Raw genomic sequence first — 72,089 nt, 5'->3', positions numbered from 1 at the left:
TTGAAATTAACTTGTAATATAATTAATATGTTTGATTTTATTCCATTCAAAATAACTTCATGATAATGTTCTCTTCATGTGTTGCAAAATGCTGCGGATATTTAGTAACCTTGTTAAATATTTAAAATATATTTTGTAACTGTTGCATATATTAAGTATATTGAAGCTATTTTCCCCCTGTAAATACAAATTTAGTTACTTAATAATGTCAAAAAATGAGTTTTAAATATGATCTTCCAAGTGAAAACTAAATAAGACTGTTTTTCAAGCTGAAAAATGGGGTTCCTTCTGGAGTTCATATAACTTAATTAGCACTTTCTCTATAGTAAGCACTATCCTTACTATCATACAATGTATACATGTTAGTTGCATGAAATGTTACTAGCAAAGACCCAGCAGCACAGTGATTTACATTCATTTCTCACTTGAATTAAGTCCTGAGTCAGTGGTGCAGATTGGCACACAGTCTTGTTGGATTATTAAAGATGGATGTACCTTAAATGTTACTGCTCCATTGCTCTCTAGACAGTTGCTCTCATCTGTGTGACCCAAAGAAGAGTCATAGACATGTGGCATTTTAGCTTGTAAAGGAGTCCAGGTTGGGAGTGTAAGTCACGCACATCCCTTCCCACTCACTGGTTAAGACAGGTGAAGGAATACGCCGAAGTGTAACCTAGCCACGCTACCTTCTAACAGCCACCCATAGCTCTGTTTCCATGGTATAGGGAGGAGGATTTGGCCAGCGACCACCCATCTCAGACACAGCTTAATTTTAGAACAAAACATGAAAAACAGAAAGTCTCCATTATAAAATTAAGTAACTGTTACTATTCTTGTGTTCAAGAGATTCAGTAGAACTCTTAGGATGCCAAAATCTTTATGATGTGTAAAATACAGATTTCAAATAGTAGTGTCAATACAGTTTCTAACAATATGATGTTATGCTATGTTTTGTGGTTATGTTTACTTCAGAACTATTTTCAATTCTGTTGTAAGCTTTCAGCTGAATTTATGTTGTCCAAATAATGTATTTTTAAATTCTATCAAGTTGCTTAGCCAATTATGTATTAGATTAAATTTGAATAACACAATGAATTCTTAAAGATCACCATGTACTGTATATTTGCATAAATGGAGCACATTAGACGCTCGGCTGTTGGAGCCCTGGTAAGAATTCTCGTGCCTCCCACATCTGCCTTTATCTGCCTAACAAGTAATTTGATTCTGTACTTCATGAAGACTAACAAGTGTTTAGCAGAGGATGTTACCCCTAGAAGCATAGTTTTAAATTTCACAGTTGATTTATCAAAAGTCACGTTTACTACATCTATGTATGCTGAGAATAATTTTTCAGCAACTACTTGAGTAATTTTCTTCCAGCATGTATAAGCAGTGAGAGATCACAGTGAAGATTTCATTAACCAACACTTAATTTGTGCTAAAAATTTTATTTTGTGCTCTGACTTTGAAAATATTTGAAGGTCTTATCAACAAGTTTTGTTTCCTGTATTTCCAAATGTGTTTGTTTGTTTTGGGGAGGGAGTGAGTTTTAAACTTTCATTTGCAAGAATGTCACACAAATATTTTTAGTGAGTTTTGAGCACTTGACAAGCTACACTTAATCTTTATTTAAAAGCCTGGCCATAGCTTTTCTTTTTTAGATCACGATACAAGTAAAATAATTCATATGGTTAGAAAAAGCATCTCTCCTAATGTTGTCACTTTATATGTGCCAAGATCTGACAGATCAACTAGGACATACTGCTGTTTTTATACATTCTCATTTCTTCTGATAATAATGAACTAGTTAAAGGATAATTTGCATAAATTTGATTAAAGTGTACAATTATCAGTCATATTAACCATACACACTTTTATGTATAATAATTTTGCCAAATCAAACAACATTAACAATGAAACCACAGCCAAATCTTGGTGGAAAGTCTTGCTACCTTTGCCAACGGTGGATAAAATTCTTCTAAACTTCACAATTAACTGTTAAAGACATGAACTCTCCGGATAGAATCACAATCAAATTCAGAAATCAGATGAGCAGAGTGAGTGCCTGACTGGTTCCTAGTCAATAAAATATTTTTTACTTCCTTGCCTCTGGCTCTCCCTGAATCCAGTTTTCTAGAGTATTTGCTCAAACACGGAAAGCTATCGCTTGAAATTGTTGCATATTTGCATAAGTTCAACACTACTATTTCAAAAACTTTTGTGGAAACAGGAGCCCCGTGGAGATGGGGAGATGGTGTCCAGAGTGCAGACAGAGCCAGAGCTGAGTCAGAGCTCGGATGAAAGTCAGTCTACAGACACTGAGGGGAAGGCAGGAGGCTGGGTATCTCACTGATGTGGGCACAGGAATTTATGGTTGTTTTTCCTCACGGAATAGGTGGATATGTTGAGTTTAAGGTAAGGGAGGTGAATTGATGGAGAACCCGAGGTTTAGAGCAGGAAAGAGGGATGTCTAAAGACACACTGGAACCTTCTCTGAAGTGTTGAGGACCCAAAGTAGTTTCCTATTTGTGAAAATTTATAAAGTGGTCCTGACCTGGCCAACTTTCCAAATCTGTAGTACTTAGTGAATTTCCTATTGCTTCAGATCCTGGACATCTAGATTCATGTTGGTAAATCCATGATTCCAGATTACATCTCTTTTAAATTCCTTTGACCTGGTGTTCAGATCAATGGTCTTCTCATTTGCTTTGATGCCTCACAGTATTTTAAAGAAATTTGTTTGGGATATAAAGTTTAATACCTTGAAAGTAAAATAAGCATTTTTAATTAGACTCAATTTTGAATTAAATTCAGAATTGGAAAAAAGTATTTAACTTGAAGATGGTTTATAAAATGATTTATGATATTGAGCATTTAGAAGAGTGATGATATTAAACACATTTTAAGTAATCTGTGTGAAACATATCGTATCAAAGAAAATGTTTAAAAACCCATAAGACAGGTACTGTTTATTCACACTGAAAAAAGATCTTTTCATTTGTAAAAAAGGATTTTCTATGTTGGTGATAGATTATTATGAGGAAATCATGTTTACTGCTGGATATGATACAACTGTTTGAATCGGAAAAATCTTATTGTGGAAAGCAATTGTAGAACTGGCTTTAAAAATTAAAGCAGCTGTGAAGGCACCCAAACAACCAGAAGAGCCAGGACTCGCAGCACTCGGGTCTTGGAGGAAAGGAGATTACTCAGGAGTGAGCCAGAGGTTCTCTGCTCACTTTCTCTTTAGACTGTTTGCTGGGTCACTTCGAGCTGCATGGAGATCAAGTTCAAAATGGAGACCTAGAGATGCCAGAGGTCTCAAGGGCTGGGAAAATAAAAATCAGATTTATGGTTGCCAAGGCAATTAGAACTGAAGAACCAAAGTGCTAGCGTAAAGGGCATCAACACTGAGTTAAGGCTACATGAAATTATATCCATAATTAACATTACAACAAACAACCTCAAATTCTTGCCACTTGCTACTTAATAGAATTTTAATTAACATCCTAGCCATACCGTCTGTAGATGTGGCTATGTGAGTGTACACATTGGTAAATGCTTCTGCAAGTGAGATATCCTACATAGTGTTGCAAATTCCACTTCTGCTCACACAGTGGCTTGTCACAGGCAATTTTTCCTTGTTAGTGGCTGATTTTTGTTCCAGTGTATGAATTCTTCTTCTTCTTCTTCTTCTTCTTCTTCTTCTTCTTCTTCTTCTTCTTCTTCTTCTTCTTCTTCTTCTTCTTCTTCTTCTTCATCTTCTTCTTCTTCTTCTTCATCTTCTTCTTCTTCTCCTTCTCCTTCTCCTTCTCCTTCTCCTTCTCCTTCTCCTTCTCCTTCTTCTTCTTCTTCGAACTCATGACCTTGCATTTGCCAAGCAGGCACTTACACTGCTGAGCTAAACCTCTAGCCCCTCTAGTGTATGAATTCTTAAGTTTCTTGTTGGACTCTAGTTTGCTCTGTAATAAACAAGTCTTTAAGGAATGTTGCTGTACTCATTATGTTACCACCCTGTTGGAAGATATTCCTAGAAGTCACTCCTGGAAGTGAAAGTGCTGAGTCCAAAAGAGGACAGAGATCGAGGGTTGGGTCACATGCTGCTCAGGGACACTAGAGCTCGTCCCACCAAGTGCACATGACAGCCCGCACACCTGCTCTTCAGCATGGCAATGTGGTGAAACCTTTTCCCCCTTTGCCATGGTATTAGCTGAAAAGTTTAATTTTTTAAAATAGCTAAATCTAAAAGATGAATTTGAATGTCTTACTTTTGGTGGGGTTTTTCCTGCCTTTTTATATCCTTTGCTCACTTAATAATGCAGGTGTTAATTCTTTTTATCAATTTGTAAGAGCTTTTTTTAAGTTAGGGATGGTAATTTTACATCATGTAAGTCATGCAATTTTGTTATGTTTATCATTTTTTAAACTTTGGTTATGACAGACTACATAGAAACTGAAGATTTTGTGTACATAGGTGTGTGTGGATCTGTGTGGATGTCATTTGGAACTTGAATGGCCCCAGAAAGCCCCGTGTTAAAGGTTTAGCCCCCAGTCAATGGGAAACGGAGACTTTCAGATCTTATAAAAAGTCCTTATGTCACTGGGGGCATAGCTTTGAAAAGGGCCATGGCACCCTGGCTCTTCCTACTCTCTCTTGTTTGTTTCCTGATCATGAGATGAGAATTTTGTTCCATTTTTTACTCCACCATGCTGGGTTTTCTTAGTACAGACATGACCCAATGCACTCAGTTTATAAAAGCGTCCAAAACCATGAGCCAAGATAAACCTTTTCTTTATCAGGTGGTCTTCCTGGGTGTTTTGTTATCATGAAGGAGAATTGCCTAACCCAGGGTGTTAACGAGGTGACAAGAGAATTTTCTCACAGCCGTGAAATCACAAGAGGACCAAGTAGAATGTGCTCTGCCTCATCACATCCAAGGCAGAAAAGAACATGGGCTGAAGCCACAGGTGACCACAGAGGGAGCAGAGGCAGGTAAGCCCCTAGAAAAAAGGGAGGGAGTGGCTGAGCACATGACTGAAGAGTCACTTCTGGGCGTTGCAGTGACATGGAATTCCCATCCTTCAGAAGGCACCGTCCTGGTCCTTCCCCCAAGTCACACATCCCCTGGGACGCTGCAGCAGGCCCCAAGCAGCTTCTGTTGATGGTGCAGACCTGGAAGAATACCCTATTCTGACGTTGCATATGTGTTCTTAGATTTCCATTTGAAAGAAAGAGAAAATTGTCTTGTAGGCATATTGTTATGCATGTGATTAGGTTGACCATACAGACAATGACAAGTTCTTCTCCATTGTTCAGCATCTGAATGTCCTTCTGATTGGAGAAGCATTCCCATGAAAATCAGAAAAACATCTGCTAAAGCATGTCCATATGGTATTTTTCCTCTTCACTCTTTGGAACTTAGAAGGGCATGACATAAACTGAGCCAATCAGATGTGTCCTTTTGGGACTTTGATTCTGCATCAGATGACAAGAATGCTCTGGTACCACTTCTGTTCAACAGTATAGTGGATAAAAATCCTGGTCCACAGAATGAAACAGTAAAAAGAAGGACAACAATTAGGACTGGAATGAATGGAGTCATTAACCTTTACAGATAATGCAATTATCTACACGGAAAACGCAAAAGAATCTGCAGACAAATTGTCAAATTAGTAACAACTTAATAAGATTTCTAGAGGTAACATCAATATAAAAAGATAATTGAATTTCTGTTCAGCAGAGGAAAATGTAATGATGAAAAATAATATAAAAAGTGGAAATAAATATAAGAAAATATGAGCAGGTCCTTTTGGTGGAATATAATTTTTCAGAGAGGAACTTTAAGGAGATCTAAATACATGGACAGGCACCCCTCATTTCTGGAAGGAAAGATGGGTATTGGATGAAAAGCAAGTCAGGTGAAATTCCCAACAGGTTTTACTGAATTTAAAATTCATTTGATAAAGAGTGAAACTGTTACAGAGTAAAAGTACCAAGCCAGGGTACATGGGTTGCCAGGATTTTTAAAAAATACTATCAAATTATAGTAAAGGCAATGTGGGGTTGGCACAGGACAGACTGGCAGAGGTCCAGAAGCTGTAGGTAGACCTTGAATTTATGCAAATCTAGTATTGGACAGCGATGTCATAGTGGTTCAGGAGAAAGGTGTCTGTCTTTTAATCAATGATGCCAAGATTACTGGAAAGGAAATAGGAAAAATAGAAATAGATCCCTGATTTTACACCTAAAAAGCAATAAAACAAAATCCTCATATGGAAAGACTTTGGAAAAGACTGAAATTTAAGACCATTCAATGAGAACAGTAGGAACTATCTCTGTGATCTCAGAGAGTTTCTCAAACAGCATATGAAAATCAGCAAAGAGAATTGAAATTGATTGCATTAGAATTAAGAAGATCCACTCATCAAAAAACACTAGTAAGAAGTCAAAAGGTAATCCAACTCGGGAGAGGATATTTGAAAGACAAACTGACAAAGGCTTCCTGTCCAGTGTGTATAAAGAATTCCTGTAAGCCCCCTGGGAAAAACAGACAGCTTAATAGAAAAATAAATGAGTGGATGAAGCATTGTCTCGCGGAAGCAGTCTGAGTACAGTGAGACCCAGCTCGTGCAGAGCAGTCACCAGGACCCTAAGTGGAGACACTTTGACCTTCTCTGCTGCACCTGCTATAGCGACAGGGATACAAAACTGAATTCTCCAGTGCTGGTGCAGGTGTGAAGCCTTGGGAAAGCTCTGCCGGTGGAACAGAAATGAGTATAAGCAGCATGAAAAAGGTTGCTCTCACCAGTAAATATGCTCATTCCCTATTTAAAGAAATTCTATTTTCAGCATCTACTCTTAATGAATTCCTTAGTATGTGCCTGGCTGGGTCTGTAATCCTGCCTCAGCCTCACAGGATTCTGTGATTACAGGTGTGCATGACCACCCTGGCCACTCTTTCACATGTGTTATTTGAAGGTGGAATAGTTTAGTAAGTGGAAAACATGGGGGCACAGTTTGGAGTTCGGTCACACTCTAGCCCCGGGGCAGCCAGCACTGTGCAGTGATTAGCCCACCACTCTACCTGGAGAGGTGACCGAGGCTCTGTCACCATTGCTTCCCCTCCTCTGGATCTGTTTTCTAAGTCTACTTTTTCAGCCTTTCCGTTGCAGTTTTGTGAGATACCCAATATCTTTCCAAAAAAAGGTCTTTTCTGCCTTTGTTTAAGGGGATAGGATGCTGTGTGGCAGTTGAGAAAGGAATATGACTTTTGCTGTAACGGGAAGCATACAAAAACAGAGGGCACCAAACCCAGACTTGGGGTTCAGGCAGCTTCCTACACGGGGTGCTATCTGACCACTGATCTGAGTATGGAGCTGCAGAGAGCCAGGACCCAGGTCCCAGGTCCCAGGTCCCAGGTCCCAGGTCCCAGGTCCCAGGTCCCAGGTCCCAGGACCCAGGTCCCAGGTCCCAGGTCCCAGGTCCCAGGTCCCAGGTCCCAGGCAGGTTCCTGGCAGTCCTCTCCGATGCATCTCCTGCCACAGGACTTGGCTAGGAGCCTGGTCCTGGCCCTGTCCCTGCTGCGGTGTCTCTTTTCCTTAAACACAATTGGCAAAGCCTCTACTATGGTTTAACTCTTAACAGCATCTGCTGTCACTGATGGCCACTCTATCCCAGAAACCACACTTTCTTACTGAATTCTGCAAAACCACATTTGCCTTGTTTTCTCTTTCTTTCTTTCTTTCTTTCTTTCTTTCTTTCTTTCTTCCTTCCTTCCTTCCTTCCTTTCTTTCTTTCTTTCTTTCTTTCTTTCTTTCTTTCTTTCTTTCTTTCTTTCTTTTTCTTTTTCTTTCTTTCTGGAATGGTGCTGAATATGGGAACCAGAGCCACAGCCAGGCATACATGCTAGGCAAGCGCTCTAGCGCTGAGCTACCTCCCCAGCCCTCTTCCTGTTTTTAAAATACTTTATTCACCCTCTCCTCCGGCTCTCTGGCTCTCTCTGCTAAGACTTGTGACGTGAGCATCTCCTCGTACCTCAGTCTTCGCCGTCTTCTTCATTCCTCTCTCTCCTTTCCTGCTCAGGTGATCAAAGATCTCAGAGCCGACGGGCTGTAGTTTTGCTGCCCTTTTCAGTCCAGGTGTCTCTTCCAGGTACGAGCAGCTTAGGAGCCAAGGTGGTAGGAACTGTGTCTGTCCGTGGCGGATACCAAATGGCTCATGCCATGCCTGGTACATTGTGGTTCTTCACAGATATTTAAATGCGTGAACCATTACATTGCCCCACATTCTGGAACCATATTACATTCTGTTCCTACTAGATATCTTTCCTATATTTAAACCTTAATTTCCATTTACTACAGAAAAATAAGCTACTTAAATTATTACTGAGAGTAGGTGTGGAAGCACGTTTTGATGGCAAAGTCAGAGAGACTCGCAGACTTGATCATTTAGTGACTGGGAGAAGAGCAGTCTTCTCTCTTGGAACCGGCTCAGCCATGAACCAGCAGAGTGGGCTTTGCCTCCTCATCCCAGACAGGCTCTGCCCTGTGGGTGTGTGTAGAAGTCGGGGGGGGGGGGTGGGATTGGGGGAGGGAATGAGGCTCAATCACACATCCTTCACCTGCAGGAGGGAGCTTGGGTCACAGTGGTTTCATCAACATGTTGCTCCTTTGATGTCAGTTCTGCTGTACCTGGTTCAGACTTTGGGGTCCCCACACACAGCTAAATGGTACGTGCACACTCACTGCTGAGTGAGGCCATCTGGCCGGAGGCAAGGACAAGTCCTGAGAATGGAGATTTTTTTCCTTTTCCCTCTTTTTTTTTGGTACTAGGGATTGAACCCAGGACCTTCATGAAGGGCTATATCCTCAAACCTTTTTATTTTTTATTTTGGTGCCTGATCTCACTAAATCACCCAGGCTGGGCTTGAACTTGTAATTCTGCCTCAGCCTCATAGAGTGCTGAGATTACAGGCGTGCTCCATCCTCTGCTCACTAAAAGTTGAGATTTAACACTGGACCTGCTTAATGCAGACAAAATTTTTGGTTCCAGGAAAAGAAATACAAATTCCTTGCTGGGCAGTAAATAGAGACATCCCAGTGTCTACTTTGGAGCACTGCTGTGATATACTTCCGTCTGGAAATTCACTCTGCAAAATGTTTCTGCTTCAACCAGTGCTGGAGAGATTATTACAGAAATGTAGATTTCCCTCTTAATTCAGTCATGTTTGATTTAGGAGAAAAAATGTGTACATTGTTTTATTTTTATTTTATTTTTGGTACCAGGAATCAAACTCAGGACCTTGCGCTTGCCAGACAGGTGCTGGTGCCACTGAGCTGTATCCTCAGCCCTATATACTGTTTTAAAAATCAAAGCCAATGCCCCTGAGAAGCTCATGCTTCTAACACACACGAGGCAGAAGGGAACTTGCCAGCTGTAGGAATGTTATAAACGGTGGCTATATTCTCAGGCAAATGGCAGCATCTTTGATCCATCACACGGCTGTCCTGTTCCTCATTATCGTCAGTATTCCCAGAGAAGAGACCTGGCCATTCTGACCCACATGTCGAGTCTTATGCCCTGCATCTCCGATACCTCTAGCAGGATGGTTTGCAGGTAAGTGGTGCTAGTCATTCACGGTATTATTAGAAAGAATGTGTAAGTCGGGAGACCTTCACATGTAGAGTAATTTCTAGATATTTTATTCTAAGATTTTAATTGGAAATATTAATTATTTTAATGCATAATGTAATAAAATGTAGAGATACAAAGATGTGAAGGTCTGGTGAGCTTCAGAATCACTTGTGGAATATGTGACACTTCTCTTCAATATCAGTAGCTGACAGGATTGAGGAAGACATCGTTTGATTCTTAGGACACTGGCAAGAGCCTGATCTGTAAAAAAGGAACCTTCCAAATTGTTTATTGGGAAGTGATCCATATATGCGAAATATCACATGAGGAAATGACAGAGTTGACATTTGCAATGAAAGTTCAATTCCTGACATTCTTATAAAAGGTTATTCATATCTTAATTTAAGTAAGCTTTTTTTTTTTCTTGTCTCCCGAGAGAAGTTTTTTCCTCCATGCTATGGGTGGAACTCAAGTCTCACATAGGCTAGGCAAGCACTCTGTCATGGAGCTGTGTTCCTAGACCCTTCAGAAAAGACTTGCTAAATACAGATCCCACAGATAAAAAGTCTGATTAATAACTACAATCTTCTGTGATGTCTATAGTTTAAGTTTCAAAAACTAAGATGCAATAAGATTTCTAATGTGTAGGCTGCATAAAAACATCAAAAACAAAGCCAAACGCAAATGACCAGAAAGCCGACAAGTTGAGAGAAACATTTGCAACATATAAGACAAGAATTAATGTCCTCAATAACGGGGCATCATGTGTGTAAGAAAAAGAGCAACACCAGAGAAACAATACACATGACCAACAAACTAGTTAAAAGGCTGATGTAGTGTGTTCAGAATGGAGGTGAGATTTCTCCTAAGGGTGGCCTTGTCCAGAGATCTCTGGAAAGGCAGTGCCTGGGCCCTGCTTGCCCGCAGTGGGCAGTTTCTCATCATCCTGCATCCACAAGGACCCGCAGTCCATTCTCTTCTCTCCAGCTCCACTGACACCATGTGGGGCCAGGCCATCATTCTCCTAGGACACCACAGTGGCCTCTGGATCCGCCTGACTGCCCCCCACAAATGTTTCCCAACCCTAAGCCAGAGTGATTGTTTTTATAACACACCTTACATGACGCTCTTGCTGCAAATGGCCCAATGACTTCCCAGTGCTCTCTGGATAAACAACAAAATAACAGGCATCACCAACAGAATACAAGAATATAATACATAAGAACAGATAAGATTTTTCTCAGACATGAATTTAATGTAAACCACAAGGCAGTGTGTGGCTCCGCCCTTTTTCCAGCTCCATCGTAACCGTTCACACCGTATCCTTCCTGCTCCTAGAACTGGCACGATTCCTGTGCACACGTGATGTGCTCTTCCTGGAATTCGCTTTGCTCTGACTCTAGGCTTCATCTCTGCTCCCTTGATCAGGCAAGTCCTATTCCACTCAGTCACTACGCTTTCAGGAAGGCTTTCCCTGACTTCTTAAGATGCCAATAATTACCATGTCAATTTTTATTTATATACTCATTGTACTGATTCACCATCACAGCGTATATCACAGTTGTAAATTTATTTATTTGTGATCTTTCGATTCACCAGAGGTCCCAAAACAAGGCAGGCAAAGTAGATAGAGAGGGACCAGTTTCGGATCCTGATGCACTTGGAACACTAATGCAGTTTTCATTTGCCATTATGCAAGAAATATTTGTGGATAGATAAGTGATGAGTGGATATCATTAGAATCAAAGAAAGATTACAACCATTTCTCTTTCAGAGTGTCAGAGATTAACACAATTTCTCCCTGAAAGGCAACTTATAATTTCCACATGTATACACATACAATTCCATTTTTGGCAGTGTTGCCAAAGCAAATCATCCAAGAAACATCTAAATATATTCAATGTCTATTAATGAATTGTGCTACCTCCACACAACACAGTGCTATTCAGTGTAAGTGACACCAGTCTCTACTCATAATATGTTTTAGCTTCATAATATGTTTCAAGTGAGAATGCACGCAAAAATAGAAATGCACACTAAGGTGGCATTGTGTGTGTTCCTATCTCTGTGGTAGATAGAAAATTCTGGAAGGAGAGTAATACAATATTATGGTAGTCATTTCAGGGTGGTGACATTATCGATTATCTTTCCTCATAATTGTCTGTAATATAATGTGCATATTTTGCATTCCTAATCAGAAACATACTTTTTAAATACAAAATATTTTAAAGCATAACCTTTCAGTAATTCTACATTAACTATTTTCTGTCCCACATAACTCTGTAGAACCATATTAAGATGGAAACTCAAAGACAATCTGCCTCCTTAACCCTACCAAAGAGGAGCACAGTATTTACTCAAAAGACCAAGTCCTACATCTTTTGTAAAGGAATCACGCTTCATATGGAACAAAACATTCTGTCTGTACATAATAACAAGAATTTTACCTGTTGTCTGTCACATTATTAATGCCTATCACAGTGCCTGCAGCATCACAGAAACGTAAATACATAGTGAACTATGAATTTCTTAAGATAATTGTGGTTTTTTCCCCAATATAGTCACTCTATGATTCAATGAAGCCCCCCACTCCCTAAATTGTCTTATTTATTATTTATTTTTGGTATCAGGGATCAAACTCACAACTTTGTACTTGCCAGGCAAACACTTGTGTTGCTGAGCTAAATCCTCAGCCCTAAACTGTCTTTATTAATTAGAGTTTCTGGACCAAAACACATTGAATTCTTCCTACTCATGCTTTCTAGTTATTACTGGGCCTCTCTGAGGAGCTCACAGTGTCCCGAGTATGGGCTGATTAGTAAAGAGGAGGAGCAGGCTAATACTATTTTAAAAATTTAATTTATAAGTTAATACTTTTTAAAACTGCCTAAACTTGTGCTGCTTTTTAAAAGAAGCATGGCATATTGTAAGTCATGATAAGTGGAACAAATTTAAACTTATTCCAAAATCTTTACCCACAGAAACTATCCACAAGTAAAACTTTCTCCATTACGATTCAATGAATCAGTGATGTTGAAGTAAAATTTGCATGCAATAAAATTCACAAGTTTAATTGAACACTAAGCTTTGGCAAATACATAAGACGCTCCTCAACTTATGATGAGTCACAGCATAAATTGTCTTATTTCCCCATCATTTGTCAAAAATATGTTTATTACACTTATCCTACCAGACATATGGGCCTAGTAACCACCACACTGGGGAGGCTCAAGTTCCCCTAGCACCATAGTAAAATCAAAGATCTGTAAATCAAACCATTGTAAGTCAGGGACTGTGCAGTCATACAGCCATGACCACATCTGGTACAGAACAAATGCACCACTGAAAGAGTTTCCTCATGCCCACAAGCAGAGGATCCCTGATCCCTACCATTTGTTTTCTGGCTTGAGCATCATCTGTTGGACATACTTCTCCCTCACCCTTAAATTACTTTGGCTCCTTTGTAAAATACCAACTGATCTTGTAAGTGGTGGTCTACGTGACATTGGATTCTATGTGTCAAATTGTCTGGCCCAAGGGATGGCCAGAGGTTAGGAAAACATTATTTCTGGGTGTGTTTGGAGGACTGTTATTAAAAGAAGTTAGCACTGAAATGGAATGTTGGGTCAGCAAAATCCATCTTTGCCAGTATGGGTGGTATTTTAATCAAGTTCTTCCTTCCTTGGGCAAATACTTGACATGCACCTTAGGAGAGGTTTATTCTGGCTCACATTTCAGTCTGAAGTCAGCTGGCTCCAAGCAAGGACAGCACGGCAGAGAGGCCTAGTGGAGGAGAGCTGCTCACATCATGGTGGCCAGGAAGCAGAGTCAAGGGAGGAGCTGGGAAGGGAGATACACAGTGCCAGGTCACACCCGTGGTGACCCTCCTCTTCCAACAGACCCCCAACTTCAAACAGCAAGTCAGCTATTACATCACTGTAATTCAGTCACCTTTTGAGCACCCGAAGCTTTAGGGGCCATTTTAGATCTGAACTACAACAGAAGAGCGTCCTTTGGGCTCTCGAGAGCCCAACAGAACCTTCAGAACATCTCAGAAAGGTGAGTTCTCTCTGTGATTTTCAATGTTCTAAAACATTCTTCTCCTGTCTGTTAACACCAGAGCACCTCATTCTTGGAACTTTATTCTCTGGAACAGACACCAGTGTCCTCTTTCCCTACTTGCAGTCTCAGGACTCGGTCTCAGTGTGAGAAGGCCACCATCTGCTCTCCTGCTTCCCAGGCCTTCAGGTCCTAACTGAATTATACGATGAATATTTCTGGTTGTCCAGCTTACAGATAGCTGACTGCTGGAATTTTTCACCTCATAATCAGGTGAATCTAGTCTCATCTTGTGTGTGTGTGTGTGTGTGTGTGTGTGTGTGTGCGCGTGCACGCGCGTCCTGCTGGTTCTGTTTCTCTGGGCAGCTCCTAACCCATATGGTCTATTTTCAGACTCTCTTCTGTATTTTATTGATCTCTCTGGTTATGTTTATGCTAGTACTGCATGGGGATGATCACTGTAGCAATCTAGCACTTCCTGAGCTCAGGTAGGTTGTCTAAATCTTTTTATCAGTTGTTTTAGCTATTCTAAGTCATTTACATTTCTGCATAAATTTTAGAATCATTTTTCAATTTCAGTTAAAAATTTCCTCAGGATTTTATTTAGGGTTGTGTTGAATTTATGAATACATTTTTGGAAAATTAATACAGTCACTGTTGAGTCTTCTCACCCATCAGAATGTTATATTTCCCCATTCATACCGGCCTTCTTTTATTTCTGTTAGCACTGTTTTGTGATTTTCATCATGTAAGGCTTGTAGATAACCTATTAAATATACCTATAAGTATTTAATATTTTTGAAGCTACCATAAATTGTATTTTAAACTTCTATCTCCAATTGCATGTTACTTGTATGTAGAAATGCAATTGATTTTTGTACATTGATCTTCTGTCCTACAAAACTGTACCATTCAGTTTTTTTTTCTTTTTTTTTTCATTTCTTTTTTTTTTTTTTTTTTTGTCTTTTTCATTTTTATCAGTACCAGGGATCGAACTCACGACCACCTGCTTACAAGGCAGGTGCTTATGCCGCTAAGCTAAATCCCCAGCCCCCGTACCATTCAGTTTTTAATTAGTGTTTTGGGGGGGCAGATTTCTCATAGTTTCCAAATAGATTCTCATATCATCAACCATTAAAGATTTCAATTTACTCCTTTAACTAGTACGGGCCATTTATTTTCCATCCATCCATCATCTATCTGTCATCGATGAGTTGAACAGAGACTCCCCCAGTGCAGAGTTGGATGTGAACTTCCACCCTCCTCTTTCTCCTCATTTTGAAATAAATGCTTGCTATTTCAACATTCACTCACCCAGTTTGATACTTTGTTCCAACAACATGAAGACATTGAAACACACACACACACACGCATGCACACACACACACACACACACACACACACACACATTTTTGTTTTAGAAAGGGTACCATTCATACTTTTGGGCCTTTGGATAGAAATAATATTGCATTCCTGCGAGAGTTTCTACCTCTGTTTCTTATTTTTTTATCATCAATGTCTCTCTTTCCTAAGTCACTATAAAAAAACACTTTACGTGACGCGATGGGAGGGTGAGGGTATCTCCATGTTAGCACTGAAGGCCCACGTCTTGGGGATCTTTTCTGTCCCATACAAGGGGGAAGTTTGGCCACTGTACCTGAAAAGCCCTTCCTTGCTACCTACCAGACAGAGCCTTTCGTGTAGAAACCCTTTCTTGAAGTGCTGGCATCCTGAGTGACAGAGATGGATCCCTTTGAGAGGATTCCCATTATCTCCCTGCAAAAATCATACAAAGTTCTTGGGAAACTCATTCCCTGGCCTCCTGATGAAAGCCACAGGGTGTGCTTTCCCTGTAACACTTCCTATCATCCCGTCATATGGTTTCCAAATAAATCTTTTGTCACATCCACTGCCTTAGTCACTATTTGTCACTGAGACAAAATACCCTACACCTACAACTTGAAGGAGGAGAGGTTTATCTTGGCTCATGTTTCAGCCCATGGTCAGCAGGCATCCAAGAAGAAAGAGCCTGGCAGAAGGGGCTGGCAGAGGAAAAGCTGCTCATGGCATGGCAGCCAAGAAGCAGAGAGAGAGAAGCAGGGAGCCAGGAAGTGAAATGCACCCCAGTGAGCTGCCTCTTCTGATCAGACCTCACCTCCTAAGAGCAAGGTAGCATGAGGCTCAGGGAGACATCGTAACATAAACCGTAACATCCATCGTTACAGAACCAGTCTGCAAGCATGAAGCTTACAGAGCCACGAGCTTACACGAGAACCCAGGTGATCCTCGTTGTTAGTTAAGTGTAGGGTTAGCATAGCATCTACTATATTAATGTCTGATGTCTTAGGGGACAGCAAAAGTAGAGGACAGTTGCTTACCTAAACAGGAACAGCATGAACACGCTGAAGCTGTAGGGTTCAGTTAGGCTTAAATTCATTGTCAGCAGTAGGATTTCTTCTGCTATAGCTGGATTTATTCTTGATTATGCAAATCAGCAGAGTGCCTATAAGTCCTCATATTCTCTTTCTTTCTAATGATCCCTTTCATTTCAAAATACAAAGTGAATGCAGTTGAAACTATTTATTTCTGTGTTATCAATTCTGCGATAAGCATTAGTCCTTAAATAATTCACTTTCTGTTCTGTTTCACGCTGAAGACACTACTGACTTCACATGGAGCCATAACCCAGCATCGTGTTAGCTGCGGGACAAATTATTCTGTTTGTGTACGACCTGTTTGCTTTATAATTTGTGCCTGAATCATGAATAATAATGTGTTTTAGAAGCATTTTGAAAATGAACGACGTATATACAATGATTTTAAATCATCTTAATCTGTTATATATTTGTGAGTTTGCCAGTCACTTATAATTAGTGGTCAGAACAGATGGCATGAGCTAAGCATTAGGTAAAGCAATCATAAAACACCCCAACCCCAGAAAAATTGAAATTATTTTACCCTGGAGATTTTTTACCTTTATCAAAGGATTCTTAATATTTTTTTTACTCACTGGCACACCCTGTAAGAGATGATGACATTAGATAAGAAGGTATTTCCACATCAAGAAGTTCAAGAGATTAAGATGCTACTGAAATGTAGGTTAAAGGCATTCATAAATGTTTCAGGAAACATTATAGTAGAATTACTACTATAATTTCAGAAAGGCAGGCTCTACAATAAAGTGAGATTCATTACAATGCCAAAATTATTTTTCAAACTTCTGACATAATTAGATAGAATTTTCAAGTCAAGTCAAATAATTATGGAATTTAAAAATTGATCGAAGGAATGCTTGGAATTTTAGGCTAATTTTAACTTTAAAGGACTGGTTTCCTCTATTAAAATGTAATATTATATAACTTTTTTCCAAGCTGTCAAGGTGTGTACGGATGATAAAATACCTAAGGGGCTTAGGCAAAAAGAACTTACGGAAAATTCTTATTCAACATTCCAATTATTCTTCCCTTTATTCATTTAACAGTATCTGTTGTGTCCATCTGGGTGTGTGGTACTGGAGGCCTTAGACAAGGTCTTCTGCCTTCACTGAACTGTCTTCCAAGCGGGGAGACACTCAGCAAGCAGTGAATGAGCAAAGTGATTTCAGACCGCACAGAACAGAGCTAACTCTGCCAGCTGAGGTGCTCAAGCCCTGTACCTTTCACAGACAAGCCTTAGGAGTTTAGCTATGGTCAGCTCTGGGAAGTCATCCGTGAACTCCTGGAATACCCTGCCTAATGACAGGAAACAAGGAGATAGAAAGATTTGGGATAGGGAGAAAGAGGTGGATGTGTAGAAAAAGGAGAGATAAAAATGATCATGATTCATTGTATATATGTACCAAATTACACAAGATCCTTGTAATTATTATGTCTCAAACACACATGTGATTGTTTTGAAGGCCTGAGGCTTTGGGCAATGCTGTATGCATTTGACCTCTAGGGGGCACTGGAGTCAGCATATTAAAAGTCAGACTCTTGGACCCCGCGCCCCACCACCCTGCAAACTTGTGGGACTGACCTTCCGGCACCTGCCCTCCACGCCCTGTAACTGGGGTATGTGTCTGGACTGGCAATGGTTTGCTGCTCTGTCACACAGTTACCAAGAGGAAGGAGAATTAAACACACTTCTGTGTGACTGGGAGGGGGCTCTGGAAGCCTGTGCTGGGTTTTCTCTGTACCTGTTCCTTCTGCTGATGTTGACCTATTCTGTAATAAACCCCGACTGTGAGGCTAACACCACTTCTGAACCCTAGAGGCTGCCCAGTAAATCAGCGAGTCTGTGCAGGCTTGGCAGTCTTGACGGGTAAATTGTGTTAAATGACATAAACGGGATGTGTTCACTAACTCTGTGTGTGTGTGTGGGGGGGGGAGACTGGTGAAGATGGGGCGTGAATTAGGGAGGGGTGGCAAGTGGCAAGGCTTTGGGACAGCAAGGGTTCCAGTGGTTGGTGGAGGACAGCAAGGCGGAAGAGGGCCTAGTGAGGTAGGGGCATGGTAGCTTGAGGGTGTCAAGATTAGCAAGAGGCAGATGAGCTGGCTTGCAGGTCTCAGAAAGGAGTTTGGATTTTATTGCAAGCAACTGAATTTTCCCTGTGTGGGACTGACCTAGCTCCCTACACTCATAAACCCAAAGCATGTGAGGTCAGTTGTATAAAGAGGTATCCAGGTAAGCTGCAGGGGGATGTAAATCCTATAGGAAACTGGCAGCAGATAACACTGGGAGGGTGTGGGCTCTGGTGGCACTGAAGTTTAATTCATTGAAGGAAAAAATTGCTTTCCTATATTTTCTAAAGAGTGGTAACCCTGAATTCAGTGCTGTGTGGAGCCTTCATTTTAAATGATTAAGAGGCACAAATTAATGTGCACTATTCACATGTGCAAGTTCCACTCACTCAAAGTGAGTTGAAAATAAAATGGGATGTATATCATAATATTTAACCTAGACAGGTAAAAATGAAGCACTTGTAAAAGCATCGTTGGAAAGATTTGGGGATGACAATGCTCAATGTATGTGCCATTGTTGGCCCAATTGACATGTTTTGAAATTTTGTTGTAGTTTTTTTCTTCTTTTTCTTTCTTTCTTTTTATTCCTGAGTAAAATGGATTTAAAAAAGAAAGAAAGAAAACCACAGAGAAAAAAAATAAAAGCACTGTTGTGTTAGTCAGTTTTTCATCACTGTGACAAAACACCTGAGAAAAACAATTTGAAGGAGGAAAAGTTTATTTTGGCTCATGGTTGCTGAGACTTCAGTCCATGGTCACTTGGCTCTGTTGCTTGTAGGTCTGTGACCAGGCAGAAACAAGGCAGAAGGATCTGAGAAAGAAGGTGCTTGACCCATAAAAGCCAGGAAGCAAAGGGAGGGTGAAAGAGTCTGAGGGAGAGGGGACCAGGAGAGAAACCTCCCCTTCAAAGGCACGCCTCTGATGACTTACTTCTTCCAGTAAGGTTCCACCTCCTAATAAGCCCATTCATAAAGGAATAGGACACTTGATGAAGTTAGAACCCTCAAAGTCTATCGCTTCATTCAGTCCATCCACCGGCAACCAAAACTTCAACCCAGTGAATCTTTTGGGAAATACTTCGGATCTCAATCATAACAATAACATCAGCAAACCTGTACTTTTAGTGGAAATGAAAATGGGTGTCACCTTTTTTGGAGATCAATTTGTCTTTGTCAACCAGTTTAAAACATGCTATCTTTGACCCACAATGTTTCTGCTAATGATTTACACCAAGGAAATACTTGCAGAAGTGAACATTTGTGTGCTGTTGCTTATGACTGTGAAACATAGGTAACGACTTAAATCTCCATTGGGAGAATGGTGTAGTGTGGTCATTTTTCATGGAGCTCTGATTTGCAGCTCCATGAAGGAAGTAGAGTAGCATTTACCAATGCTGAAAAATTATTAATTCCCCAAAGCAGGGCTTGAATATACCTCATTGAAAAGAAACTTTGGGAGGATTCACTTATCTTAGGGTTTTTAAAATCAATACATTCTTAGTAAAATATCCGGAAAAGAATGGATGATTTTAAAAGTACAAATAAAAGCCTTCGACATTTGCTACCTGAAATAATCAATGTTAGCACATACCCTGTATTCTTCCAGTCTTTTCTCTGGCATAGAAAGATACGTTTGAATCAGAAAACAAGAAATAGGTTGGAGATGTGCTCAGTAGTAGGCTGGACTCCATCCTCCGCACCACAAGACAACAACAAAAATCAGAGCAGAGAATATGGGGGAGGTGTGTAGGGCACAAATGACATTCCTCTCTAGTGAGTGGGGCTCGAAGGAGGCACAACTACAATGCCCACCATGCTGCCACACACAACACATGAACAGAGAGGGTGTGTTGAAGGGCCTAGTCTTCAGGGGTAGAATGTGTCAGGATCCAGGGACCTCTTGCCCTAGCCTGGCTCTCCAGACTTTGGCCCTCCTTTATTCCTTCTCCACAGGACAGGGAGTCATTGAAGTCAATGACACATTTCCATTCTGCATAAGCCATGCTCCAGGTATCCAGGTCCCTAAATTCCAGCCTGCTCAGCTCCATTTTGGCTCCAACCCTGCAAGGCTCAAATCCTGTGCTGAATGTGCACCCTCTAAGCCCGCATGTAGACAGGACACAGCCACTCACAGGAGGCCAGGACAGGGCCTTGCACAGACAGCAGCAGAGGGAAGAAAACTGAGAATGGAATTGGAGTGAGCTCTTTGTGAGTCTTCAGTCACAGCCTGGCCTCCCAGGTCGTTAGAAAGGTATGCATGTTGAGACTGGAGGGTGGCACATATGTCTTTCTGGGGTTTTCACCTTGATTTATAACTTGTACAAATTTAGACATCTGGTATTTCTCTTCCCCTCCTATTCTCATCCTAGGATGCAAAAATCTTTAGGGATAGGCCTGTCAGATATCATATTCATTTTTTATCAACAAAATTTTACAATAAAGAGGTAAATGTCTTCGTTTATTTAGAAAAGTTTCAGGCATCACCTTCAGCATTTGCCATGATTTTCTTCCTGTCTTGGGGGAAAATGTCTTTCAGGCTTAGATTTTGTGGTATTTGATTTCACTTTCCACTCCATTTTTCATTTTCATAACTCTGTGTTATCTAGTTCAATGCCTGCATCTTAAAGATGAGGAAATTTAGTTCCACACACTTAGCTGCTTCTCAGTCGTATAATTCATTGCAAAGTCAAGACTGAACTCTAGTTCCTTCCAGTTCAGTTCCCTTGTCATAATGTTGGAGCAGAAATAAACTGAGACTTGGGGTACTGGGATATTGCTTTGTGACTTGGGGCAGGGTCAAATGTATTTTATAGTCAGCATTTAAAGGGGCTGGTGTCTTTGGGGGCCTTCAGGGAGCACTTAAATCCATTCCAGCTGTACTTAGCAAGCATATCACTGCCTCTCCCTGTTCTCCTCTTGGCTTTTCTCTTCTTTTTGACTTCTTTCTCTCTCCCTTTGAGTTTCAGTTCTTTCCTATGCAGAGAGATGCAAGCCAAGTGTTGGCAGTTTTCCCGGACGATATCTATCTTGGGCCCATTTAGTCCCAGTGGCTGTTGTTTTTGTCCCACAATAGCCCAGATATTCTGTAGGGAATTTTCAATAGCCAGCACGCTGGAGGAACAAGTAGACCATGTCCCAGCTCATGCGAGCTGTCCAATGCTTTGATCCGGGAGTCTGTGCAGCATAATGTTATCTACGTCTTGAGATTTCTTAAGTAGCATGCTCTCCGGTTGTAATTATGCTTTTCAGCCAAGGTTATTCATAATGTGCTCTGATCAGTGAATTAATCTCAAACTGTGCCATCAAGGCAACTGACTATAAACATGCACTAGTTCATAGATTTTTGCACATTCTGAAAAATGATAAGAACCACACTTCACTCCTTTCAAGGCATACTCTCAGGAGGCAGTGGTGTTCAACTGAATGAACACAGGCTTTGCTCGACAGACCTGCACAGAGCCCTGGTAACAGTGGCTCCCTGTGAGACCTTGGATTTGCCTCTGAGCCTCTGCTTCCTTATAATCGCTGTCTCCCAGGGGTTTTGGAAGGATTTCAGCAAGCATATGGGAGCTGTTGGCTGCAGCTCCTAAGCTAATGCAGACACTCTGTAAACCCACTGTGTCCTTGGGTTATCAGCCCATTCTTACTCCAGGGAAATTACAAAGCAAAAGCTAGGTGCATGTGCTAGCTTGAGAAGCATCATCAGCTCTCATAACAAGTTACTAGAACTTGACAATCTAAGGAGGTTCTTTATCGATGGCTGCTACTGCGGCTGAAGCTCCAGCTCATGACGTCTTTGCTTATCCTGCCCTGGCCACAGAGGTGGATCAAGGATGATTTGCCTTCAGTACTGAACGTGGTCAAATGTACTCACACCAAATTCAGCCTAGATTCCCAAATTCCCAGCTCATGTCCCCTCCTGCCAGGGTGCTGCGTGGTGAAGTGAGATGCCGGATGACGCGTGTGGGGCTCCTCCAGGGGTACCCACAGCCGCTGTTCCTCATGATTGTACAACCCAGCACGGAAACCGGCTCACAGGGGCCACATGCCCTCACTGTGCTTTAAAATTCAAGAATGTTGGGGGCTTTCCCTTCCACTGGGTTGGGGAGGTACCCCAGTCCCCTGGATGGATTTGAACCCCTTTAGATCTCAGGGAGATATCTTCTGCTGTTTGCTCTCTACCCACTGTGTGTTATTTCTTTAGAGAAACTATTTCCCCCAAAACCACGCCCTGGACATGAACTCACGCAACACCACCTCTGGCCTCACCTTTCTGGGCCATGTCTCATTTGCTCATCTAGCCCTAATATTCAGATATCAATATATTTATATCAATATTGGCTAAGTGAATAAGCTGTTTCTCTCCCTGGAATCAACTCCTAGTCTACTTATTGACTTAACTCTGTCCTTCCTTTCAGATCCAGCCTGATTCTTCTTCCTCTCGGCTGTGATGGTGAATTCCACGATGGCCTTCTCTCCTTTACCGTTCTCCTCTTTGAATGCGGTAGAACCTGGGTGTGATGAGGTGTCACTCATCTCATCCCGTTACCTTACACCTCAAGAGGGAGGTTGTGGGTGGGCACAACCAAGTCACATGAGCCATAGAAGACCATGCTCTGCAGATGGCCACAGGTGAGGGGCACAGAGAATTCCAGGGTGACAGGAACTCGGTCTGGTGCTGCTGGCTGTGAAGATACAGGAAGCCAAGGAGGTCAAAGGCCCTGGCTGACACTCAGCAAGAAAATGAGAATCTCAGATGTATGGTCCCAAAGAGCTGGATTTTGCTGACAATCGGGATGAACACGGAGCAGATATTTACTACCGAGCCTCTGAGTAAGAGCCCAGCCCTGCTGAGAGGCTCCTTTCAGCCTTGTGTGACCCTGAACAGACAGGGGCCCACGTAGCAGCCCCAGCTGGCCTGGACTTCAGAGCTGTAGATCTATGGATTCCGAAGGGTGCTATTTTAAGTCACCCAGTTTTTGGTAATTTACACAGTGACAGGAAAGTAATATATCTGCTATCCTTAGTCAGCTTGGGTAGCTATAATAGAAGTACCATAACCTGGGATTTCCACAAAGTACTAAGTGCTTGTTTCTCACAGTTCTGGAAGCTGGGAAGTCCCAGATCGAGCTTCTGGCAGATACAGTGGGGCTCTCCTTCTGGGGTGCTGGTGGTCATCTTCTCATTGTGTCCTCACATAAAGAGTGAGAAAAAGAGGGGGGGGGGGAATGAGGGGGGGGGAGAGAGGAAGGAGGAGTGGAGAAGGAGGAGGAGAAGAGAAGCAGTCTCTACATCCATTCTTAGGGCACTAATCCCATGTATAAAGGCCCCACTTCCCAGTACCATGGCACTGAGGACCAGGCTGCATTTTGGAGGATAAGACCGTTCAGTCCACAGCATCTGCTGTGTCATCGTTCTCTTTCCAGTCCTCTTCTGAAGGCCTGCTCGGGGTACCTCTGCTGAGCGCTCCCTGTAACTGAGCACTAATACATTAATAAACCACCCGACTGCGGTGCCCTGGTCCTTCTGCAGGAGAAGGTGGCGACTCCACATCCCGAGGGCAGGACAGAGCAGCGCCTCACTCCCTGACACGTGCAGACCCCAGCATTTCCCTTAACATAGGTGTCGGGTATTACACACTATGCACATATTTTAGATTATTCTGGCTTTTTTCACTCTGCCTGCGTGGCAGAGGAGTTATTGCTGGGGAGTTCTGTTTCCTGAAATCGAGACACACCCAGCCTGGGGAATGAGGGGGATAGTGCAGGATAGTCCAGGGCAACACAAGCCAGGCTAGAGGTGTTGAAGCTCATTTGGACTTAACGCGGACCTGTGTGGAGGCCAGAGACCCAGCCAGACTGGGAGCTCAGTTGGGGTCCAGTGCAGTGGCCTCCCGAGGGGCCCCATGCAGGCAGGAGAAGCCTGACCGAGAAATTCCACTGTGTTCCTAAATACAACAGTGTAGGACCAGAAACAGAGGTCAAGGTATGCACTTAAATACAAAAAGTCACAGGCTGGGAGGTTAACGGGGACGCAACGTTTCTAATATGCGACCTGGTTAGTAAATCAGCTAAAGGACAAAGTAAAAGAGAGATCTTAAGAGACAGGGAGGTGGACTCTGGGGATAGAGGGTCCCGTAAAGGAGGGGGAGGGCGCAGGGAGGCGGAGCCAGCATGATGAAGATGGGGCGCCTGTAAGTGCCCAGCCCCAGGGGAATGTAGTGAGCGTTACTGCAACACAGCCTGAGAAGAGAAGCACCACCCCATTCAAGAAACAAGAAAAAGAGAATAAAATAAAACAAAACAACGAGAATGATATTGAATTTCAAAACAAGGCAGTGGGAAATCAACAATACTTACCATACTGCACATCATTATCCTCCACACAGTTTTTCAGACTACCAGACACAAGCGTGCAAAGTCAGTCAAACAACACGAGCATCAAGTTGTTTCTTTACTTCACTTACTATCAGTTCAAAAATTTCAGGTAGTGGCTTCTAATTTCTTTTGTGTCTGTCTTCTGGACTTGCTCTGGGTGGAGCTGGGTGGCACCTTGCTCCTCCATCTTGACACTTTCCTGGGTTCCTCCCAATCAGCCAGTTGCTTATTCCCGGGTGCTTCTTGCACTGGCTGCCCATCCCATGGAGTAAGGGACTGGGCTAGGCACCTGGGTTCCTCTGATCTGAGGTTTCCAGGATGGTGGAGAGGTGCAGGGTAGCAGCTCACTAAGCTCCCTGCATGGCCGTGGGACCTCAGGGTGTGGCTTCTTCGGTTGGTTCGGGGCCTGCGCTCACGGTGGGGTGGTTGGCCCCGATGGCAGCCTGAAAGCTCTGCAATTTTAACACAGCTCAGCTCCAGCTGCACCTGTGTTTTCCTAGGGACGTGAGTTACACATTAAGCCTTAGCTGAATACTTCTTGGAAATTTTCTAGGATGAATTAATCTTATGCTATATAATCATATAATAATATATGCTATATAATCATGTATATAATAGTCTCAGAGCACAGCAAAAATCTTTACATTGTAATGACAGAGAAAAAAGAGAAAGATTGAGAGAGACAAAGAGACACAGAGAAAACAGGTAAGCAACTGAATGGAATTAGGTTTGGAGCAATAAACCAAGTCTCAAAATATATACCAATAACTGGGTATGCTTTATGAATTTCAAATGTGCTCCAAGAAATTCAAAATATGCCCACTAAAGTGGAAAGTTTTAGGAGTTAATTCTGCAGACTATGTAAGTGTCCAGCTTGAGACCCAGATCTGCCATTTACTAGTTGTGTTATTGAGGAAAAGTCTTTGAACTTCCTGTGCCTCTGCTTCTTTATCTGTAACCCAGAAGCAATAATTGTCTCATAGAGAAATTTCTGTATGATTGTAGCAGGGACTGGAACATGAGACATGCTGTACAGCAGTTCTATCTTTTCATCGTTTTGTTTTCTTGGTTTCAGTTACCTATGCCCAGCCCTGGTCAGAATGCATTAAATGAAAAATGGTGACTCCTAAAACAGGTGATTCCTGAGTTGTCTGTTGCACGCCACTCTGAGTAGCATGATGAAATCGCGTGCTACCTGGCTCCATTCTGCTCAGCATGTGAAGCATCCCTCTGTCCAGCGTGTCCTAGCAGTATATTTGACCTGCCCATTAGTCACTGAGCAGTGGTCAAGGAACAGATCCACTGTTGTGGATTCTCAGTGCTTACGTTCCAGTAACCTTTATTTTGTAATGGCCTCAAAGTATAACAGTAAGGATGCTAGGAATTTTATTATAGTGTGTTATTTCAGTTGTTCTATTTGATGAGTAATTACTACTCTCTATTACTGTATACATTGAACTTGAACACAGTTACATATGCAGTAATAAAAGCATAGCATATATAGGGTTCAGTACTATTCAAAGTTTCAGGTACCAACTGAATATCTTGAAAGGTATCCTCCTGGGATAAGGTGGGGCACTTTATAAGAGTTCATTGATATTATTATTATTATTATTATTATTAAAAACATAGTGGAGTATTATTATTGTTATTAAAAACATAGTGGTTAGGAGCTGAGGCCTTAGAGCTGGAAGGTTGATCTGGGCTCTAATCCTAGCTCTAACACCAACATGTTAAGAGACCTTAAATAAGAAATTTAAATTATCCGTGATTCAATATCTCCAACTACAAATTAGATACAGTAACTGTTGCTAACTCACAAAATTAATCTGGGATTAAAGACATTGATACATATTAAGTACTTAGAATAATGTCCATAAAGCACTTGATTAAAATTACTGTTTATTATTTCTAATTAGACCTTGGGGTTTCAGACATGTTATTTGAACTCAGCGTTTCATTCTCTGTCTAATGACTTTCAAAGCTTGGAACAGATGTTGCTATTTGGCTGTAATCTAAGGCTCATACGTATGTCTGTCACAAATCTTCATGCATGTTGGTTTCAAATGCTTTGCCTGCCTATGTAGCAGCTCTTAGCTCAACTCAGAGAGTCGCAGTATCAGCCTGGTGAAGAGGACGTGGTGGAGGCGTAGTGGTGCGTAGAGCAGCTTTGAATCCTTTTACTCACTACAGTGACTTATTTAATTGCCCAGTTTCTGTAGATGGGCATGACAGGGCCTGGTGAGGGTTTACACATATCATATCAGCTGCTTCAGGCACTGTTTAAAACACGGCGACTTTACACAAGTGGTAGTTTGCCCCTAAGCATGGAAAGGCCATCATGGAATCCCTTTTGTAAAGCTGCTGTTCTGGACCCAGGGCAGGGGTAAGCACAGGAATTTGGCTGGAATGATATCTAGGAAGGCAAATGTGCCAGACGCCTGCCCTCTCCTCACTTCATAATCCCTGTGTCTCCGCTCCTCAACTGCAGCATGTCCCCTCATGAGGACAGTGAGACATGGCACACACTGGTGTGGGTGACGCTTGGTGGCCAGGCCTCCTGACTCCTGCTCAGCACTGCGGGGCCTCTGGGGCCTTACACTCTGCCTTCCGAGACCATTCCACAGTGCAGGGCTCCTCTGCACAGGGGCTCTGCAGTGTTCCCTGGATAAATGAACATGCTGAGCAAAACCACCAGATACAGAGATCCAAACAGGAAAGATAATCAGAGTGGTAGGGGAGGTCATGCCAGGAATTAGTGCTCCTGAAACTGAATTACTTGGCAACACACATCAAGGACTTTAAAATATTCATACATGTTAAGTGAAAGGAAAGCAGGCTATAAAATTATATTTAGAATTCAATCCTAACTTTTAATGAAATATATCATATAAATACATATAAATGTATACATATGTATATTCATATAAAATAAAGAATAGTGGTGCATAGTGGTGCACATGTGTAATTCCAGCATTCTGGAGGCTGAGATGGGAGGATTCCTGGGAGTTCAAGTCTAGCCTGGGCTACACAGTGAGTTTAAGGCCGACCTGAACAGCATAGCAAGACCCTTTGTCAAAATACAAAAACAAAACAAAAAAGTGTGAGTAGATAGAAACGTATCAGAATATTAACTATGCTTATGTCTGGGTAGGTGATGTCTGCTTATGCTTATGTCTGCTTATGTCTGGGTAGGTGATGATAGTATAGATTTTTTTTTAATGCTGTTAGTAGTTAAAAACCACATTTGTCAGAGTTTTATCAGGAGTTGAAAGCCACACCAGTTATTCTGCCAGGGCCCAGTTGGGCCTGGCAGCTCCTCAAAGCCACAGCAAGTGGCATCAGTTTCAGCAGAGGGACCATGGGCATTGCTGACGGCTGTAAGATGGAAGGGGTTTGTACTCTAAATATCCCTGGCTGCTCCAAGGGGTGAGAGCAGAGCCGGAAGACGCTCAGAAGCTTTTATACCAGCCCAGCTGGGGAGGGCATCAGAGCTTGAGTTAACGGGTGACAAGAGCTGGGAAAGCCTCAGATTTGAGGTCCATTTTGCAGGTGGCAGTTAGGTTTTTGATAGGTTGGATATGGGGAAAGAGAGAGGAACAAATTAATGCTGGTATCACGGATTAATATGGACAAGACAAAGCAGAGGGTAGAAGAACAGATTTGGGGTGAAAGAGATCAGTTTTGGGTGCTTTAAATTTGAGATGCATTCAACTTGAAGAAGATGTCTGGACAGGAAATGAACGTGTCTCTTTGTCTACAGGATTGGTATGAGGGAGGCATCTAAAGAGAAAAGGTGGAGGGGCACAGAGGCGGGGGCCAAACCTTAACTCACTCACCAGTCAGAGTGCAGAGGCCAGGACACAGCCAGCAAAAAGGAGAAAGAAACCAGGAAGATGGTGTCGGCCGAACCCAGCCAGAGAGCTCAGCTATGTAGAACACACAGAGGCCGATGTCTACACAGCACATCAGCAAGATGGTAGAAATGGTAGCAGGAAGTTTCTGTGATTAAAAAAAATAGTGCTGGTGTGAACTGGCAGAGATCTGCAATCACAGCATTCAGGGGGCCGAGGCAAGAGGGTTCCAACTTTAAGGCCAGCCTGAGCTACCTGGTGAGATTCCATTTCAACATGAAAGAAATAAAAGAAAGAAAGAAGAAAAAGTAATTGTGTCTGGGTGACTGGTTTGCTTTTTTCATTATATTTTCTATCTTTTCTTGATTTCTTAAAAGAAGTAGTATATTTATGTTCATAACAGCAAGAAAATATTTAATTGTATTTATCTATCTATACTTACTCTAGTTTTGGATATCCAAAAACTCATTTTTAAAATCTGCAGAATAACTATTGATATTGGACTTCTATACTTAATTTTATAGTTGTTGTGGGAGAAAAATTATTTTCCAAGCAATATAGAGGCATTTTAAATATGAACTTTGTTTTTGAGGACAGATTCAAATTTATAGAGAACTTGCAGAGAAAGTAGAAAGTGTCCATACAAATCTCACACCCAGTGTCACCTATTATTAACAATGTAATTAGGGTGACACATTTTATTTAATATAACTAATTACCACATTGTAGTGTAATTAATGCTAACTAAAGCACAAAGGCATTTTAAAAACCACACTGTGATTTCATTTGCAATGAATCTTTGATCAATCTTAAGTTTCACAAATGTTATAAAGAAAAACAATGTTCTATCGCCATCTACTGTTTATTTTATTTTATTTTTTATTTATTGTACTAGATTGAACCTAGGTCCTCCCACTAAACTACAACCCCAGCCTTTTTATGTTTTTAAAAATTCTATTTAAAATTTTGAGACCAGTTCTTGCTAAGTCAACAAGCTCCCCAGACTGGGCTCAAACTGTCCCTCTTCCTGCCTCAACCTCCCAGAGTGCTGGGGTTATAGGTGTGCACCCCCACACCTGCTCAGTTTTGATTTCTGAGACTTTTCTCACTTACCTCTATTTCCCTAGCCTTTTCCAGCTATAAGGTTCTTCACAGGTCATTGTCAAAGACTTCAGCAAAGAAAAGAATACCCTGAACTAAGAGAGATGAAGTCTCAGAGGCAGATTTGGACAAAGCCATTTGCTCATCCATATACCATTTTCATCAGGATTTAATATTTGCATTATAAAAGGCATAAGAGACACGAACATGAAGAAGATATGCTTGTTTCTTCAAGGATCACACAGTAATGGGGACAAACACGAGCTTCGCACAGAACAGAGTGTGTAGTACCTGTGTCCTGAGAGCCAGGTAGACAGGGCGTCCCTTAGACTTGAGGTGGACACACAGGCGCACAGGGACATTTTCTCAGGAGGGAGCGATCTTAAATGACCAGCAGGAAGTAACAGTTGAACAGGAAAGAGGCTGGAAAGAAAGGTATTCCTGAAATAACATCAAGAATAAGGATAAGAATAGAACTATATATGTGAGGAGTAAAAATAGAATCGAATGTGAGACAAGAGGAGTTGACAGGAGATGAAGCCGAAGAGGTGAACAGGGCCAGGCCGTGGGCAGCTGTGTGTGTGACTCCAGGGAGCCCAGCCTGCAGCCCTGCGGCGATGGAAGGCCAGCGGGAGGTGTGGGGTCCCACACACAGGCAGCCAGGCCCCCGAAGCAGGACAGGAGTGAGAGATCCTGGACAGGGGAGGGTGTGCTTGGCAACCAGCTGTGTCGTCATAGGGCTGCAGAAGCAGTGATGGAGCGGAGTCAGAGGAGCAGAAATATTTGGGAGGTACATGGCTGGCAACATTTCATATGATGAGATTTAGAGAGTGAGCTAAAGACAGAGCCTGGGGTGACTGTGAAGTTTTAATGTTGGTAACCCAGAAATGCTGGTGCTTGAGAGGATAAAGGCAGAAGGCACCAGTGTAGGAGAAGAAGTCTGAACTCTGTACTAGCAGAGGTCAGAGGTTTGAGGGTGAACCCAGGCAGTGCCATCTTGCTGGAGGCTGGATGTGAAATTTTGAAGTGTACAATAAAGGCCAGAAGTGAAGCTCTGTATCTGCCAGTCACCACTATTGAGGTGGGGGTTGGAATCAAGCAAGTGCATAAAAGACAGAGAATGGATAGAAAAACCAGAATCCAGGATCTAACTCCAGGGAACCCCAGGGGACAGAAAGAGATTAGCAGATCTCCAGAACCAGCAAAAGGAATAAACAATCCTCCAAGTGTTGTCCTAGAAAACAATAGTGAGGCCATGAAGTGCCCGAGCTGAGTACAGTGAAGCGGAATACCAGTGTCACACGGGTCACTTGTAATTGTGGCAGGACAAGACCACAAGAGGGCCACTCCCTACTCAAATCTGAGTGTAGGAAAAACAGAGCTTCTGTGCAACTACAAAAGAAGGTGTCCCTCCTCCTAGCAAATGGAACTCCAAAGGAAACTTGTGTTTCCTTAACCCTTGCCAAAATCACCAGGCGTTATGTTTGGCCCTGTCTTATCAGCCCCTCCTAAGGTTCCCTGACTGACTCATCTCCCGTCCCCATGCTGTGTGGTGAGTTAATCAACACAAGTTTGCCTTCGGTGGACTCTGGGTGGTACTGGGCACTGAGATTTTACAACTTCCTAGGCGCTGCTATGGTTGGGATGTGACTGTCTCCCAAGGGCTCCTGATCTGGGAGCCTGGTCTTCAGCATGTGATGCTGCAGAGTGGGGGTCCCTAGGTCATTGGGGTATTCCCTTGGTCATTAAGGTGGTTCTCAGAGTTAGTTAGTTATGTTAGTTCCCTCGAGCGTGCTGCTATAAAGGTGCAGGCCTGGTCCCTGACCTTTCTTAATCTCCCATTTGCTGCAATGGCCATTTTTCCTTCCTCACACACAGGCCCCAAAAGCATGGAGCCTCCACCAGGATGTGACCCAGCCAAGAGCCAGCCAGGATGCCGTGATACTTTTGACCTCCAGCACTGTGCCCTGAATCAGCTTCTTCATAATCTACTCTTTGTAGTTTGTTACAGTCATAAAAATGGACTAACACAGATGCCAGGAGAGTAGAGAGTCTCATGGAAGGAGACATCGAGGTATCTGCATAATAGAAAAGCCAGTGAGAGTCAATGGATCAGGCAGGTCTGAGCTCACTGGTGACCAAGTTGAGAGCAGCTCTGGCCCGCTGTTGGGGTGTCAGGAGTAGTGGTAGTGGTGTGCTCTGTACCAGCTTGAGAGATCTGATTATGCATATTTCATCCTAATTCTATGCTTAGTGGTATTAAGTTGGTAGCTTATAATCAGCCATGGGGAGCACTGGGGAATCAGTATATGCTACAAGTCAAAGATTTCCTTTTTCACTTTGGAAATTTGCTGGCTAAAGTTTTATCATCTCGCACTTGGGTAAAAGAGGGAAGACAGTAGCTGAGAAAGGACTAGAAGCTGAAAAGGTGAAAATAATTAAGCGTTTGCAAGAGAAGCGAGAAGAGAAGAGAAACTAGATGAGAGTTAAAGGGAAAACACAGGGCAAGTGAGAACCAGCACTCAGGGTGCCTGATTTTCTGTCCAGCAATTGGTGTGCAAGTTCCATGCTCTAGAAGGAGGGGAAACACATCTCTTAGGTGACAGACAACAGATAAAATAAACTGCTTCGTGTGCATGTACACAAAGGCGTGTGCATGCCACACATTTGCACACACATGCACACCTGTCTATAGGGAAGTTTAGCAGGTCCAGGGCGGAGTGACTAGTAGGTAGCCAGGAGTCCACCCAGATTAGATTCCCAGATGTAGGAGGGAGCCTGTTGGGTCAGCATCTTGATCACTTCTTTTGAAACTGACTGTTGGAACCATTGGTCCCGTACTGCTAACTGTGCCTTTGCTGTGTGTCTTTAGATGTTTTATAAAAATAAGTAAATAGACAAAAAGCCTGCAAGTTACATGTTAGAACCCTCCTGTTAGGAAAGAAGGCAGCTGCCATGTGTGTTAGTGAGGCAGCGTACAGGGTCTGAGCTAGCCCAAGGGTGTGAGGAAGATGTGGTCATAAAAGCCGTTCATGGTACAAAGAATTCCATGATGCAAATTTGGCCTCCACTGACCAGCTCTGTTTATAAATCCGTTTGTAAAGTCACGTGGAACAAATAGCAGGGCTCAGCTCTACTCCAGCCTCAAGCACATGTTCTTTGGAGCAAAGCAATTATCTGTCAATAATTATCTGGTGTTTGTTTGCATCTGCCATATGGTGTCACGGCCTCCCACAGTGAGTAGTCTGGCTTTTGTTGTTTTACCTTGGATTGTGCACTTAACCTTTTGAAAGTCTAATTCCTCATCCCTGAAATGGAAAGAATGCACAGTCACCATGTCACTGTGCAGCGTGGTTGCTAAGGGTTACAAGTTGCAAGAGTGTTGTGTGGAAGAATACAGGTCCAGGACAGAGGGTCTGAGTTGGTGCCTCCCTAGCTGTGTCACTTTGGATGACTTACTAATGTCTGTTACTGTCATCTTGCTCACCTGCAGCACAGCGATAATAGTGACACTGCCTCGTGAGGCTGTAAAACAGTACTTGTAGGAATCACGGTGCACGGTGCACATTAAGTACTCAGTGAATGCTCCTATAGGAATCAAGTAAAAGTAAACTTGAGAAAAGATTTCCACACAAGCATAAAGCAGGCATCGCTGATGAGAGCAGGGACTTGCCATAGATATTACCTCTCTTTCTCTTGTCCCGATGTACCTGAGGGACATTGAGCAGCTGGAAGACTCTGCTCCTGGACTTCAGAGCAAGACTGGTGGCCATTCACTGCAAATGGTTTCAGCAGCTGCAAATGCAGAAAAACCCAGATCCTAGCACCAGAGACTGCTGGCGCTGGAGTACAGAGCAGATACGTGGATCTGGTTGGATATCACCGTCACAGGCCTTTCGGGCCTCTCTGGAGGAGGCTGTCCATGGTGAGATCACTTGCTAGCAGGACAAGCACCAAAGCAAATGCAGTTGGCCCTGAAAAGGCAACAAGGGGATCTGAATGCTAGTATCTCATTTCCAAGTGTGCTCCAAGACAGTGAGAGTTTTATTTACAAGCCGTATGATCAAGATCCAGCAGACATGGTTTTAGCTGTGGAAGCCATAACGATGTGAAAGGAGTCAGCCTGCACAAGCAGGACAAGGACCAAGGGGGAGAGCCCGGCTTCAGTAGCTCATGCAGCCGACAGCGCGGCAGTGTGCTAGGTAAATGTTCAGATGAACAAGGAACCAAGAGACGCCTCGGGACCCAAGTCGGGAACAGCACTAGTTGAGAAATGGTAGTGAGGACATTGGTACAAAGTATCAGCTCCCTTTGTCTGTCTAAGATGGTAAATATTTTATTGTATTTTTTAATTTAAAATACATGTTAACATATTAGGCAGATGCTTAAAATAAGGGGAAAGGAATTCACGACTTTCAAATCTAAATGATCAAGTAGTATTGGTGTCAGAAACACTGATAATTCCATGATATAGAGAACGACTTTAACACCTTTTGCAAATTATTTCCCCCTGAAATTGGCATCAGCATATTGAATCTTTTAAGTCTTCCATAGGACTCCCCACAATGAAGCAGAGCCTCCTTGGATAGATACGTAATTTCCCTGAAGCAAATACTGTAGCAGCCTGTAGAAATGAGCTCTCTTTAAAAGAAAGCAATTATGTAATTTAAAGTCATATTAATTTATATAAAACTCCCAGCTGCATGTTAAACTGTGGTGTTTTTATTTGGCACCACAGTCATATGACCACTGATGTGATACATGATGGTGACCAAAGCACACTTTTGTTGTACCACTGAGTGCTGAATCATTTTACAATTTGGTGAAGATACTACCTTCCTTATATTTGTGTTCTGAAGTCTCTATTGATAGAGTTATTTCCAAAAGATGAAAAATATTAACAAAAGATGAGAAATATAAAATAAAAAGCGGCCTTTATTCTGAGAACACGGAGAGAGATGACCGGCACCCCACCGCTGGCGTCCGGCGATCTCTCCGGCGGACACACGGCGTGGGGGCCTGTAAATAACCTCGGTTTGGGGTGGAACCTAAGGCAGGCATTAGGGATACACAGGTAGCCCATTGGTCCTAGGTTTGGTGCCATATGTAAATTCCCAGGGGCGGGAAGATGGCGTCACAGGTAACTTCCTAGGGGCAGGGGAGATGGGGCTTCCTGCTTCCGGTTGTGGCTTTCCTGGCTACAGTGTCCTGCCTGGGCCAAAACCTTTCATCTATGATCTAGAAGGTGATATTACAAGATTTAAAGTTAGCTAATAGTCACATCTTACAAAGAAAAACAAAACACCTTAAAAATACTTATAGCCATTCTTGAATCTGTCCTCACCCAAGGCGTTCATGCCATCTGGAAAGCCCCGCTCCGGCTTGCTGCTTGTGCAGGACTGGAGGGAGGCCCACCTTCTTGGAGAAACCCTCTAGTACCTTCTGTGGCTCACTCTTGCTTCACAAGTATTTATTAACCTCGTGTCCTAGTTGTTGTCTAGTGTTGAGAGTTGTTTGAAGGGTCAATGCTGAGCTGTGAAGCTTGGATCCTCTGATTACGGTGACATCGGGGTCGGTGACTTGATGAGTCTATGGAAGATCTGTTCACCAAACAAGAAACTGAACCAACGAGCAGGCACATGGGGCAGCAGAACCAGGACTGACCAAGAGGCTGCGGCCAGTGTGTCTCATGACCACACGTACCTGGGATTAACAGATTGTTTCACAAGAGAAACACCTGTCGGGAACTGCCAGCCCGAGGGAAGAAATGCAAGCAATGAGCCGTGAGAGAAAGGAAGAAAAAGTAGTCTCCGTGGAGCGTGAGGGAACTCCCACATCTTGAAGATAACAAGGCGGGAAACCATGGGATATTATGTTGAGTTGGAGCAAGGATCGGCAGTTTTAAAGACAGAAATCTCCTAACGGGAAGAGATCTCGGAATCTGAGAGTTAAGACTTATCTCGATTAGTATGTTTATTTGAAAAGCATTTATGGAAATCATGTCATGTGCTAAGCTCTGGGTGCTGTGAATACAATCTGAGAGGGAACATAATATCCTTACCCACACCGAATTTAAGGTGCTATGGGAGAGAATATGAATTTCTTACTAAAAACAAAGTGGGCAGGGAGAGTCAAGGTGGTGGTGGAGAAGCTGGCAGTACATCACAGTCTCTCTGGGACCTGAAAATGAGACACCTGGCAAACAACTACTTGGCAAGGAGAAAATGAGGATTTCTAGGAATCCAGAAAGAGCCAGTGGAAAAGCTGAAAAGTCACAGAGAAACAGTAGACAAGATGGAAGCAGTCTGAAATACTAACTCTGGGCAGGGTTCTGTCCCCACACACACAAAGCGAGCCCAGAGAGGGCCCACAGCAGCCCCAGGAAAAGCTCTCTGTTATTGGGAGCTGCAAATACAGTATGAGGTTTTACTCTGAAGTTGACTCCCTCCACACAGCAGGGTAGCTTTGGAGAAGAAACCCACGGTAGCTTCTGCCATATTTCAGTGTGATACAATCAGGAACGATTTTGAGCTAGTCCAGGAATCAGAAGTCCCAGAGCAGTCACTTTTCAGGGTGTCTGGGGACACCCTACTGCAGTGACGGAGAGGGAGGAGGCTGCAAGAGATGGTCACAGAGAGAGGGAGAGATAGTCACAGACCCCCTGAAAAGTTTAAGCAGCAGGAGCTCAGGCCATGAAGCACATGGTGATCTGGCTCTCTGTGATAAGCAAACACACCTAGCACGTGTGGTTTTCTGACAGCACTGGGATGAAGCCTAGTGGACTGCACGGCTCACCTCACTGCCCCATCTCAACACAGAACTCAGTAGTTTGCTTTCCTCACCATGATCAGGGAGGCACCTCTGTGTGGATGCTTGCCATGGCCCCGAGTGCGTGGATAGAGGAGGTACGGGGAGGGGGGACCCCAGCAGACACAGAGACTGCGAAGCTAGTAGGGAATAGTAGTGGCTTGGGATGCATGGGACACAGGCACTAAGGGCCTCTGGAGTGAGTCAGCCCTGAGGCGGACCGCATACCACTGACCGGCCCTGCCCAGGGGGGAAGGGTGGGGCAGGATTTCATATTCACTCAGCAGCAGCCGTCGAAGTGGGTGTGGAAGTTGTGACTCACTATCCCTCACACATCTGCTGGATTCCAGTGGCACAGGTCCTGGAAAGAAACTACCTGTCCAAACACCGCAGAGTGCAGAGAATTTGAAAGCTTTTCTCTTTTTCTGTTTTGTTTCTTTTTTGTTCTTTTTGTTTCCTTGTTGTTGTGTTTAGTGTTTCTTTCTGTTAATTTTATCTAATTATATTTACTGTTTAAATTCTTTAACTGGATTTTAAAATCTCATTTTCATCTTTCTTCTCATCAATATCTTTTCCTTTCCTTTTTAAAAATTTCTACTTTCACTTTCCTTTTCCACGTTCCTTCATTTATTATCATATTTTAACCTTTATTAAGTTTTAGATTTTTACTCTGTGTTTACTCTATGCTTTTATTGCTGGCTTCTTTTTTATTGTTGATATTGGTATTGCACTGGTGCTTTTAATTGGTTATTATTCTAAGTAAATATCGAGTTTGCCTTTGTGTTGTTGATATCAGTATAGTTTGTTTCCTCCTCCCTGAGTGGTTCTGGGGAACAAGCCCTCACAAGAAGGCAGGACACTAGGAAGACTTTCAAGTAAAGTGGATGAGATATCCATCTGGGTAGATTCACAAATGCCAATATGGAAACACCAGAAGCAAGAAAAATCAAAGCAACATGACTTTTCCAAATCTGCATAATTTGTAACTAAATGTAAAGATATTGAAATGGATGAAAAGCAAGATAGAGAATTCAATTGACTGATTTTTTTTATCTTAACTAGAGTTTATTCTTATTTTTTATTTATTTTTATTTTGTAAAGATAAAACCAAATGAGAAAAAAATCGGGTCATTCAAAACAAAAGGGTGGACATAGCACATAATTTAAAACCACAATACAAGGTGATCTACAATGGTTACCATGATGTCTCTTGTTATCTTCAATAGAATTGCCCATATCATCAGCTACATTAAAATTGAACACAGAAGTACAGAATAAAACTGATAAAATAAAACTTTGGAGACATTATAGAACTTCAAAATAGAGTAGTAGTCAAACCAGAATGGGTATCATAGTGAATCTTACTGTCTTCAGAGTAGTTGGCTGTATTCTCAGACCTGATACTATCAAACATAACAGATTGGAATAAAATCAGTTAAGACAAAACAATGATCCAACAAGACAGATTCAAATAAAATCATTCAAAACAAGGCAGTGAAAGCAATACAAGGTTTCAGATTAAGTTAATAGGAATTAAAAATGTTTACCATGGCCGGGTGGGGTGGCATACACCGGTAATCCCAGCACTCAGGAGGCTGAGGCAGGAGGATCCTTGTGAGTTTGAGACCAGCCTGGGCTACAAAGTGAGCTCAAGGCCAGCCTGAACTGCACAGCGAGACCCTGTCTCAAAAGAGACTAAAAAAAAAAAGTTTACTGTAGTATATCCTGCTGTCTTTGGAATAGCTGTCTGTGCCTTCAAATCTAGTACAAGTAGACAAACTGGAACACAATACAACCAAACTAAACAGAACGATGAAAGCAATATGGGTTTCACATCATGACACAAGATTACCAGCGTCCTCTGCCTGCCTTTTTTAGACAGTCCCTCCCCTTTCACTTTCCAGGGTACACTGTACATTTCGGGCCCACTAACTCCTGTAGTTTTTAGGTTAGGGAGGCAGCCCACTATTTACCTAGGTGATTCTGAACCTTTTTACCCCTGAGCATGATCTCAAGTTGTATCCATTTACCTACAAGAGCCTCAAGGTTTCCCTTCCTTATAGCTGAGTAGTTCTCCATTGTATAAAAATGTTACATCTTTCCAACCAATCTGCAGTTGATAGGTGAGCTACCCCCACTTTTTTCTGGTTCTGTCACGTAGAGCATTATTTTCTCATCTTTAACTTTCAGTCCATAAATCCTCTTTCAGGTTACATGTATTTCTTATATAGAGCACCCTTATGGACCCTGTCTCCTGACCACTCTGCCTGTGTTTCTTTTTATTAGTGTGTCGAGGGCAGCCCTGTTAGCGGTTATGGCCAACCTTCTCTGCCTCATCCCTGCCGTGCTATTTTCCTGCCACTGGTGGTCTACTTTTCTTCTCATTCCAGTGTCTGCCCCATTCAGTAAGCTTCCTCTGTCGCTGTTCTGGAAACCATGGCTTTTTCTCTCTCTCCAGAATGTCCTTCAGTATTTTTTGTAGGGTCAGGTTGGTGGTCATTTACTCCCCAGTTCCTCTTTGTCATGGAAACATCTTGTTTCTCCATTAATCTTGAGAGACAGTTTTTCAGGGTACATAAATCTGAGTTGGCGGTTATTTTCTTTAAGGGCTTGGAATACTTCGCTCCAAGCTTGGAATACTTCGCTCCAATACTATTCCAAGCCCTTCTTGATTTGATGGTTTGTGTTGAAAAGTCGAAAAGTCTGCCGTGATTCTTATGGGTTTTCCTTTATAGGTGATCTGTTTCTTTTCTCTGACGGCTTTTAATATTCTGTTCTTGTGTTGAATGTCTGGGATCTTGATTATTATATGTCTGGGTGTAGATCTATTGGTTATAGCTGGCTGGAGTTCTGTATACCTCTTTTATCTGGATATCATTTCCTTTTCCTATGCATGGGAAGTTTTCATTATATATTTCTGTAAATAGGCTTTGTATTTCATTTGTGTTGACCCCTGCTTCTTCACTCACGTTTTTTATTTTTAAGTTATAGATCCTCGTCATCTTCTAGCCTTTGCATTGTTACTTCCTGGTTCCTTGTTGTTTTTAAGAGATTTTTCCTTTTACAATCATATGTTGCCAACCTGTCTTTAAGGTTTGATAGTCTATCTTTAGTTTCTTTCAAGCAGTTTTGCCAGCTTTCAATGGAGTTTTTAATTTCCTGGAAATCTCTTTGAATCTGTTTCCTGTATTCTAGATTTTTTAAATATTATTCACCAAAGGTTTCTCTCCTTTGTCTATGCCCCTCTATTCTTCCATCTGTGTCTTCTTCTTCTTCTTCTTTTTTTTTTTTTTTTTTGCCTTTTTCCTTTTTACCGGTACCAGGGATCGAACTCACGACTGCCTGCTTGCAAGGCAGGCGCTTATGCCGCTGAGCTAAATCCCCAGCCCCCATCTGTGTCTTCTTGAGAGGTACTTAGCATTTCTTTTATCATTTTTCTGATTCCTTCCTTTACTTGTATTAGAATTTCTGTTTTTAATTCTTTTATAATGTCACGAAGATACTTCTTTATGTCAGATGCTGCTTTTCAGACACCACAGGTGTGCAACCCCCGATCTCTTCTGTGTTTACCTCTCCTGGGCCAGTGTTATTTGGGTTGTGGGTTGGAGACTTTCTTTGTTTCTTCCTCTTGTCATGTTTCTGAGTGGACGATGGGAGTCCCCGGCACTTCCTGTACTGGCTACCATTACTCTAAAGCATGCTGGCTAGGGATTGTTGCCCTCCCCAGTCTGTTGATGACCACTGAAATACAAATGGGTGGGCAGGTTGGCCCCTCCCTTCTGAGTTGGTCAACCACTGGGAGTCTTCACTGGGAGTTAGTGTGTGCTGAGCGGATGGGGCCAGTTAGGTATAGTGTCAGAGAGACCTCATCCTAGGCTATTGGTCATGCAGGGGCGGGACTCAGTCCAAGCAACTCTTACCAATCTGCTCTGCAGTAGGAGTGGCTGACTGAAGCTGATGCAGTTCTGGTTCCAGGCTTATCTTGCTTGACTCCCAAATGTCACCCTGGCCAGCCGCCCACTCCTGTGGAGGACTGATTTCCCCACACTCACCTAGAGCTGGTACAGATCTCTGAGCTGAGTGCTGTTCTCTGTTCCACCATTCCCCTCTGCGTGGTATCCTCCCACGAGGCCCTCAGGCTTGTCAACCCCCAACTTCACCAGGACCTCATGTCTTAGGATCCCAGCAGCATTTTGTACACAATGGGACCAGCTCCAGTGAGAGCATGTCTGGCTATAGTCTTCTGTCCATGATTTTCTCCCACCCCCTTTAGGTTCTTCCTGGGTCGAGAGGATCTATCTCCTGCCATCTGGTCTCCTCCAGGACGTTTTATTGCAGCATCTGAGCTGTTTCTGTAAGAGAAACTCTTTATTTTGCTGCTTATTGGTCCACCATCTTCCCAAATCCCTCCAACTGACTGATTTTTAACATGAATAATGACTGCAAAGAAGAAACAAATAAATAGACAATTAAGGAAGACAATGCAGGATATGAAGAAGCAATTAAACAAAGAGATAAATATTCTGAAGAAGAACAAAACAGAAATTCTGAAAATGAAAACCACAATAAGTCATGTAAGACACTGTGTAAAGCCTCACCAATAGGCAAGATTAAGGAGAAAACAGAATTTTAAGGCTTGAACACAAAGTTAAGCGATTATTACATGAAAACATTAATTTTTTAAAAAAATAAATTATGAACAAAATATCCAAGAACTCCAGGACATGATTAACAGGCCAAATTTATGAATGTTCAGTAGAGGAGATGTTCATGGTTCAGACTCACGGCACAGAAAATCTATTTATAAAAAAGGAAAAAGAAAGTCTATTTATGAGATAATAGCAGAAAACTTCCCAAATTTTGGGAAATATAAACATGCAGTGCAGGAAGCATTTAGAACCCCAAAGAGACCTGACTGAAGAAGAACCTTCCCACATCTCCTTAGTGCTAAAATGGCCAGAGAACAGAACACAGAGAGAATGTGGAAAGCTTGACAGGAGAAACATAAACTGACTTCCACAGGCAAAGGTAAGCCTGTTATAATAATCACAGACTTCTCTGTGGAAACACTGAAAACCAGCAGGGCTCGGGACAATGTTTTGAGCCCTGAAAGAAGATAACTGCCCACATACACTACTCTTCCCAGCAAAGCTGTCCTTCAGAACTGAAGGTGACATAAATATCTTCCAAGCTGAGCATAAACTGAAGAAATTCATGACCACTAAACTTATCTTTGAAAAAATAAACAAGCATTTCAGAAGATACCTAAAAGAATCACATTTGCAGAAAAGGAAGAATAACTAAGATATTGGAAATTAGGAGGTAATAAAGCATGAGAAAAACAACAAAAGGACTCAGAGAGATAAATACTGCATCTTCTCCCTAAAATGTGGAATGTAAAAAAAGATGATATCGGGGTTTGCCAGGATCCCTAGTCTCCCACAGGAGTATACAGTGAAGGCTTAAACAAACGAGGCCAGTGGAATGATTGTAGAGCTCCAGGAGGATCAAACCCTCTGCGCAGTTCTTGGCCCTGCAGCTAGGATGAGGCCTAAGACACAGAACTTCTCTCGATTGCCCATATTTATTCCATCTCCAAACAAAGAGTGGGGAAACTGAGGAAAGCACAGGCAATGAGCAGGACCTTGGGAGTCACTTCAAACACTTCTCCAAGCAGTAAATTATGCCAGTTTAACAGAAGCCTCTTATCTCCATGATGACATTTATGGCAGGAGTCAGATGCCTGCAGCTGCAGTCTCTACCTTCTTAATTGGGGCTGGAGCCAGGTGTCCTCAGCTGAGGCTTATCTCGCCCTTTGAGGTTTCTCTGGCCTCACAGGCCACTACAGGCCTCAGCCAGGACCAGCGATTCATAGTGATTCACTTCCTATGAATCAGCTCCAGTCACCAGGCAAGGGGCCTAGGCCTAGGACAGACTCACGGATAAACACAGAAGGCCAACTGGTTAACTTCAAAGCCTGCTCAGAGCCGCTGCATAGTGGTCTCCAACAGGATGACATGAAAGTCTTAGAAGGGGGATTCTTATTAGACAAGAGGGAGGACCAAGGGCCAGGAAGAGCAGGAGAGTGAGACGGGACATGGGAATGGATATGAGCAAAATATTGTGTAAAATATGCAGGAATTCACAGTACAAGGAGGGAAATTCTATTTTAATGTTTGCTTTTCTTTGTAAATAAAGCATACCTGTTTGAACCCTTAAAAGGCATAGTTAACCCTTCATGGAGGAGACTTAGAAGGAAAGAGGTCCCGAGGACAGCGATCCCTTCACTGTCCGGGGGTCAGGAAAGGCTCCCCAAGGAAGTGACAGTTGGCTGAAATCTTAGATCTGGGGGCTGCTCGATCAAAGCAGCTGGAAGGAGGCTGGCTGGCCCTATTCCAGCAGTCGAGCCCTTCCCAATCCAGGCCTCACTGTGTTACAGACTCCCGCGTCCTTAGCGGTTGCTATGTCACTACCATGAAATAGGAAAAGCAGCGCCCTGCGTTCAACCAGAGGGGACTCTAGGGACATCTACAGTTCAGAGACGCGGTCTTCCCGTCTCCAGGGGACAGGGCTCTACCCGCTGGCTCGGGGACACCCACAGCCCCCCGCCCGGCCCAAGGTGACAGCGATGTATCTCTAAAGAAAGCCTCGGGATCAGTTCTTTTTGCCAAGTGTTCTGCAATCCCTCTTCTTTGCAGCAGGGGTCGCGAGCCAACCGTCTACCATTCGCTCTGAGCGTCTTTCTAGGACTAGGGCTAGAATGCATGACCTCGCTGTTTATGCTAATTTAGTCATTTTTGGTTGGTGTTGGCATAATTTGCTTCTTATTACCCTGGAAATCCCCTCTTCAATCATATTAACTTGGAAAAAGAAATCGTCATTATCACCCTCATCATCAACACCCTCCAACGCTAGTTATTATGATGTTCAGGTCCTACGCAGAGCATTTTCTCACATTAGCTGTTTTAATACTCACCACGACACTGCGGGGTAAACACAACCCATTTCATAGGTGACAACTGAGGCACAAACATTAACTCAGCCAAGTTATGGTGATGCATACCTATAATCTCAGCTACTTACTTGGTAGGCTGAGGTAGGAGGACTTGGAGTTGGGGGCTAGCCCGGGAATCTTGGGAAGGGCTGGGGATGTGGGGGTTCCTGGTCCAACCCCCAGTGCAGGGACACCCTCCCACCCCGCCCAGTTATATCTACTCTAAAATTATTTAGCACCAGTAAAACGCATTCCGTTTGAAACTGCCTTGCTTATGATCAGTGCTCCATCATGATTCGCAAGGATCTGATTTTCTTCTCATAGCTTACTACAGGTTAGACAACGGCTAATTAAACCGCCACTACACCGTAATGCACTCAGCACACGGGTAACTCTCTTCATGCAGTCTACAACACATGCAACAGTTCGCTTTTGGCAGAATCCCCCCCGAGACTGGCCTTTGCGCGAGAGAATATTTACCTTTCATGAAAATATAGGAGCTCGGTTTGCCCAAAGCAAGGCTGTCGCGAAGGACAACACTTCCTAAGCACATTTACTGCAGCCTCCTCGGCGGTGGAGACCTGCAGGTCACCCGGAATCAGAACTAAGACAGAGGCCTGAGCACGCGGGCTGGCAAGGCCCAGTTTCTTCTACAGTGCTTTGGAGGGGAACCCAGGGGCTGGCTCCTCCCCAGCCCGCGGAGTCCCGCTGGCCGCAGCCGGCCCTGGACCCGGAGAGGCGGCTTTCGGATGCCGCCGCGCACTGCCCTAAGGTTTCTATTTGGAGAAGTGAAAATAGTTACAAGTCGGTGAAGTGGGGTTCACCTAGCTAAAGATTTGTGGGAACAGGGACACTAGGGCGCAGAGGCCACAGGAGGTCATTCCCTGGGGGCAGCCACCAGCACTTCCTAGGAAGGAACTGCCAGGTTTTGCTAAACGAATTCAGGGCCGCAAGGTGGCGCACACCTGCAAAATCCAGCCCTTCGAAGGCTGAGGCAGGAGAGTCCCTGGGAGTGTGAGGCCAGCCTGAACCACAGAGCGAGCCCTTGTCTCAAAAAACGAGCAAACAAGAATGTGTTGGTTCATTTATTAAAGTTCCTGAGCCCGGTGCCGGCCTAGACGGGGCTGGACGCCAGGGCTGCGCTCCGACCCGGGGGAGGACCGGGTCCAAGGTGCAAAGGTGCAAAGGTGCAGAGGGAGGAGGTGGGTCCCTGCGGCCGGGCTGGGTGTGGCCGCGGTGTCCCTGCAGCGCCCACGCGGGCCCAGGAGGCGGGCCCGGGCCGGAGCAGCCCCGCCCCGCGTGTAACCGGAGCCGGCCGGGCAGGTCGGGGCGGCCCTGAGTCAGCGCCCCGAGGTGGGGCGGGAGGGGCGGGAGCCCCTCCCCGCGCCGGTCCCCTTTTGTCGCGGCGCGCGCGGGCGCCCCACTCCACCCCGCCGTCGAGATGCTGCGCTGCGGCCTGGCCTGCGAGCGCTGCCGCTGGATCCTGCCGCTCCTGCTGCTCAGCGCCATCGTCTTCGACATCATCGCGCTGACCGGCCGCGGCTGGCTGCAGTCGGAAGACCGCTCGCAGACGTCCTCGTTGTGGTGGAAATGCCCGACCGAGGACGGCGGCACCGGCTCCGCCGCCGAGGGCTGCGACAGCCTCATGGAGTACGGTGAGCCGGCCGCCGCCTCCAGGAAGCCCTCGGGCCGCGCAGCCGCCCGGGCGCGGCGGACTTTCGGGGTGGCGGGACGGGCCTCTGGGGGCTGGAGCTCTCGGGTCCCACTTGAACCAAACGCGGCAGCAGCTCGGGGTGGCGGTGGCCGTGTGGGGGGCCTTGTATCTGGACGCGATTGCGAGGGCACTGACGGGGGCGGGGGGCGAGGCGGCTCCGGGCCCGCCCGGCCCTGGGGACTGCGGGGTGCCGAGGACCGGGGAGGCGCTGTGGCCGCTCGAGCAGCCCTGGAGAAAGCTGCCTGCGCTTCGCGCTCCGAGTCCCCGCCGGCCGATCTTTGCCCCCTCTACCCCGGGCCTTGCGCCCGAACCCCACTGAACCCCGTTTATTTGCGGTCCCGGGTGCGTCCGCCTTGGAGCCCCAGTGGTTCCCGCTTCCCCGAGGAGGCGGCGCCCTCCTTAGGCGGTAACGAGGTGGGAAGACCGTAGTTTGAGTTTTCTGTTCTCTGGAAACACGCACACACACACATGCGCGCACAAACACAAAGCCTTCCAGGGTTTGTATCATCCCAAGTCTTTCAGGCTTTTAAAGGGAATTAGGAATTATCATTCTTATTCTTGCAGTATTAATTACTATGAAATATCTAACTGCATCGTGCAGTTAAAATGCACTCAAACTTGGTCTTTTGTAGTGGACTTTCAGGTCTGCCTATGGGTTCATCCGCTCTCTGGAGACGCCTGCAGACATGGGTGATCACGCTCAGTGAAGTGGGCTGGCGGCCGGAGCTTAGCACTCTTGCTGGGACACGATCCGGCCTGCGGGCTGGGCTGGAAGCCCTCTTGGGAAACACGTACAACACCTTGCGAATGTTTCTAGCCTTGTGGGGTGAGCTCACCTTTAGGGTGTGGCGATTCCAGCCTCAGGCTGGAGGACTCCATGTGTGGAAAGGAACAGGCAGGGCTGCTTTCTAGTTTGATTTTTAGTTTTTAAGTAGAAGTCTAAAACAACCTTTTTGGTAAGAAAAACACGGGTCCAGTGTATAGTTTGTTTTGATTTGCTTCAGAAATCGGCCTCTGGGGGAGCTCAGTTCTCAAACAGAATCTTAACAGAGCAATTGTTACCTTTATGAAAAACATCTGACTTTGCCTGCCATAGGTAGGGCTGTAACATCTGGAGCCAGTTTTGTGGCTCAAAGCACTTGTGACTTCAGTGCTAGATTATGCTTAGGACCTAGAAGCAAATCATCCCTCTAGGGAAGATCTCAGAAGCCTGTGGGGAGAAGACAATAGAGCCCAAGCCACCCTAGGGAGGTCCCCTCTGGCCACCCTAGACCGAGTGACCCTTGCCTGGTCTTCCACCCATCTCCTGCCTCCTGCTTGGGCTGGCGCCCTGTTTTGCTGCCCAAGAGTGGGAATTATGTACTCCTACATTACAGGGTGATTATCTTTGGATTCCATAGATTTTTAGATAGTCTCAGCAAGGCTTTGCTGAAATCAGTCTATGTGGGGACACTGTGTCTCAATGCAGTAAGCACTCCCACCTGTGTACACACACAGGCTTCTGTAACAAAGGGCAAGGTGGGTAGGTGTGATTACAGTGATACCTCAGTGTGGAAAGCCCGGTTTGGGCACCATTTAAAAGGAAGAAACCTCTTGATATTTACTGGTAAATATTTTGGTTTACTGTTGTAACTAGTAAGAAAGTAGACCTTCAGTTGCAAAGCAGCCGTTCCTTCTCCTGGGGATATTTATAACATGAATATGTTTATCTCAGTAGTAAAGACAGGGCAAGTACCAACAGTCATAGTAAAGAATGTGGATGTTTATGAAGGCACGTACTTCCTTAGCACCACATGTGTAACAAGTAGATGGTTACATCAGGTTTTTACTCTCACTGTTGTTCAAGACCTTCAGATGGCGTCACCTCACTGTTGCTTGTAAAGGACCCAAATGATACCTGAATATTTTCTTTCACATGATGGTAGCAGCTAAATTAGCACCTGGCTTCACAGGTACCTGTTCTTTTTTAATTTATATTCACCTAGAAGGAAATAAAAATCCAGACTTAAGAGTGAAATGCTTATCCAAGAGTCGCCTGTAGATAAATGCGAGATTAAACTTGAATATGCGCTCGCGGAGCCACCCTAGGCCAACACCTTCTTTTCCAGTTTTAAGAAAGGATTGGTCAGGAAGGTACTTTAAATATCACCTGTGTGGATTTCAAAGGCAAGCTTCAGCTTGTTAAGGGTGAGGCACAATGAACCAGCTCATGAGCCAGAACTGGAGGGAGGGTGGAAACTCAGGCCTTGAATCTGAACACAGAAATTCAGAGCTGATTTTTTTCTTTTTAACCCAAGATACCCTTTGAATATATCCAGTATTTTTTTTTTTTTTTACATGAAATCTCTCCTGGATAAGTTAAAAGAATCAGAGTAGTACAGAAATATTTTTAGGTCATTAAATCCAAAGGTTCTTAAAAGTACAGGAGATAAAAGATACGTGCGAAGTCAGCACTGATCCTAGGCCAGCCTCACGTCACGGGCTTTGTTCTGAGAAGGTGGTTCTCGGCTTGCTGGTGGAGTGTCCTGAGGGAAGATGACAAAGCATTGAGCTTATGAGATTGGGTGTTAGGTGATGACTGTGTGTCTGCAAACACGTGTTCTCATCCTTCTACTGCAAATTAGCAAGAGAGCCCCTCTGCGGAGGGAATAACTTACAGGACATTTTGGTTTCTGAAATCTAAAAGTCTGGTAGCCAGTGACATTCGCCACACTTAGTAGCCACACAGAGCTTTTCCCCACATGGTGCTGTGTTGGCCCTGTAAAGTTGAATTGTGTCGGAATTAAGGCAAATTAAAATAGCTGGCTCAGGGCTGCCAAGTACTGTTTGGGACCTGCTGTTATCACCGGCGCCCCTCATGCTGAGCTGGGGAGCGCTCCCCGAATCCCTACTGTCCATCCTCATCCTCCTCCCTCTGACAGGCTTCACATGTTTGAGGGTGGACCCCAAACTTGTTGCTTGCAGACAGGGTCCCATCTCCATCTCTTCCTGTGAGAGCGTTTCTCCACTTGCTAATAAGGGGTAAGAAGAGCGTCCTGAGCTGGCACTGGCTGGGGCGCAGGAGAAAGGGTGAGCCTCAGATCTCACCTTGCAACCCCTCCTTGGAGCCTTCCTTGCTTCCTTCCTGGGCTTCTGCAGGAACTCAGCTTGTTCTTTTTTTTGTTTTTGTTTTATTTTGTGACAGTCTCACTGGCTTTAAACTCACTGTGTGCCCCGAGCTGATCTCAGGTTTGCAGCAATCCACCTGCCTCAGCCTGCAGAGTGCTGGCATTGCAGGCGTGCACCGCCACGCCAGGCTGGGACTTCACCTTCTTCCTCTGTAGTCTCTCGCAGGTGCATTCAGTTGTGCTTTGGGTTTTTGCTACCCTATGCATCAAAGATCAACAATACCAGTGGGGTCTGGGAGGCCACTGGACCCTCATTGTCTCAAGCCTCCCCTGCTGAACCAGGATTGCATTTTGGTGGGGTCCCCAGGTGATTTGCAGGCAGCCACCACCCATTAGCTCCTCACTACATATGCAGAACAGTGGTTTCTGGTAGAGACCCACCAGGGCTGTATTTATTTGTAGGTAGGAGTCTTATACTTCTTAGCCTATGTTTTCTCAGATTTAAATTCTGCCTATGTGGAGTCGAAAGAACCTTATAGAAGCAACAGGAAAGAAACTGACAAAAATCCAGGTCCCAGGTGAGCCTTTGGTGTTGCTAACAGATGAGTCCCTTGTTCTGCAGGGGGACCCCGCCCTCTCTGGGTGACCCTGGTGGGGAGAGGCCACTGCTGTTGCAGTTTGCTTGGTGCCTGGGTGTGAAACTCATGAAGCCAGCAGATCCCTGACACTAAGGAACACTTGAGGGGGAGATCAGGATGGTCCCCACGGGGTCACCAGCGAATTATGAATAGAAGCAAGGATTTCCTTGTCAGGGTTATTTACTTATTTACAAGATTATTTTTACAAGCTTTAGTTTATCATTTCTGGCTTGACCTTCAAGGTATTTATGTGTATTTTCTTCTAATTAGTCCTGCTAATTAGTTTGGGGATAAGCTGTCTTTCCTCTAATGGAGCTTTGATGAATCTTCTTGAAAAGTGTATCTGTAATGCTGCTGGTTTCTTCGCTAATACAAACCTCTTCTAATAGTTCTTAGGTGAACTTGGGACATACGTAAAATGCCAAACTGATCTTCCTTATGGAAAAAACCAAAAATTCTTGCACAGAAACATATCTGTTTGCCTGGGCCTCTGTGTGCTTTGGGGTCTAAATTCAGAGAATAATAATTGATGGTGAGGAGCCTCACCTCTCTCACACACTCACACTCACACTCACACTCACACTCACACAATTAGCCACAGTCAGATTTGATGTATAGAATAGTAATGAAGGACAGACCTTTGTTCAGAATAGACACAGCTACCTTTGAAGAGTTGTGGGTTAAATCATGGAAGAAGTACCTTTAGGACCAGTTTATAAAATGGAAGTTTTCCATTGGAAACGTGGTATAGTTTGGATCATGCATGGTATAATATATAAATAGTTCTTAGAGGGCAGATCTACAGATGTTAGGTTCATTCTGGGAAACTGAGACTGAGGTCCTAGGAAACGCACTCAGGGTAGAGCTATCCTAACCATGCCATGTGTGTCCTGAGACCTGCGGTGTCCGAGGCGTGTGGCTGACGTCCCCTGCTCAGCTCTGGTGCCACCCGACCGCGTCTCGTTTTCAAGCAAGGTGGCTGTTGACGAGACCGCCTGGCTCAGCTGGGCCCGCCCTCCATCAGTTATGATCATTAGAACCGTGCCAAGATTTCAGTCTAAATGATACTTACATGAGTCAACCTGGGTGTTTCCCTGCTGCGAGGAGCAGGTTTTACACGTTCCACAACAAAGGCAGCTTTTCTTGGGACAAAACGTTTCCTAATTTTCCATTTTGATTTCTTTAAGACTCAGCACTTTAAATAAGTGCGACATTAACTGGATTGACTTAATAGGAAAAGTTTGTAAAGTGGTCTATTACCTGTATGTGTGTGTTCACTTGTTAACATAAGGTTAAGTGAATTAGTGTTTATTTAATTCCCTCCAAGTGCCCGAGACTAACCATAAGTTACATTTCAGCTAAGATGTTAGAGGAGTGGTGATAATCTGTGTTAATTTTCCTCAAATAAACAGGTAAAATCATTAAAAGTATTCTTTATAGGAATGTTAATATAACCTATGTAGTTAGACCTCTAAAACATTAATGTGATTGTGAAAGTTTGGTCACCGAGACACGTTTCTGGCTAGGACGTTTTTACTGAAAAGTCTGGTTCTCTTGTGCAATACATTTCCATGTTTGCGTTCTTCGTGTTCACGTCGCTGTGTGACTTTCTATCACACGGTTTCAAACTTGTGAATTCATAAAAGGAAAGCCAAGTTTTTGCTCCTTTGGATTTAGTGACGACAGTGACCACACACACAAGACAAGTAGACAGCAACTGACGGTAGACGTATGCTCCTTTTTGGTAACGCTCGGTCTGTTTATAGAAAGAGCTTCATCCTTAATTTTATCGTTCTCAGACTTCGGTGTGAAAGAAAGAAGCACGGTACTACTGACATGCAGATTCCTGGGCGGCAGCTCTCACTGTGGCTCAGGAGGGAGGCCCGGGAATCTGTATTCTTAATAAGCACCGCTGCTTGATCTGGATCCTGAGTCTTTACTAAAAGTTCCCTGACTTGAAGGACAAGGCAAAAGTAAGAAAAAGAGACTTGTTAAAGGTGCACACCTGGGCATTCATTCGCTTCTATTTTAAAATCGAGCATTCCCAGGTTAATCTTACGCTGAAACCTCTCGCTGATGGGTTAGCTCCCAAGATTTGGGAAAACGGTGTTTCTGAGACAGGAAAACGTGCCTGCTCCTGAGTCCTGTGTTCGGCAGCATTGAGGCGCTAGAGGGCACCCGGCAGAGCATGTGGTGCTGCAGGAAACCCAGCCTGGGTTTGTTGACATCAGTGAAAGGAGGAATGATTGCCCTGTGACCTAGGAACAGTTTTAAAATGGCAATGCAGAACCTTGGGGATTAGAATATAGGGTAACTATGGTACTGGGGGATGGAGGAGAAACTTTAATTTTTCCAAACCTGGCCTTTGGCACTGAGCTGCATTCCAAACCCTTTTCATTTTTTATTTTGAGACAGTGTCTGGCTAAATTGCACAGGGAGAGCTAGAACTTGCAATCCTCCTGCCTCAGCCTCCCAGACTGCTGGGATTACAGCTGCGCACCACCACGCCGCCTTAGAGGAGGGCTTGGAAACTAACAAGTGATGATTTTCAGGCTCATCATCTTCACAGTAACCTTGACAGAAGTCATTTCTAGATGAAGTCAGTTGGTGTGTGGCTGGTAGGCGGCAGGGCCAGCAGGTGACACAGGTGCAGCTGGCCCCGAGCCGTGGCTCTTCCTGTGGGCCTGTCTTGGTTCTACTCAGATCACCCGAATGACTGAGAGGTAGTGAGGACCTTTCTGGCTGTGCTGTGTTAGAGCAGAACTAAAAGCAGGTTGCAGGGGCACACGTGGGTCCTTTCCAAATGCAGCAAAGAGTGGAGAGGCTAAGAGTGCAGGTTCTTCCAAGAACAAATGAAAGGAGAAACGAAATGGGGACCGTATATACTGTGGAATATTACTGAGTCATGAAAAAGAATGAAATGCTGACTTGTGCAATAAAGTGGACCATCCTTAAAAACTACTACGCTCGGTGAAGAGTTGGTTACCAGAGGCCATATGGCATGCAAGTCTGTTTCTGTGAAACGTCCAAAATAGGCAAATGAGGAGACAGCGGGGACAGGGCTGGGCGCCCCCTCACTGTGCAGGGGTTCTTATTTTATTTATTTATGTCTCTTTGAGGGTGGAGATGATGGAAGTGGAATTGTGGGTGGTGATGGCTGCATGCTGAAACTCACTGAACTGAGCACTTTAAAGGGTGCACTCATGGTGTATAAATCATACTGGAAAAGAACAGTCATGTTTGGATTTGGATAGGCTAGAAGTCAAACTGTGAACGTTTACTCCCCACCTGTATGTGTACCCTCATTTCCGAATTAGAAATGAGCCCAGTGCCAGCAGGGAGAAGGTACAAGTTCTGGAGATGGACCGAAGCCCTCCGCGACTGGGCGGGTCCTCCAGCGTTGGCTCAGTGTCTGCCTCACCCTGATTTTCTGTGGAGCCAACGTCAACAATCGCACTCTCATGTGATAAATTCTGAATACTTCAGAAATTAAAATGTAGGCAGAAATTTCCAAAAGCTTTTTCTGCAAACACACAGAATCAGTTATTTCACGTCTCCATCAAGTCATAAATAGTTGCTTTTAATGGTTATCTGTGCACAAAATCAAACCTCAATACAAAACAAAGATCCCTGAAGGTATTCAAAACATTTCCTAAAGAGTTTGCAGTTTGGATTGCTCACCACTAAGAGTCTATATTAGAGTTGTGTTGTGTTAGAAACTGCATGAATTTTTTACATAAATAAACCTACTTACATGGCAAGTTTACTGCCCGAGAAGCAGTTTAATGAAGCTTGACTTTGATTTCAGAGATGTAAACATTTTCTCAAAAACCAAAGGGAGAAAGTTATTACTGAGTCTCAGTGTGTTATTACCGACACATGCGCTGCCTGGTTTGCCTTGAAATGTCGAGATCCCTCAGCACTGTTGGAAGAAAAAGTGTTGCTCCCCTGCAGCAACTACTGGGAAGACAAACTCCGGGAAGCTGAGGCAGGAGGATTGCAAGTTGGAGCCCGGCCAGGGCAACGTAAAGACTTAGCAAGACCTTGTCTCAAAACGTTTTAAATGGATGTGTGTGTGCGTGTGCGTGTGTGTGTGTGTGTGTGTGTGTGTGTGTGTGCTCATGCTAGGGGTCAGTGTGAAGACCCTGGGTTTGATCTCTAGTACTATGAGAACAAACAGCCTGAATCTGCTGGTGTCTGCCGGGCAGTTGTAAGTTGGGGTTTGCTAATTTCTCCATCCTGCTTTTCTGCAGCGTGGGGGAGAGCAGCTGTGGCCATGCTCTTCTGCGGCTTCATCATCCTCATCATCTGCTTCATCCTCTCCTTCTTCGCCCTCTGTGGACCCCAGATGCTCGTCTTCCTGAGAGTGATCGGAGGCCTCCTCGCGTTGGCTGGTAAGGCCCGGAGGCCACAGTCCCTTCTGGGTACCTTTTGCAGGCATGGGAGCATCATGTTCTGTCTCACAGGAAGACCGATGACACAGACAGGTCACCGGGTAGAGTAACAGCAGAAATGTGCTTTAGGAACTGCATTCCTGTCCTGTGCCCTGTTCTGTGCTCCCCGCTCAAGTGATAGGGGCTGCCCTCCCCATAGCTCTGTGGTCCCCTGGCTGACCCCTAACCGAGGGACCAGGGCTGCATGTGTCCTTAGCAGTGCAGCCTCTTGGGCATGGTCCCCACCCCTGGCTCCCTGGACCCAGTGTCAAGGGGACCCGAATGGCGCAGTCCCATTTGGCATGCTGAAGGAGTTTTGTGATGCTGACATGTGGGGTCGGGAAAGGGTTTTCACAGTACAGAGCTCATGCCAGACCGGTGACAGAGACTCAGACGTAGGTGATGGGAAGAAATCTGGTTGTGCAGGTGGGAGAGATGCAGGCTGAACCTTTACCAGTGCAAAATGAGACCTAAGAATTTAGGGAGAGGAACAATTTAAAATTGTAGGCAGCTCCTGTGAAAGGGACAAATCTCAGCTCTAGAACTGGATTCCGATGTAAACCAGATTTTCTGAGGAGGGAAAAAGAGGCGACAGTACAGGTCAGGGCAGAGTCTGGCCACCGCTAGTTTCTCAAGGCACCAGACACAGTGCCTGGAGCAAAACTGAAACCACTAGAGGTGTGGGGAAGGGAAGTGAGCGGACGTGTTGAAAGCAGGTTGGAGGCTTGTGACTGCAGGGGGACTGTTAGAGCCACAGTGAGCCCAAAGGAGGCCACGTCCACGGGTTCCGGTGCTCATTAACAGAGCCAGGAGCCGTAGCTTGGAGGGAGGAGGACCCTTGGAGACCTGGCCAGGCAGGCATGACCTGCCCTTTGTGCTGCACATCTGAACATTGCTCTTTGAATTTTTTTTTTTAATCTTTTTTATCAGTACCGGGGATCGAACTCACGACCGCCCTGCAAGGCAGGTGCTTATGCCGCTGAGCTAAATCCCCAGCCCCTGAACATTGCTCTTAATTCCAAACAAAGTTCACTTTCAGAAAGGGCGTGGAATCCCACGCGTTGAATCCCACCTCCATTTGGTTGGCTTTTCCTATCCACACATAAGAGACTGTCACAGAGACACATGCGGTGCAGTCTCCCTTTCTCGGTCTTGGAAGGAGAGGAGTGTGCCTGCTTAAACTGCATGCAAAGATAACACGCTCGCGCCTTGACCTTAGTAGAAGAGTTCTAGTGAGTCCTGAGTGGCTGGGCAGGTCCACTGCTAGGCATTGTATCCACAAGCATCAGCAGCAGGAACTTGCACACAGGTTTGTAACCCACGTGCACAGCAGTTTTATTAACAGTAACCAAAAAGTAGAAGCAGCCGAAGGATCTGCCAGAAAATGAAGGAGCACACGTAGTGCGCGATATGTGCACAGCTGGATATTACACAGCCATGAAGAGAAGGGCAGGGTCAGTGTTTGCTGAAGTAAGCCAGACACAGAAAGACAAATGTTATGTGATTCCGTTTATAGGAGGTACCTAGAAACGGCAAATTCCCAGAGATAAACACAGGTCCCCAGGCAGGCACATGTCGAGTTCAGGGTCGGTAAAATGCTAAATACCATGCTGGATATATTTTACTACAACAGGAATAAACTTTGTGGGTATATATATATATTTTACCCATTATTCCTTTTTAGCATTAAGACGGTTAAATCTAGTAATCACTGTCCCAGTTGATAGGGCTGGTGATTGTATAGAAAACCAGTTCTAATGTCCTCCACAGATTTAACAGCTGAAAAATCACTTAATCTTGTGTTCCTGTTTTGTAATTTAATATTCGTTCTCTCTCTTTTAAAGTTTGACAAGTAGACTAAGAAGTGAATGAAGAACAAAATTTGTAGAAATCTCAACACATTTTTGGTGGTGATAATGTTGAAAAAAGCCTCCTTGGTTTTAGATATGTTTTACAGCAGTATTTATTATAAAGATTGGGTTGAAATCAGAAAAAGTCAACACCGATACAATTTCAATTTTGCAGAAATTCATCCAAATCATTATGAAAATTTCATGTACGGTAAACCAAAGCGAATGAACAACATTTCACATTTATTGCTAGGAAAATTAGAAATGAATGCAAAGAAGGATTACTTTTGTGTCTTGCACAATATTTTGCAAAAAAGAGCAAACTGAACTAGTAAATTTGCTATTTAAAATAAGCATTAAGTTGAGAAATGTTTTAAAACCTTCATCATGATTGCGTTCCATGATTGCCACAGATGAGGAACATTTCAGTTGAGCTGAGAAACAGAAACAGCTGAACAACACGCTTGCCTGTGGAGCCATTGAAAAGAAGGGAAAGGAAAACCCACTTCTGGGAAAATCTGTGGATCTACTGGAAAAAAAAACCCCAAGATGATAGAAAAGGTGGTGGCTGCATGGCACACTCCTGTAATCCCAGCACTCAGGAGGCAGAGACAGGAGGATCAGCGCAAGTTTAGACCAGTCTGGGCTACATAGCGAGTTTAGGGTCAGCCTGAACTGCAGTGAGACCCTGTCTTAAACAAAACCAGAATAGTGGTGACAAAATGGCAGTGTGCGTATGAGATTTCTGGCTGGGCATTAGCTCACTATGTAGCCCAGCTGGCCTCAAATTCACATGAGCCTCCTGTTGGGAGGAAGAGGAGTTGCTTTATGTCAGGGTGCCTCATTCAGGCTTTTTGACTCTCGGTGTTTTCTCTTCGCTGTAGCTGTGTTCCAGATCATCTCCCTGGTCATCTACCCTGTGAAATACACCCAGACCTTCAACCTTCACGCCAACGGTGCGGTCCTTTACATCTATAACTGGGCCTATGGTTTCGGCTGGGCGGCCACAATTATCCTGATTGGCTGTGCCTTCTTCTTCTGCTGCCTGCCCAACTACGAAGACGACCTGCTGGGCAATGCCAAGCCCAGGTACTTCTACACCTCTGCCTGAGAGGGAGGAGAGGGAGGAGGCGCGACCCGCGAGCCGAGGGGACCCGGAGGAGGCGAACTTCGCAGGCCACTGGCATCCGATTCGGCAGCGTTCAGCAGCTCCAGCCCACTTGGAACCTCTTTTGGAAGCGTTCATAGGCTTAAACTGGTCGGAAATGCTAATATAACTGGGAAGAAAATATTTCTTAAATTGTGTTCTAGTTTCATATTCTTCTATGTTTTGTAGAATTTACAAAAAGGTGTTTCTTTTTGCTAGTTACTTACAATATGCCAATATTCCCTGCCTATCTATAGCCTACTGCATTTATAAAAGAAAATGAAAGGGGGAAATGTGAAGGTTTCCCGGATGTAGTCAGCCCATCAAGTTTGGGGGTCCTCTTCCCCCCCAGATAGAATGGATTGTTTCTATTAAGGGCTACGGAGAAGAGGGAAATATTGGTAAAAATTGTTGGTAACTAAACGTTCTAAAAGTAATGTAAAACAAAAGCTCAATTTTCAAGGTTTTAGCTATTTAAAGAAGCAAAATAATTTCCTAACTGCATATCAAGTTTGAGAGTTTATAATTAATATTCTAATAATTGCTGTTGTGGTAAACTGCACGCTGAGCTGGTGTTACATGGAGGAAGGGTTCTCTGTAGCCCTAGACTGCAGTAGGGAGGCCTATGTGATAGAGAAAGGCTGAGACGAAATTTGCTCTTTTAATAAAAGTAGCTTACAGGGTTAGGGTGTGGGGAGATGCTGCATTAATAAGTCTGTGCTGCTGTGTCCAAATGATCAGAACCTGTGTAGGCTGGGCTGAAAGGTGGCCAGCTGGGAATGGTGAAGCCACCTAGTAAGGGTTTAGGACAGCTACTGCTGCCCCCAAATGCCATTAAAACAGGACAGGGGAAGGAAAGGCTTCCTTCTTCCATCTCTGGTTTAGCTGGGCTCTGACCATATAGACACAGCTGTGCTAGATTTTAACTGTCACAGAAGCCACATAGTTAAAAACCTGGTCTTCCTTGGTAAAATGTCTGATGTAAAACATTCAGCAGGAAAATTCAGGGATATGAACTTCTCTGAACATATATTGGATGAATTGTTATTTTTTTAACCCATTTATACTGACCTAATGAAAACAAGCTCTTTTTATATATCAAATTAGTATTTTATAAGTTGTACCACAAGCAATTAAAAATTTGCTGTTTTTTTTTTCTCAATAAACCAGGTGTTAAAATCTTGAGTCTAGTTTGTGAGTTTTGTTGTTGTTGTTGTGTTCTGGGAATGGGAATTTTTAAACATTTCTTTGAGTAAGAACACAAATCAAGAGGAAAGTTGTCAATAACGATTTTTGGATGAATATGGGTAAGTTCTAGCAGTATATTCTTTTTCCTCAGTGAACAATACCCGTGCATAAATGTCGAACAATGTCTACGTAGGGCTGCCAGCCAGAGGAAGGGGTCTAAGAAATTTCTGGAAGGTCCAGCCCCAGAGCACTTGTGTGTGGTCTGGCTGAAGTTCCACCCTTCCCCGATTTTACTGATGGGGTCATCTTCCGTTAGGGAACAAAGTCACATTCTCTGTGCTTCTTTCCTCACCCATCTTCCCATTCAGTTGTTTCTCACTGCCGGCCACGAGTGGCTCCTGCAGCCTTCGCAGCTGTGAAGAAGGACTGGCTCCCGGTGCCGGGCCCACAGCAGGGTCCCTCTCGTGCTTCTTTTGGCCAGTTGATCTTCAGCAGCGCGTGTTTCTTAGGTCTTTCAAAATATGAAATAAGTGCTTCTCATCATAAATTTAAAGAAATGGGTCTGAGTGGTTATGCCAAAGTTAAAAAAACACTTTTTTGAGTAGAGGACTTGAGGTGATAGGTAACAATGTCAAAAACCTCCACCAGTCAGAATCAGAATAGCTCCTTCAAGAAGATAATGGATTTCTAGAGATTAAGAAACTCAGTCTTCTGTTATCCCCCAAAATGACCTGATTGTGAGGTCTCTAAAGCATACACTTCTGTTTTACCCTTGTAACTTTCTTCTGTCAATAATGTACCATATCTGAATGGTGTACACTCGGGCAAAACACAAGTTCCTGGGACCAGGGACGTGAACTATTTGTGACAAAGACACACTGTGTCACTGTTTTGCTCAGTGTTTAGTTTCTTTCAGAACATTCAGCCCTTCATTCGTTAGTGGTTTAGAGTCACCAAGACAGGTACTTTTTGACATACACAGAAAGTTCTGGAAAGTCATGAAGAATTCAACAGTGAAACCACCTAAAGATTAGCAGTGCCTTTAGGAGCTCTCCCATGGTACAGCTGGGGTGGTTTTGGTCCTCTAATTACATTGAGTCCCACCCTTCAAATAAGCAGTTCTCGGTTCCCACACGATTACCTCAGGCTCACACGATTGGTAGTCAGATGTGCTAACAGCCACTTACTGTTGAATGTAACAAAGAAGCAATAAGTCAAGGTCTTCTGGCTGTCACACAGGAATATATTGTGGAGTATACTTACTTTTTGCTTTGAACCAGTGTTCTGAGCTGGGTGTGGTGTTGCACCTGTAATCCCAGCACTACAAGAAGCTGAGGCAAGAGGATCACAACTTCAAGCTGTCTGGGCAATTTAGCAGATTTAGCACAATCTCAAAAAATAAAAATGGGTTGTAGATGTCACAATACAAATGCCCTAGGTTCAGTCACCAGAGTGCAACGACTTGTGTCAAGATGTCCCCCCAAAGCCTCATGCAGTCATAGGTAGGGCTTTTTCAGAGATGGCTGGGATTGATTCATGGTGCAGTGCTAGGCTCAAGTGCACTAGGATTAAGGGTGTGAGTGCTACCAGCCCTAAGTAACCTGGATGGGATACAAAGGTTTGATAGAGATTTGTCTTCTCCCTTCCTTGCTTGCTTTTGCTGTCTTCTGCTTGCATGAACTGGTTCTCTGATGCCCCTCTGCCAATCTATCTCATCTTGGAGGCAGTCAGTTGTGGACAGGAACCTCTACAAACCGTAAGCCAAATAAATCTTTCCTCCTTTGACTTGTGAGGGTAAATGTAATTCAAATACTATAAGCAAAACAAAACAAACCAACAAAAACTTATCCTGCAGATCTGGCCGTAACGTTTGATAGGCTTGTCTTTTTGAAGGAAATGAAAGCAACAGGACAATACAGCCATTCAGTGTGAATTAGGCTGCTTTGACTGCAGACTCCCTGTGACATGTTCACCGGCATAAACCTGCAAGCAAAATGACCTGTCTTCCAGGCTCACCCTAAATGGTGGATATGAGTCCCTCCTAGCTGTGGCGCTCTCTAGCTCTTCTGTGCTGGACAGGTCATTTCCTATGGGCTCAGCATCCTCACCTGTAAAATGACCACAAGCAATCCCTTTTCCTTCAGAATTCTCTGTTTGGAGTGTAGCTACTTCTTTGTTAATTTACAAAAATACTGTTGGGAAAGGGAAAATGGGTAACTTGAAGATTTTTTTAAAAATCCCCTTCCGTAACTGGAGACAGCAATTAAGATTATCTTAATGTTGTGATGGAGTTTTTTTGTGTATGTGCCAGGGATCAAACTCAGGACCTCACACTTATCAAGTACACACTTGTGTTGGAATTTTATCTTTAATAAAAATCAAAGAATATTCCTGAAAGTGGAAGAACCATTTAATAACTGATTGCAAATTCTTTTAAGACCATAAATAACTCTAAAGATAAGGGGAAACAATAAAAGCTGTTTATGTTTCAGAGTGCTCCTGATTCAAGATAGTGAGCCGGACCCCTTTAAATACCTGTTTTTTAACCAGTATAGGAGAAAAGCTAGAATAGTAAACAAGAACCGACTATTCTGTCTGTTCCTGGAAGGTGAGAATGAGTGACCACCCTGAACAAACAGTTCTCTGGGAGGGGTCAGCTGTGCTTCCGTGAGTGGCAGACAGGTGCCAAGCTCTGTGGAACAGGGAGAGGAGGGCGGCACTCAGATCTGCTCCTCAAGGCCCACGACAGTCAGCGCCTGACTCCCACCCAGTCCAAGAAGTGATGACCACCCAGTGTTGTTTTTCAGGCCTCCCACGTACTGACCCTGGCCTTAGTCCTCTCCTACGGATTCAGTCATTCTTCTTTCTTCAGGAAGGGACGGAAGCAGGAACAGGGACTAACTTTCCCAAAGCAGACAGCCTGCGAATGCTGATGACAGCACTAGGGATCAGTGTTGGGGCGGTGCTGGGCGCAGTGGGCGAGGCCCTCAGGAGTGTTCCCGGGCCGCCTCTCCTCTCCTTGTAGCTCCCTCAAGGTCTCCTTCTTCTTCAGATTCCAAGGATGAGCCCACCTTTCCCCTGTGTTTGGGGCATAGTCTAGGGAAGAGGTATGGAGAAGGCGAAGCGCCCAAAGTGTAAAGGACCAGGCCTGAGTGAAAGCGATTCCCCCAGCGGCCAAGGAAGGCAATGAATGTGAAAAAACAAAACAAAACATGGAGATTTGAAAGCTCCACAACCTACTCATCCCACTGTGGTTGAGAATCCCGGTTCTTGCTGTTTAAGAATGAGTCTGCATTATTAGACTGCCTACTTCGGGGGCGCTTCTGTGGACCCCTCTCACCATTTCCCACCCATCACAGGGCTGTGGTTGGAATCAGAGTCCAGTCTTGATTTGCACAACTGATGTAGAGGGTTTCTAAAATAAAATCTCACAACAGCTTTCGAGGCATTTGTTTTTAGTCTTTATGAAATGCCTGTTTTAGATATTACATGTTATCTGGTCCAGAAGAAGTACAATTCAGTTCTAGATGTTAGAATCATTCACTGGTGTGAGTCTTAATTATTATTTATAGAATATCTTGAAATTTTAGTTGTAGGAAAAAGACTGAAGACACGTAGATAAACAGAACACACAGATATAACATGTCACAGCCAGTCCTTTGATTTTGATTTTGATTTGTTCTAGAAGAGTCCTGATCCAGAGTAGAAACACATGGAAGATGGACTCCTTTTGCTCTCATATATGACTGAGTCTCAATCTAAGCAGAAGGAAGTAAATGCGTAACATTTATCTTAAAATTTTAAGCAAATATTTAGTCTTAAAGATAGCCATTTTGTTTTTATGTGTGTACTCAGTCATAAATTCATTGCTTGATCCTCATCCCATACAAAACTCTTCAAATAAAATAAAGCCAGTGTGCATAAAGTTTGTTGCACCTGTGGTAAAGTATTGTCTCCTTAGGAGCAGTTGGCCAAATTCAGCCCCTCATGCCTCAATTTTGATTTAGCGGAAATATATAAGCAAATATTCATAGTCCTCAGCCAGGAGTGGTGGCTCACACCTGTAATCCCAGCACTCAGCAGGCTGAGGCAGGAGAATTGCTGTGAGTTTGAGGCCAGCCTGTGCTACAGAATGAGTTCAAGGCCAGCCTGAATTGCATAGTGAAACTGTCTCAAAAAGAGTTAAAAAAAAAAAAAAAAAGTCCTCTAGCTCTTCATTTTCTATTCTGAAAAGAGAAATTCAAGGTTTTCCCAGTTTAAGAAACAATACTAGCAGGAATCAATTTTAACATCCTCACCCCAGAGTAATTCAAAGTAATTTCAGTTGACTGAAGGGCATTTCATATAAACACACAGTAGCCCCTGTCTTGGGAACCTGCCCATCCTTCAGCAGGCGTTGAGCACGGAGAAGTCCGACAAAGAGACTCACTTCTGGTTTACCTCTTTTTTTTTTTTTTTTTTTTTTTTTTTTTTTGTCTTTTTCGTTTTTATTGGTACCGGGGATTGAACTCACGACTGCCTGCTTGCACTTACGCCGCTGAGCCAAATCCCCAGCCCCTGGTTTACCTCTTTTAAACTCCCTTTTCTTTTCCTCACACTTCCTGCAACCATTATTTGTGAAGCCACTGAACAGGGTAAAAGATTGCTTTATCTTATTTCTGCAGAGAGGTTTCAGGGTTTAAAACTCCTGCAGACAGGCTGGGTTTGAAACCACAGGTCGGTGTCAGTGTTGGAGCATTTTGCTTTCTGAGATGATTCTTAGGTGAGCTTGGCTAGCCTGTTCCTGCGTGTAGCATGTTGTTGCTGAATTTTGCAATTCTGATGAGTATCTGGGTGTGTGTTTTAGGTGTGGCAGAGATGAATGGAGAGCACTGTAGGTGTGGGAAAAGAGCCAGAAAGGGAAACTGCAGATCATTTCCCAGCCGGGAAGATGACCTTCTAAATCCCGTACCACCCTCCTGCGCTTGGTTTTTACCCTTTAGAACATGACTTCTTTAGCTGTAAAAATAACTAGGAGAACTCTGAAGTGTGTGCAGGTGTTATGTGAAGATAGCTGTGGGGTGAAGAAATGGAATCTTGTTGACTTAAAGGATATAAGATTTTCTTAGAGATAATGAGTCATCCAGCAATCATAATAGATAGTTGTATAATGGTTTGCTCAGCCAGTTTTTCCAGCCTGAAGACTCACAATAATTAACCAGCAATTAAGAACTGTTTTTTGATTAAGTTGCCTTTAAGAAGAAATATTTAGATTTGAAATTGAAACCATGAGTTTAATCAGCTTTCAGGGTGGTATGGCTGTAATATGAATTTAATCACTAAAAGTAAATTGTTGTGTGAGACAAAGCAGGTTCCATATGCAAATGTTCTTCCCTTGGCTTATCGCTAAGAAAATCTGATACTCTTTACTTGTAAAGTGCTTAAACCAACTTCTAAGCTCATGCAGCCCTTCAATGCCTAACTCCTTCTCAAGAAAAGAAAATCTGGTTTCAGAGTAGAAACAGAAGATTGGTGAGAAGTGAAGCACATTTAGAAAGTGGGCATTTGCCGTATTATTGAATAATGTCCTCTTTTCAAGATAAGCTAGATTATCAGAAATGGGGTAAATTTATTCAGAAACATTACAAGTTAAAGTCTGAGCTGGATTGAATGATGTTTGTTTCTTTCTATCCATACACGCTGTGACTACTCAGGAATTCACAGGAAACTATGCCATATTAAAAAAGAAAAGCAACGCCCACACTGAAGTTCCTCGCTCCGTGTGTTACCTAGTGCTTCCTGACTATACAGACTCACAAAAGCCTCTGTTCCGAATGACTCCTTATTAGCCTGGCTACCTGTGGGATTGCCTGGGAATCTCTGTTTCTCTTTCTTCTGTGTACAGTGATGCTATCTTGGACCCTGCTGAGGCTGAGTGGTTTTACCAGGGTCCAAGCCAGTCAGAAGACGGCTGGTTCCAGCTGCCATCTGTCCCTGAGTTCAGCTCGTGTGGTGATACTGAGTTTTGTGTAACACATGGCTGTTCATGGTTTTTTTTTTTTTTTCCCCACAATGGTCTCTTATTCTAAAAAAGTTTAGAAAAAATTAAAAAATATAGCTGTGTAACCCTAGTCCCACTTTTGGAAGTAGAGGAGGGACAGGAGAGCGTTTGGCACAGGTTGTCCCCGAGGTAGCCTGGTGCTGCAGTGTGGTAGCAGGTAGTCAGGGAGAGACGCGCTTCTGGCTGCTTTGTTTATCATGACAACCAAGCAACAGCGGCTTTCCCCCTACCCGGAAGGTGAGTGAGTCATCATGGCCTGGCTGAGGGCTGGGAGACAAGCGGGACGATTCCTACGTTCTGAGACAGGTTCCTCCTGCACCCCCACTGACACTGAGCAAAGAAATCCCTAAAATGGCCCAAACGAAAATCCTCAAAGAAGATTCATACAGCTCATGATTGATGCCACGATGGCAGTGAAGCATAGGTTTCTCACTTGCAGTTAACTGACAAGAGTCTTCTTTTTCTTTCGATTTCCACAAACGCCTATAAGAATTCTGTAAAAAAGAAAAGCTACCAGATAGAATTATGACCTAGCATCTTCAATGGAAGGTCAGACTGACTTAGAGGAATGGATACCAAAATTTTCAAAAACAATCTATGTTTCAGATAGCATTGTGTTATTCAAAGAGATTCTATTGTCAAGTAATGAAATGCTATCAATACTGTCTTACTCTTTTACTGTGTGGCTGGCTTATTTCAGTTGATTTTAACACAACCCCACTATTACAATTGGGGGTACTCATTTCTAGTGACTGTCAAAGGACGGAGACTGGGTTATGTACCCAGGAACTGCTCCGCTTCATTGCTGAAATTTGCCCATGGGATTTTAACCCAGACCATGTGGGCTGCCCTGGACACAGGCTGAACAAGCTCTCGTGGCACCAGATGGACATCCCAGGCCAAGAGGCAAAAGGTCCTTGGGGCGGGAGCTGCTAGGCTGCATAGAAGCTGTCTGTTGTTTCAATCTGATTGTTGGCCTTCTGGTCCACCTTTATGAGGAAACCAAGGTGACCAGGGGTAGCAGATACAGACTCACTGGAACCCTTACTGAATCCTCTGGTTGAAGCATTTCTGATACCACCCTTAGGAACAGAGGCTTCTAATTCTGCAGAGCCTAAACTTTCTGCTACAGAAAACATGAATTCCCCTCAATGACACTGGGACATGATACATGAGGTTGATCCGCAGATTGGAAGGGCATTGCCCATGAGCTGAGCTGAGGAGGTTGTTGCAGTATCTCAAGAGTCTGACAGCTTCGAGGAGGTGCAGGGGGTCAGTCCTGCTCCGCGGCTTCTGAGCTGCCATGTAAAAGACACTTATCAAGTGATGTCTGCCCCTTAGTAGTTGAGAGGTCTCTTGGGGCCTTGCATCTCCACACTTCGGGGGGAGCCTGTGAGTGAGCTGAGCAAGGGGGTCCTAATCCCACAAGCAAAGAGGAGGGACACACAGGGTAGGTATGGGAGCTGTCCACTGCAGCTTCGGGGGATTCAGGGTGGCCCCAGAGAGCTTCAACAGCATCTCTGTGCACACAAACATGTAAACGTGTGCATATATGTGATCATATATATAATATATAATATATGATATATATTATACTATATTATATTTTAAAATTTCTCTACAATGAATTCAGAAAAGAGAAAAACAGGCAAAAATTATGAGTAGGTAATTTGCAAACCAGGAACTAAACAGCTTAGACATATAAGAAAAGTCAACTTCACTAACAGATAAAGGATAATTAAAACCAGAATATGCTATTTCAGACCCACTAGACTGACAAAATGAGAAGCATTGACAATACTCGGATAATTCCAGGGGGCTATGTAACCTGCTCCGAAACTGCTGGTAGACCACTGATTGTCTCAACAATGGAGACGATCGCTTCTCTCATACGGAGAGAAATAGAATTTCTGAGATTAAACCCCAGAGAGTCAGTGTGTGCGGAGGGAGACAGGGGCAGACGCCTTTGCTGAAGCAGTGTTTGTGAGAGCAGAAACATTACTCTCTTGAAGTCAGATGGCATCCTGGGCTCCAGTCCCTTTTGTGAATTTTTTTTTCTCAACCCTGGAAGATTTTAGTATTTTCTTTTTATTTCTGCATTCTGAAATTTATGATGTGCTTTCATGTGGGTTTTTATTCACTTTTTCAAGGGCTTAATTTTCTCCATCCTCTTACTCTGTAAGTCCTGTGTGTCATACGTTGTACATCCGAGTAACATCGTCTAGTTCCGCATCTTTTTCTCTCTGTTCCTTTTCTTTATGCTGTATTTTCTCCTGACTCGTCTGTCTCTTTGTTTTGTTCTTCTTTTCATTGGTTTTCTCAATATTAATCTTGAAATCTTTGGTAAGTAAAAATTTCTCTATCATATATTTATTTCTCAACTTTTTCTTTTTCTCTATTTCTTTCTTTTTTTTCTGATGTTCCTCCTATCTTATTTTGTGCAAGAAAAATTACTAAAAAGCTTTTGACATTTACTTCTGACTTTTTCATGCCTTTTTTCCCTTTGCATCTCATCTTTTGTTTATATGTTCATTTTGGTTTCTATTTTTCAATTTTGAGTCTTTTCTTCTACATTTGCTGTCTTTGATTATTTGCTTATATTTAAGAGTGAAATACAAAAATAATTCTAGTTTCAAAGCTCCGTACAGGTTGGTTGGCTCTGAGGATATGATCTAGTTGTTTCCAGCTAGCACTCCTTTAGTTAGTGTGATTGGAGGATCAGTTTACCTGGAACAGAATATCCCGCTCTCTTGCTGGGAAGCGTCTTCTGACAGTTACTGTTCCAGCAGGGGGTGTCAGGCTGGGCAGGAGTCTCACTGTTGAATGTGTGAGTTTCCACGTACTGATTTGTGTTCGGCGTGTGCCTTACTCTGCCCTTAGCTGTCCTTTCTGTCCCGTGCTCTTCAGATATGCTTCTCTCTAAGAAGGCTGGGAAGAGGTCATCCTTGACCATGGAGTGGGTAAGGGAAGTGGGCTTCTTCTATCTGCTCCTTGTTGCCTTGGGGTCTATCCTGCGTTGTTCCACTCCACACTGAGTATTTGTCTTCAGAGATGTAGTCTGTCTTAAGTTCAGAACGTCCCTGAAGCAAGAATCAGCTTGCTTCTTGTTGGCCTACGTAGACTCTCTCCACCCTGCCTCCAATTTAAAGATTAAAAATCCCTTAGCATTTTGAACATGCTTTGACATGTAAAGATCTCAGTGTGTTCTGAAACTAAAAACTAAAGTTTAATTTCTGTGATCTTATTTTTCCATACATATTTACATATCCATGTCTCTTATATGGGTAGGTGTATTTATAAAGACAAGGAAAAACCATGGAATATACACAGCAGTCTCCACTGTTACTTCTAGAAACTGGATCAAGGCATGCCTTCATCATTTACTTCTTATTCCTTTTATGTTTCTAAGCAGGAATATTTACACTTTATAATAATTATTATTGACATAGTATACATTTAACAACTTGTTAAATGCTAAAAGCAAGCTATAAGATACTACATACAATATATCAATTTTATTAAATGTACACATACAGATAGAGAGAATCAGAGAGAGAGAGAGAGAATGTAGTTGCTACCTCTGGTTAATGATAAAATTCAGAATTCTAACTTTTTCCAGTGGTCTTCTTCCATGTCTTATGTATTACCTGGACTTGTTTGTTTCACCATTAGAATCAGAATATTTTCAATGCACACTTTCTTTGTGACAGGTGCTTCCAGGCACTGGGAATTCACAGGTAAACAAGGCAAGGCTCTTACTTTCAATATTCTGATAGCTGATGAAAATCAGCCAACAAATGAAATGAATATGACGCTTTAAGCAAGGATGAGTGATGTATAAAGACAATCTGCATAATGGGAGACAGGATGATGGCCGAGAAGACTTCTGTAAGATGTGATGTTTGGGTTGGGAAAAAAGAATCAAGGGCAGGAATCAGAACAATAGTGTTCCTACCGGGGGAAATAGCACAATGGGGCTGAAGCTGGCATACCTGAAGAAGACAGAGTTGTGGGATCTGACTTTATTTAGCCACATTCTGGGTCATGCAGGCTTTAGATTATATTCTTCTTTCCATGGGAGGCATTGGAAGGTGCTGCAGAGTTGTATTATCTACATATACTTCCAGAATTTCATGTGTCTGCTGAATAAGAGTGGTTTGAGACTAAAAGGGTGGGATTGGGGCAAACTAGAAGCAGAGGACTGCCTAGTTAACGAGCTGCCTCAGTAGTCTAGGATGTAGAATATGGGGTGGGAAGAGAGACAGTAGTGGGGGAGGTGGAGGGGAGTGATTGGAACCCAGGTATGTTTCAAATGTAGAGTTGATGGTATTGCTTGGATATGGTTATGGATGGTGGAGGTGTTAAGTTATGAAGGACACAGGATAATAAAATACTGCTCCTCTATTTTTGGCTTAAGCAATTGTATATTTGGGAAGTTGGAGGAAAAGGCAGATTCTGGGAAAGGAATAAAACCTCTCTGGGATATATTTCTCTTGAGGAGCTCACTGGTCATCCAAGAAACATTGGGTGTGTATGTTTGAAGGACAGATGAGAAGACAGGTCTTTTTTTTTTTAAGCAAAGTAGCTTTATTTAAAGTCATGGGACTGCATAAGGTTTCACAGGAAAAGAGAAAAATGAAGGCTGAAGGCAGGACTTAGGAATCTATAACACTTAGAGGTTCAAAGTAAGTTGAGAAGAAGCAATAAGTTAGGAAGAGAAAATTAGGTGAGCATAGGACTATATTTTTTATTAATTTTATTTAAGGATAAAAAGAAAAAAAGCAGAAAAAGGGTACAAGTTATACAGAATTTCAGAAAAAATAAACAGTAGGAAATCGCTAGTGTTTTTTTTTAAAAAATTAAGTGCTATGTAAAAAATAGTACCTAAGTATGTTTGTACATTGGATATTTAAAGGCTAAGCAGCAAACACTGATTTAAAAAACTTTTGGATAACTTTTTAAATCAAAGAAACAGCACATGCCTATAACCCCAGCATTTACAAGGCTGAGGCAGGAGGATCACTGCCACTTGAGGCCAGCTGACCTACAAAGTGAGTTCCACAGGCAGCCTGAACTGCACAGTGAAAGGCTCTGTCAAGAAGGCAAAAATCAGTCAACTAATCAAACAAGGAAACAGCACACTAAAGAGAGTCAGATGCTAGTCTAGGAGTCTGGGCTTTGACTGCCATGTTGTGTCATTTATTCTGTGGTCTCTATGACCTGCATTTATTTCTCTGTAACTGAGACTCCCTGGAAGAGCTAATCACTGGCAATAAAAGGGGAGGTGCTGTTATCCTCTGGGCTGCCTTTGGGCACAAGAATAATAGGCGAGTTAAGAGGACACACCCATCACTCCTACAGCATAGAACCTTGCTTGTCTTGGAGATGCTGCTGATGAGTCTCTTTCTGCCTATAAAACATCCCGGGGCAAAACATCATTGCACCAAGCTTCCTCATTCCTAGTTCCTCAGGGTCCACTCACTGTTCTGAGGCACAGGGAAAGACTCAGGGTGGAAAAACCAGGCTTCAGCTATATCTATGAAGATACTCAGAGCAGTACACATCCTACTGAGTCAAATGGTAACCATTTTTCTCTTAAGAATGTATTCTGTTTTAAATGATACTGCTTTCCACAGAGGCCGGAAAGTTTAATCCTTTTGGTTAAATTCATATACAGCTTAAGAAGGATAAATGAAATATTCTCAGAGTTCAAAAAAAGCCTTCCATGAAAGATAGCATTAGCATGGTGGTGCTCAACTGGTAAACTGAGGCACAGTGATGTACATGATCCAAGTATTTGCTTGTGAATACATTTCGTTCAATAAGTATATTTCTTTTTACTATGTTAATGGCATTGAAATTGATCCCTAAGAGACAAAAAGACAATAAAGTGATTTAACAACAGAGAAAGGTCTCATGTTTCCTGAAACAAGTGTGGAATTTAATAGTAGACAATTAAGGGAGCCTAGTAGGGCCAGTGAACTCTTACTGAGATACTGTTTAAAAAATCAAACCCATGGGCTGGGTGTGGTGGCTCACATCTGTAATCCCAGCACTCAGGAGGCTGAGGCTGGAGGATTGCAGGGAGTTCAAGGCCAGCCTGAACTCCATAGTGAAATACTGTTTCAAACACACACACACACACACACACACACACACACACACACACACACACACACACGAAGGCTGAACCATGAAGAAATAAAAAATACCAGCAGGTCCATAACTTCTTAGCTTAGAAGACTAAATCAGAAGTCAAAACCCTGCCAACAAAGAAAAGTCCAGGTCCTATGGCTTCTTCACTGGAGAATTCTGCCAAACATTTAGAGAAATATCAACACCGATCCTCTTCAAACTCTTCTGAAAAAACTGAAGAAGATCATCTACTTCTAAGTTCATTCTGTGAGGTCAGCATCACCGGACACCACAGCCAGATAAAGGTGCTATAAGAAAACTACACATAGGGCTCGGGATTTAGCTCAGCAGCATAAGTGCCTGCCTGGCAGGTGTAAGGTTGCAAGTTCAATTCCCAGTACCAAATAAAAGGGAAAAAAGAAAACTACAGATCACTATCTCTGATGGCTATTGCTATATAAATATTTAATGAAGTATTCAAAAACTAAATTGAGCAGCACATTGCATGATGGCTGAGAATTTATTCCTGGCACAGAAGTCTTAATATATAAAAATCAATATAATATGTAGTATTAACAGAATAAGGAAAAACTCCTATGATCACCTTAATTAATTAATTGCAGAGAAACTACTTGATAAGATCCAACATCATTTCATGAATAAACTCAGTAAACTAGGTATGAAAAGAAACTGTCTAAACATAATAAAAACTGTACGTGAAAAACCCACAACTGAGATCATACTCCATGTTGAAACCCTTAAAGCTTTTTCCTAAGATCAGAAAGAACACAAAGCTGACACTTAGCACTTCTATTCAACATAGTATGAAAAGTCCTGGCTAGAACAAGCAGCAAGAGAAAGGAATCAAAGGTATCTAAACTGGAAAGGAAAAAGTGAAATTATCTGTGTTGGTAAGTGACGTGCTCTTAAACACAGAAAGACCAAATGACTCGACATATACACAAGAAAATATTTAAACTATAGAATCAAGTAAGCAGAATTGCAAGATACAGAATTGACACACACACACACACACAAAGTTGGGTTTCCAAAGAAAATACAGATATTATATCAAAACATTAGTTTTATCATCTAAAAATCTCATTAATAGGTTCTAAATAATACTTGATCATCTTTTAAAATATACAGCCATGAAGAAAAAATTAAAATTTGAAACAGGAAAGCTAACAAGGCACTGTGGTCTCAAGGGTCTTCTGGGACCTAATACTTTCACAGTAGAGCTCTGGGTCTCAAAATCCTCTGTAGGGCCTTTAAAACGACTCCCGATACCAGCTGCCCTGACCTAGCGAATCAGAGCTCCAAAGGAATCTTGGTTGTTAATAATTTGGATGGTTCTGAAGCATGGTAATGAACTGCTGTGAAGCGGACGGAGGTCAGCCTTTCCTCCTCAGTTCCCAAACAGGCTGCTTCTCAGGTTTAGCTCTGCGTCAGGAGCAGCTCTTCTCTACCTGAGGATTCTTACCCACTGAGCTTCTTGGAGCAGACACAGTATGAGTGATTTACGAGAAGCTTCTAAAGCCAGCTGCAAAGGGAATGACTCACAAAGAGCTCAAAGAGCACTTAGCAAATGCCTTCATAAATGACACTGAGACTCACTGCACAGTGGCGATGGCTTTCGGCCTGGAAGAACAATTAGTATTGGGTGCATGTTTCATTTTACAGCTGAGTGAAAACAGTACACAGTGGGCTCCGTATGAAGCAGTGCTGCTGAATGCATGATCTGTGTATGACGGACAGGTGCTGAGTGGCGTTTTGACCAAAGTATGACTACAAAGGTGTGTAGCTTTTATTCAGCTGCTATTACATTAGTCCGCCCTTAACCACAGTTTCATTTCCCATGGTTTTAGTTACATACGGTCAACTTTGACCTGAAAATACAGTAAAGTTCAACAAGTCGGGGAGAGAGAGAGAGAGAGAGAGAGAATGGAGAGGCTCGCCATTGTCACAAAACTTTTATTACATATATTGTCATAATTGTTCTATTATTATTGGTGCTGATCTTCTATTGTACCAACCTTAGGATTTAAACTTTATCACAGGTCTGTTTGTATGTACAGGAAAATTCAGAGTATTCATAGGGTTCAGTGCCACCCAACATTTCGAGCCCGCATCAGTGTCTTGGTGGGCAGCCCTGCAGATAAAGGTGGGAGTGGGCTCTTTGAGAGCCCTGAATCAGGACTCCAGGGCCCAGAGGTCATTCGGCAGGATCCAGAAGACACCGCTCTGTCAGTGTGGTGTCAGGGTGGTGGTTCTCATGATGTCCCTTGACTACGATTCAGTAAGGAAAGAAATGTTCCAAGGTTTCCCCCAGTTACTCACATCTGAACGCAGTGATGTTTTATTACTGATAAGGGTCTAAATGCAGCTCGTGAGGGAAGACACCGGATAGTCAAATTCTGCTTGAGAATTTCCTTGCCGGCCCAACCCTGCCCCCACAGGTGCAGTCGGCCCCCCACTGTCTTGACCAGGGCTCTGTTTCCTGCAGACAC

At 43.5% G+C, this 72,089-nt stretch overlaps 1 protein-coding gene across 1 annotated transcript; it reads left to right on the top strand.

Annotated features, from left to right (window-relative positions):
- Positions 1-44,687: 44,687 nt before the first annotated feature.
- On the top strand, positions 44,688-57,401 carry Perp (p53 apoptosis effector related to PMP22). The gene is made up of 3 exons (XM_003465656.4): positions 44,688-44,982; positions 53,040-53,180; positions 55,954-57,401. Exons 1-3 carry the CDS (start codon positions 44,769-44,771, stop codon positions 56,178-56,180), a joined length of 582 nt encoding a protein of 193 aa, XP_003465704.1. The 5' UTR covers positions 44,688-44,768; the 3' UTR covers positions 56,181-57,401.
- Positions 57,402-72,089: the final 14,688 nt, after the last annotated feature.

The sequence above is a fragment of the Cavia porcellus genome, unplaced genomic scaffold (assembly GCF_034190915.1).
Source record: "Cavia porcellus strain 051 isolate PalLab524CR breed Dunkin Hartley unplaced genomic scaffold, mCavPor4.1 scaffold_22, whole genome shotgun sequence".
NCBI classification, from domain to species: Eukaryota; Metazoa; Chordata; class Mammalia; order Rodentia; family Caviidae; genus Cavia; species Cavia porcellus.
Note: the sequence above shows the minus strand (reverse complement) of the source record. Positions and strands in the feature narration are given on the sequence as shown.

What these genes read in the sequence shown, in the direction of transcription:
- Perp (XM_003465656.4), top strand. Translation starts at nt 44,769, where the DNA reads ATGCTGCGCTGCGGCCTGGCCTGCGAGCGCTGCCGCTGGATCCTGCCG. An exon ending in CGACAGCCTCATGGAGTACG is followed by an intron (nt 44,983 to 53,039) that starts GTGAGCCGGCCG and finishes GCTTTTCTGCAG; the next exon opens with CGTGGGGGAGAGCAGCTGTG. An exon ending in AGGCCTCCTCGCGTTGGCTG is followed by an intron (nt 53,181 to 55,953) that starts GTAAGGCCCGGA and finishes TCTTCGCTGTAG; the next exon opens with CTGTGTTCCAGATCATCTCC.